The sequence below is a fragment of the Camellia sinensis genome, chromosome 12 (genome assembly GCF_055761805.1).
Source record: "Camellia sinensis isolate YWXY chromosome 12, ASM5576180v1, whole genome shotgun sequence".
NCBI classification, from domain to species: Eukaryota; Viridiplantae; Streptophyta; class Magnoliopsida; order Ericales; family Theaceae; genus Camellia; species Camellia sinensis.
Genome location: NC_138972.1, coordinates 32,330,170 through 32,402,258, shown reverse-complemented (window position 1 = coordinate 32,402,258; position 72,089 = coordinate 32,330,170). Strand labels below are relative to the sequence as shown.

At 36.6% G+C, this 72,089-nt stretch overlaps 1 protein-coding gene across 1 annotated transcript; it reads left to right on the top strand.

Moving 5' to 3' along the window:
* The first annotated feature begins 18,048 nt into the window (after nucleotides 1-18,048).
* On the top strand, nucleotides 18,049-31,994 carry LOC114267997 (nuclear transcription factor Y subunit A-1). The gene is made up of 6 exons (XM_028209099.2): nucleotides 18,049-18,260; nucleotides 21,139-21,420; nucleotides 22,251-22,354; nucleotides 22,558-22,629; nucleotides 27,911-28,075; nucleotides 31,062-31,994. The coding sequence occupies exons 2-6, from the start codon at nucleotides 21,150-21,152 to the stop codon at nucleotides 31,509-31,511; spliced, it is 1,062 nt and encodes a 353-aa protein (XP_028064900.1). The 5' UTR covers nucleotides 18,049-18,260; nucleotides 21,139-21,149; the 3' UTR covers nucleotides 31,512-31,994.
* The last annotated feature ends 40,095 nt before the right edge of the window (nucleotides 31,995-72,089 follow it).

The window sequence follows — 72,089 nt, the reverse complement described above, 5'->3', positions numbered from 1 at the left end:
GCAGGCGCCTCCTCTCCGCATTCAACCATGGCTCTGGGAAGCCGCAGAATGGAAAATCCTCTCCCTCCCGGACGAAGCGTCCGTTTAGGGTACCCTGAATGGGTCGGTGCGTTAACTCAAAAGGCTTCCCTGCCTTCTTTGCTCTGGCTCTCCCAGCCATCTCCTTGCCCTTCCTTACCCAGTCCTCTTTGGTGGGCAGATAACCCAAGCCAAAGGTATGCGGGTTGTGCGGCACTTTGGCCGATATTGCGCTGCCCTTCCGGCCACTCTTTCCCAATCCCATCCCGGGGATGTGTTGAAGCTTGTTCATGAGATAAATTGACTGCGCGCTAACATACACCCCCTCATCAACAGCCAAGATGTTTTGCACGACTCGAGCCTCAGCCAGAGTAAACCCCGATAAGAACACATCCTCCGTGCCGTGCTCAATTTCCAAGACTGGAGTAGACACCTTCGGCGGCGGATGGATTGATGAATTTCCAAAAACTATAGCTACCCCCTTCCCGTGAGGGTATTTCAACATCTGGTGCAAGGTGGAAGAAACTGCCTTTACCTGGTGCAACCACGGTCGCCCCAAAAGTAGGTTAAAGGTTGCGGGAACGTCCAAGACATGGAAATCGATCTCGTGTTGTCCTGGACCAACCTGGGTCTGAATTTTGACAGTCCCCATCACCTCCCTGCTTGTGTTATCATACGCCCGAATCACCTGAGCAGTTGGTGTAGACACCCCATTTTTGACCGACCTTGAGACTCAGACGTCACCAGTTGAGCGCTTGGTGATATTGCATAATGTGCTCGTTCAGAAGTTTCAGAGTCTTGGCCGCGAGCCCTGCCTCCGGACTTCCGAACCCTCTTCTGTGCTTTGCCTCAGTTTGCGAACCAGGCTCGGTTTTCTCTGTTTCTTTTCCTAAGAGGAGGGAGAGGTCCCGTGGACCATCTCTCAGTGGCCATAGGCTACATTTTGTGGCCGTAGGCCATTTTGCCCATTTCGGAGCCGGTTCTCGATTTTCGGAGCCGTCAGGCCGTGTGCCTCGGTTCGGGACCGCCTAACCATCTCCATTTGTTCTGATTTTTGGCATACATCTTATTTGCTCCCTTTTGAGGGACACTGAGGTCGGAGAGACTCACTCCGTGGTCGAATACCACTTTCGGTGCTTAACAGGCAGTTTTCGGGGCTCCGAACTGCGTGTTTTGGCCCCCGAGCATTCGTTTTGCATCGATTTTCGTTCATTTTTGGCAGGTACCTCTGTTTTCTCACTTCCGAGCCAATGTTGAACACCTTGGGGCCACTTTTTTCAACCCCAAACCACATATTTGTGTTGTACACACATGGGAGGATTCTAATATCATATGGCCGGCCAGAAAATCAACTTGACCTTTTTGACCCCTAGCCGGCCGGCTAGGGGGGGTGGCCGGCCGGCCACCTGCAACTCCAAAAGGTGGCCGGCCATGATCCTCACAAAATTCACTTTACAGCTGTATAGCTGTTTCCCTCAGAAAATATCTGTATCCGGGGGATATTTTTTGGGGGAAAACTTGCCTCCTTTTCCCCCACCTTTTCCCCACCTTTACTCCCTCTCTTTGGTCCATATAACCAGCAGGCAACATTGGTCTTAGGGGTTGGAGAAAAATTGCTTCAAGCATATACATACATATCTCCATCCATCTCTCTCATTTTCCTTGAAAACTCCTAAGTTCTACCTCATTTCTTCATCCCCACCAAGCACCACCACCACCACTCCATTCCGGCAGAAAGGGGAGGAATTCCAGCAGCTTAGAGTCATCAAAGTTGGTCCAAGAAACAACAAAAGCATTGGTCTTCAAGGGTAAGTCCACTTTCCCTCTTTTCTAGCTCATTTTTGCACCATTTCTTAGCCATATATGCCTACTGTTTTGAGCTCCGGCCCTAACTGAAAGTGGCTTTATTTTGAGCTCTTTTTCACTTTTTCTTAAGGGCTCAACACTGTTTGAGGCCCCCATATTGCACTTGCTTCAATATCTCCTTGTATGTCAATATTCTTGCATGCTTCACTAGCCTATCATTTTTCTATTTTTGGGCCATGATCAGAACTGAAAGTGGCCTTATTTTGATCTTCTTAACATGTTTTATTAAGGGTCTTTGCTCGTTTGGTGAATGCTTTGTATACCTCATGTTATAGCCACTTTTGAGCCTCATTTTGCATTGCATTTCTATCATGTTTGTATACTGATTTTGGGGTTTCCATAAACTGTAAATGTGCATATTTTTGGTCCCTCTTAAATGTTGTAGAAGGGAATGTTTCATTTTGGGCTTTGCATATACCACTTGCTTCTTTGGCCACCTTTTGGCCTATTTTCTTGCATAAGATCTTAGCCATATCTATGTTTGTTTTTGGGGTTTTTACAGTTCTGTAAAGTGGCATATTTTTGGCCCCTCTTCAATGTTGTTGAAGGGACCTAACCTATTTGGAGTCAGCAGCTGTGAGTTGCTTCATAATCTCATATTTAGGGCCATTTTTGCATATTAGTTTTGCCCTATTTATGTTTGCTGTTTGGCCATGCTTTGAACTGAAAAAATGCTTATTTTAGGACTGCCTTGCTACTGTCTATTCATTGCATGTCCATATTGTGCATGTTTGGTATAGCTATAGGCCATTTCGGGTGCCAAAATTCATGTTTTGAGACTATTCCATGCATCGGGTGTACTTTCACCTCATTTCGGGGCTGTTTTCTCCACATTTCAGTGCTGAAATTCCATTAGCATGTTTGCATATCATTTTTCATGCTATTGCATTGCGTATGCCATTGCCTCGGTTTGCGTGCCCGTGTGCACGCATTTCGAGGCACTTCATTTTCATCCATCGGCCTCTTATGTGAGTGTGGCTGAGGCTCTCTCATGTTAGTATAAGTCCATGTTGCATTCTATATGCCATTTTAGCCATATTGCATTGCGTATGCCATTGTCTCGGTTTGCGTGCCCGTGTGCACGCATTTCGAGGCACTTCATTTTCATCCATCGGCCTCTTATGTGAGTGTGGCTGAGGCTCTCTCATGTTAGTATAAGTCCATGTTGCATTCTATATGCCATTTTAGCCATATTGCATTGCGTATGCCATTGCCTCGGTTTGCGTGCCCGTGTGCACGCATTTCGAGGCACTTCATTTTCATCCATCGGCCTCTTATGTGAGTGTGGCTGAGGCTCTCTCATGTTAGTGTAAGCCCATATCATATTTCCATGTCATTTGCATTACGTATGTCATTTTCTTGGTTTGCGTGCCCGTATGCACGCATTTCGAGGCATCTCTTTTTTACAGCATAGTGCATACTAGGTTGTATCTTAGATCGCATTCAGTCCTTTTCTCAGTTTGCGTGCCTGTGTGCGCGCATTTCGAGGCATCTCATTTTTACAGTATAGTGCATACTAGGCTGTATCTTAGTTGCATTCATGCATGTCATGCATATTGCGTTGCGTTCGGAATAGGAGTTAGCCCGGGCGCGGGAAACGAGGTGCGTTTCGTACTTCGAGTGACGGAACGCGTCTCAATTCCCCAGTCACCGACACTCCGGATCATCCATGATGGAGTTAGGTTTTGTTGTGTTTTCATGTACATTCATTCTACATTGAATTGTGCAACTCAGCTCCTCGGCCATCATGCATCGATATGCGTGATTGGTGGCACGAGGATTGAGGCATGCATATATTTGTGAAATACATTGCTATGCCCCTTTCTTGCTCTCTGTTGCAGCAAAAAAAATCAAGAATCAGCAACTTTCCGGAGTTTGGCGCGCATTTTAAGAAAAAGTGCAAACAGAAGCTAATTGGGGCATCCCAGTGGATTTCCGCACAAGGCAGCCCAGACATGCATCATTCATCAGAAGCAAGGCAGTCCCTGGCTTGCACGCCAGTTTTACAGTTTTTTTAGTTAAATTGATTAATTAATTAGGAATTTGTATATTATTTGGACTGTATTATTTGGGCTGTAATATTCTTTTACTCGGGACTGTATATTTATTCGGACCCTCTGTGCGAGGGCATAATTGTAATAAGTGTGCGTGTGTGTGTTGTATATCTTCCAACCCCACGTCTTTCTTCCCTTTTATTTACCTGCTTATGATGGTTAGATTAGGGCATATTTCAATTAGCATACAGTATGACAGCATGTTTGCATCATTCATCTGTTTTGCATGCACCGGGCTCGGCGCATCATGCTAACTGCATAGTATTTCAATTTCAAAGTTGAATACGTGTTAGCTGTAGCATTCCATATGCCATGTTTAGAATAGCCGAGCCTGCTATAGTTTGCATTATTGCATGTGTTGCATTAGGCATTTCTGTATACTTAGGATTCATGCATGATTTCTAATGTAGTTTCTGTTTTGGCTTGGAGTACTCGGTGAGTTTTATGCTTTAGCATCCTTGCATGCGTGTGAGTGACTGCCATGAATAGCATGCTTACTATGAGGCTAATTGCTTATGTGATATAACTGCCTGAATGCCTGTGGGTGAAGGTTGGGTTACTTAAATTGGAATAAATCATCAAATGTTTGTTTTAAGCCCACCAGATAGTGGCAAAACCATCTTTTCTAAAGCCCACCTACGAGTGGCAAAATCTGCATTTTAAGCCTACTTGCGAGTAGCAAACCATCTTTCAAATAAACAAGAATGAAATGTTTTGTTCCAATTCGGGCGACCCAGTCTATACTTATATGCTGTGTGCATCACATAGTAACCTAGGCTAATAACCGGAATAAGGACATACAAAGTTTTCAAAAATAGATATCATGGTTAGTAGAGGCCGATCTTTGATCGGGCGAGCGGGGGTGCTCACGAAGTGACCTTCCCCAATCGTACCCAAGTTCCCGAGCCGAGGTAACTTTGGTGATGACGGACACGTGGCCTTAGGCAACGAGTCAGGGTTTCCTAAATTTCCCAAAATAAAATATTTAGGTGGCGACTCTGTATCTGGCAAAGCAGTCCATGTTTGGCACTTCTTTCAAAATTTGTTTTCTCAAAACGATTTGCCGGATTTGGACTCTTTGGTTCAGATTTAGAACCGTGACAAATTTGAGAGTCCTGAGCTGTAGTGACCCCAAATGAACGGAACGGGAGCTCGTTCCTCCCGGGGCGTTCCGGGGACGTCTATAGTTGGCACGAAGTCCGCAGGCTTCAACCCGATTGCATATGCCGTCCTCGACGGGCACACATTAATGGCGGATCCCGTGTCGACAAGAACCACCGGTACCCACTTGCCTCTACATTCCACAGAGATGTAGAGAGGTTTGTTGTGATTTGCGCCCTCAGGCGGTAGTTCTTTGTCAGAAAAGGTTAACGTCTGAGAACCTCTTCCCGAAAAAACCAATCCAACTAGCTGCTTCGGCATGGTGTCTATCGAGAGTTTGGCCTTGTCCATAGCTGAAAGGACGGCCTGTTTATGTACTCGAGAAGCCATAAGCAGTCCCCAAATGGAGATGTCTGCTTGTATCTTTTTTAACTATTTCAACACAACCTCTTCTTCGAGTTGCTTCTCTTTCTGTTTCTCTGCCTCCTTGTCCTTCCCGGACGCTTCTGGTTGATCTAGATGTGGAGGCTTGAAATACCGCCTGCTCCTGGTCACATGATCGACTTTGCTGACGTACCAGGTATCACCAGGTTGATTGCTCCCCCAATCCTCATCCGTGTGGGCAAGACATAGATCATCGTCTTCCCACCACATTCCATCGGCAGCCGACAGACACCTGTCCGGCCCCGTTACAAAAATCTCTGTGCCCGTAGCACCTTGCGTTCCTGTACTCACAGTAGATTCTGTTCTTGTGCACACAGCACTCTCAACCCCCCACAGGAGCTTTAGCCTTTCTGGCTCTTTCGGAATCTTCGATCCCTTCTTGTTCTAACTGCTTCAACATAGCCTGCTCAACATTTCCTGCATTTACAATGCCCAAGTCCCGAGCGAAATTCTTAGCACCGGCGCTCTCCGGCGATGCATTCTGATCTCCGGCCCTTCTAGCCACAACTGATGTACTTGCCCCTGACGGGCCCTGTTCCGGTTGAGATTCTTCAACAACGTCTGGTTGGTCATCAAGCCACCCGGTAACTTCTGCTGATTCCTCAAAATCAAACCAGTTGATTACCATGTCTTCTGGATCTTGTTCGTTGAAAAACTGGAGGTTAGCAAAGTCCCCTTCCAGAGTTTCTAAGTTATCCTGCCTCTGATCAAATTCGTCCCCCCGTATTACACAAATCTCTACCCCTGCTGGTAATTCAAAGTTTGGCCTAGCCTAGCCCACTGATGCAATATAGCCATTCGGATTGTATACCTCCTCAACAAAGCTCACAACTTCCTCAGACTCTGACTCAACAATCCCATTCTCCTCGGAAGTCATCCATGTTCTGTCTTCGACAGTCACTGCCATTGGTTCAGGTTGGGTTGGGGAGATGTCCAATATGCACAAGTCAGTGCTGTCGGGAATGAACACCTCCGGCTTAGGTAGGTGAGAAGGAGTGATATAGATGCTAGGATCGTAAGACACGACCCCAGTCTGGATAAAGTTGATGCGTTTGGGAGGTGGAGCTTGGTTGTGTGGAGGGAGAGGGTTGGTTGTGACATTGGGTTTCTTTGGGGGATAATCACTTGTTTGTCAATGAGATCTTGAATCTGATGACGCAATCTAAAACACTGGTCAGTGTCGTGACCATGTTGTTGATGATATGCGCAGTATTTGGCTGGGTTATGGAAGAGAGGAAGTGGATTTGGCAATGGCCTCGGCTCCAGGGGCTTCAAGTGCCCTTTCCTGATTAATACCCCCAGAGCTTTGGACAGGGGCATATATAATGGAGTGAAGGTTCTTTGGCCTCAATGTTGGAATTTGGTTGTTTGTGTGTTACTTCCGGATGCACCGGAGAATGGTGTAGCTGTCAGGGTTCTTGGAGGGGTGGTGGTGACCATGTTTACTTTTGAAGCTCTAGCAGTTGCAGCACTGCTTGTGCCTACATTGTTGTTTCGGTTAAAAGTTCTCCTGGGTTGCTTTTTGTCATTGTCAATCAAGCCCTGCTTCAAGTCATCCTCGATTTGTACTCCCATCTCATGCAAATCTGAAAAGGTGGGGAAGGGGATAACGATCATTTTCTGCATAAGCTTGGGCTGGAGATTGCGCACAATCATCCGAATCTGATCTTTGTCAGTGGGCCTAGTGGTCATCATTGAGGCCTTGGCCCTCCACCGGGTTACGAAGTCAGAAAAACTCTCCTTAGGCTCCTGCCTAGTCGTCTCGAGATCATGAGTTGTGATCTCGATCTGTGTATTATAGGAGTATTGTGTAATGAAAGCCTCGGCCATCTCATCCCAGTTCCGCTTGACATCGTCTTCCAATTTTGCGTACCAGATGGCCGCCACACCCAACAGGGTCTGGCCAAACAATGAAAGCTTTTGTAGTCTGGTGAGGCCCATCGGCCTTAATATGTCCGAAAACAAACGTAGATGCACCATGGGATCCCCAGACCCGTCAAAGCGGTCGATTTGTGGCATTTTGAACCGATCTGGCAGCGTCACAGCCGCGTCAGTATACCCGTCCTCAATGTTTGGGATGGACTTTATCCCTTGGGATTTCTTGAACAACTTTTCAAGCTTGCTCAACTTCAACGCCGTAGGGTCCACCTTGAACTCAAAGGGGGAATCTAGTAGATTGATAGGCGTGGGTGCCTTGGATAGTTGAGGTAGAATTGGGGGCAGAGCCGGCCCTGCTGGTATGTCTGTATCCTCTTGGACATTTTGGACATTCACCGTCTCCCCAAGTATTGGGACTCCCGGTGGGGGAGGAGCTTGGTGTGAAGTAGATGCTCCGGCTTGCTGCTGCAGCCTGGTAATTACCTCAGCCTGTTAGGCCATGACCACAGCTTGTTGTTTGGAAAATTCCGCTTGACGAGCAGCATCCTCCTGCATGAGTTTCATACTCTCTTGGAGTTGGCGCATCATTTCTTCCATTCCCACCATACTGCTCTAATCTGACTGGACTAACAGTATATCTGTCTCTGCGATAAAAACTGAAGCCTCAGCCTGACTGTCCACTGACGGGGTAGACCACTGTTCTGGCAACCTCTGCTCGGATACACTGCGTCTTCTCAACCTCTGTCTGATAACTGGGGGTAAGGAATAAAACACTGGTTGTCCGTCAACCAGATCCTCAAATTGATTGAGTCGGCGACCTCTAATCCATAGTGCTTAGGGAATATCTGCTTGGACTGAAGCAATTGTGCTAAACTACCTAGCAAAAAGATAAAATAAAGCAATAAGAAGGAAATAAACAACCAGACAAACGGACAGCATAACAGCGTAAATAAACACACAACACACAGTTGGGCATCACAACACACAATTGATAAGCTAAATAAACTATTCTCAAACACTGATCATTGTTCCCAAATCACTGCCCCCAAAACTGAATCTGATACCTGCAAATAATTGATTCCCAAAATACTAAACTGGTGCCCGCAGGCCTGGTACCCAAACTTGCAAACTAATACATGCATTCCTGTAGAGACGCACTCTAAAAGCACATAACAGACAAGTGAGAGCCAAAACACCCCTATGTTGGGGTAAGGTTCCCCTGTCTTATTTTGTCAGGAGCTAGGGTTTCACTACGCACGCAGCGATTTCAAACAACCTATAATCGGGTGAGCAACCTGTCCTAGCTTGGAATGGTCACTATGGATTCCGAATATGCACTAGATCGAATGGTCAAAAAGGGTGCCCCGGTAAAAATCGGGGTTTGTGTTCCCATCGTGGCAGAGCCCGTAACCGGTCAGCCTTATGGCACGCTTCTCAAAGCGAGCCTCCGGCAAACCGTTCAGGAATAGCAGATGGCAAACACGGTGTCCTAGGCGCACCAATGCGAATGCAATGCAAAGAGACACATACGTGTAATTAGAACAAGATATCATGAGTTCGAGTCAAGTTCTCTAACTCCCCAGCAGAGTCGCCAGAAACTGTAGACGTCCCCGAACGTCCTGGGAGGGAATCTCGTTTTGTTCATTGGGCTCACTACAGTTCGGACTCAAATGTCACGGTTCTGAATCTAATTTCGCAAAGTGCAATGCAAGACTGATAAATCACCAAAGAGTCCAAATCCGGCAAATCATTTTGAAAAACTGATTTTTAGAAAGAAGTGCCAAACATGGACTGCTTTGCCAGACACAAAGTCGCCACCTAAATGTTTTATTTTTGGGAAATTTAAGAAACCTTGACTCGTGCCGAAGGCCACGTGTTCGTCATTACCAAAGTTGCCTCGGCTCGGGAACTTGGGTACGATTGGGAAAGGTCAGTTATGAGCACCCCCGCTCGCTCAATTAAAGATCGGCCACTACTAAACATGATATTTTGTTTTGAAAACATATGTGCTCTTATTCCGGTTATTAGCCTAAGATTACTATGTGATGCACACAACACACAAGTGTAGATTGAATCGCTTAAGTTGGAACAAAACATTTCATGTTCGTTTATTTGAAAATGGTTTGATGGTCCTACCCACAAGTAGGCTAAGACGTGGATTTACCACCCTGAAGTGGGCTTAGGAAAACATGATTTTGCCACTCTCAAGTGGGCTTAAAACTCGCATGCAATGAATTGTTCCAATTCAAGTAATCCAACCTTCACCCACAAGCATTCCGACAGTTACATCACATAAGCATATAGCCTCATGGTAAGCATGCTATCATGGCAGTCACTCATACGCATGCAAGGATGCTAAAGCATAAACACTTACCGAGTACTCCGAGCCAAAGAAAGAAGCTGATTAGAAAACATGCATGAATCCTAACTATGCTGAGATGCCTAATGCAACACATACAAAATGCAACTAGAAGTAGGCCCAGCTATCCTAAGATGACATATGAGATGCTACAGATAACATGTATTCAACTTGGAATTAAAATACTATGCAGTTAGTATGATGCGCCGAGCCTGGTGCATGCAATACAGATGAATGAATGTAAACATGTGAACATATAGATGCTAATTGAAACATGCCCTAAAACTAACCATCATAAGTTGGTAAATAAAAGGGAGAAAGACGTGGGGTTGGAAGACATACATCACACACACGCACACTTATTATAACATTGTCCTCCTCGGAGGGTCCGAATAAATAGTATAGAACCAACTAGCTAATCTAAGCTAATTATTATACAACACTAATTAATTAACGAATTAACTAAGTAAGTAAGGAAACTAGCATGCAAATTAAACCAAAATGGAATACCTCAGCTCTGTTCCAAATGATAGGGATGCATGTATGCTCAAGTCGCCTTGTCGGGAAATCTATCGCGATGCCCCGATTTGCCTCTGTTTGCAACTGGTCCCAGAACACTGTACAAAGCTCCAGAAGGCTGCTGACCAGTTTTTGCTGCTGGTTCTTGGTTTGCTGCAACAGAGACCAAAAAAGGGACACGGCAAAGTATTTTTAACATATGTGTGCATGACCACTCTCCCCATCATTGCACAAGCTCCAGGGAGTGTAGTCCTCGATCCTCGTGCCACCAATCACGCATCTCGATGCATGATGGCTGAGGAGTCAGTTTGCACGACTCAATGTAAAATGAATGCACATATAAACACAACAAGGCCTAAACTCTATCATGGGTAATCCAGAGTGTCGACAACCGAGGACCGAGGCACGTTTCTTCACTTGGAGTACGAAACGTCCCTCGTTTCCCGTGTTTGGACTAAACCCTATTCTAAACACAATACAACACACATAACGTGCATGAATGCAATTCTAACATGCAACCTAAACATAATGCCACTAAACGATGCAAACATTCAAATGATGATATGCAAACATGCTACTAGCATACACAATGCTATGAAATAATCAATGGCATACTCAATGCATATGAAAACTATATGGCGTATGCAATGCACACATGGGGACTAACAATGAAATGATCAAGGCATACACAATGCAATGATAAATCATGCAACAACATGGACTAAATGGCATATACAATGCAAGATGGACTTAAACCAAGATAGGTGAGCCTTAGCCACACCCAAATCAGTGGCCAAACATGATGAAATTAAGGCAACAACACTTATGCAAACATGCACAATGCGAGGGACCAAACCCAAGGCACAAAGTGCAACTCTACTAAGGCATGGCAAGGGATGAAACATGGCATACAATCACACATTTTCCAGCTCTGAAATGACATGCAAGATGGTCCCGAATCATGCAAACACGTAACACAAAGCATGCTAGATGGCCCAAATACCGAAACTGGTGAAATGGGTTACACTATAGGCATGCAAAACAATGCACAAATGACCGAACTAGCCCCAAACAGTCCCTATGCAGGCCCAAAGCAGTAGGAAAATGGGCTAAAATGATGGCTCGAAAGGCATGGAAATGAAGCTCATTCAATGGCTTATAAATGAGGTATTTAAGCACGACTCTCAAACACATTTAAAGGGTGGAAAACATGGGAATATGGTGCAAGTATAGGCTCTGAAATGACATGCTCAATGACCCTAAAACATGAAAACACCACCATTCAAGTATGCAAGAAGCTTCAAAACTCAAAGCTAGGCATGGGCATTACACTACAAGCATGCATAACAAGCATCATTCAACCATGGGACCTCAAAAAAGAGCTAAGGCAGTCCAAACTATGCACAAAATCAGTTTAAGGCATGGCCAAAAAGTTCTAGAATCAAAGGCCAAAATAGCATGCAATGTAAGCTAGTAAAGAGGATTTACACTACAAGCATATGAGGCGTTCAAGAGGTCACTAAACCAGAAAAATTCAGAGGTATGACATGCCAAATAAAGCCCAAAAACCCACTGAAACATGGTTAATGCATGCAAGAATGAGATGCTCCTTTGATATGCTATGAAGAGGGTTGTTCTACACATGCAAGATGGACATCCAATATGGAAAACCAAGCTCTGGAAAGAGCCTATGCAGGTCCTAAAACTCCTCAAAAAAAGCCTGAAACATGGCTTGGAAGCATGCAAATAAGGGCACCTTTATAAGGCCAAAAATGCTAGAAAACAAAACAAGGAGAGAGAGGGTTACCCCTCTCTGATTTTGGCACTCAAAATAGCATGTTAGCCACTGAAAATCCACTGGATTTCAGTGGCAAGAAGGCCAAACAAAGGTCAATGCAAAGGCCCTAATGCATGGCTCAAAATAAGGCAAAATGAAGCATGCAAGGGGGTAAATGACCCCCAACAGAAAAATGATCTTAAACAAACATGTTAAGGGCCTCAAAATAAGACTTTTTTTAGTTTACACCAAAGCTCGAAAATGCTTGCAAGTATGGCTAAAAGATGGAGCAAAATAAAGCCTAAAAGAGGGAATAGGGTGTTACCCTTGTAGCTCAGCAACTCCAGCAGCTTATGGACCAAAAATACAGCTCCTTAGGACCTCTCAAGACCCTCCAAGAAGCTTAGGTTGGTGTTGGAGGTGTTAGGCTAAGAGGTAGTGTGCAAAGGGGCAAGAACTTAGCACTCTTGAACACAAAATATAGAGATAAAGGAGGGATGTATGTGTGTGTGCTTCAGCCAAATCTTGAACCCTTTACAAGGAAGGGGAGGCCTTCCTTTATAGCTAAAACCAACCAAAGCTTCTCAAAGAAGCTTGAAACCAAGGCCAAAGATCCTCCATACACGTGTATGGAGGATCCAGTCTGTGCCATCCAGCTGGCACAGCTGGCAACAACTCACAGGGACAAGACTGAAGGAGGCAGGCCGAACAGTTCAGGTGGTCGGCCGACCACTTTCCCTGGTCGGCCGACCAGTTCAAAAGGGTCAACCTCATGAAAGGTGGTCGGCAGCCCTAATTGGTGGTCTCCCAACTAAGTGCAAGCCAGTGGTACTATGGGAGACCAGTAAATGTGGCTTAAAACACAAGGAGACCAGTTTCCTGAGCAGAAAATCGGCTGGCGGGAGCAAAGGTGGTCTCCCACCCTTGTACCACCTTCCAAACAATGAAAACAAGGTCCATGCCAAAAATGAACCGAGACGGATGCAAAACGAGGGTTCGGGGGCCAAAACACGCAGTTGGGTGCCCCGAAAATTGACTGTTAAGCATCGAAAGTGGCGTGCGACCACGAAGGTGGTCTCCCGGGCCACAGTGTCCCTCTAGAGAGAAGAAACAAGGTGTGTGCCAAAAACCGGAGCAAACGGAGAAAGTTAAGCGGTCCCGAACCAAGGTGCACGGCCGACGGCTCCGAAAATCGGAAACTGGTCTCCAAACGGGAACAGTGGTCTACGACCACGAAAAGTAGCCTACGGCCACTGAGAGATGGTCTATGAGACCTCTCCCTCCCTTCGGGAAGAGAAAACAGAACCTGGTTCGCAAACCGAGGTAAAGCACAAAAGAGTCCCGAAGTCTGGAGACAAGGCTCTCAGCTGAGACTTCGTAACCTCAGAACGAACACAAAATGCGCAATCACCGAGCGCTCAATTGATGACGTTTGAGTCTTAAGGTCGGTCAAAAATGGGGTGTCTACAGTATGCCAGTAGGGCATTTATTTTGTTGATCATTAAGTTGGTATCACATGATATAGATTGAAGGTAGAGCCTATGAATGGATATCACATGTGTTACCTTTTGTATATCAACCCTGATTAATGAAAGTATCTTGTTTCAACTTTATTTCCTCTTATGAGACGGGTTTATTCTAATTATTTTGGGGGTGTTACAAGCTTGGAATGCCTAGTAAATGTACACACACCCCGAGCATTTTTTTCAATCCAATACACAATCACAATAATAACAAACAAGTAATGAAGCATGACATTCAAGTAAACAAGCAAAGGGTACAAAGTTAGATGTTAGTAATCTAGAAATCCCCCAAAGAGATTTTATCCTCTCAACCACAAGAATTGGACTTGGATTATTTTGTATGCCCCACTTTTGCTGCTTACAAACCTTACTCCGTGATGCCTACAACAGTTACATACTACGTAGCGCCAATTGATGACCCCAAAAGAGATGGAAAAAATAAGGACTAAGCCCATAACCTCCTCCAGCCTTATCCATCATAAACACCTATGATTCAAATACAACCGGTTCATTCAAGGGTTCTGAAACAATTATTGGCACAAGACTTAACCTTTAATTAGGGAACACGTCCCATCAATCCATACTTGAAGTTAACAAATTATCATCTCATCATTATTCAAGTGATTGAAAATCCAATACCACCCCATTTAGTTTCCTTTTGAGTTAGATGTTTAAAGTTAAGGTTAGAACAAATTATTGAGACAATAATTTCTATACACTTACGAGTATCATCAAAGCACCATGGTAAAGATATATAGACATAACAATGTAAAAATCATGCTAAGACCCAAACAAGTGATAAAAGCACATTCATGAAATTCAAAGTATGAAATCATCAATAAACATAAATTTTCAAATTAGATACACTTTAAGGATCACAATCTAAGAGACATTTTTAGATTTTTCCGGAACTTCGCCTTTCTATGGTTTGTAGAGAATTTTATCTAGTTTCTAGATCATCTTTCAGAAATAGGATAGCTTTCTTAGATTTTTAGTTATTAAAGAAATACTCCAGTACTATCCAGATTCATCGACTGTTACCAAAATTGGATTTTCTCTTAAACCACTCACTCTTTTTCAATAAAACTATTTTCACTTGAAGGCTAATACTTTAAGGAAAATTTTGATATAAAAATTAGGTCAAGAGGATTTTTCTGCATTTTTCTAAATTTTTTGAAAGTGGGCTGAAAATACCGGTCTTAAATGCTATTCAGTGTATTTGGTTTCAATTTTTTAAAAATTGAGTTTTTAATTTTTCGTATCTTTTATTTTTAGTGAATATTTTTAAAATTTTAAGTAATTTTTTTTTACTTTTTTAGATGCACCTTACTTAGATGTATCTAAAAAGTAAAATACTTGTAAAAAAATATTTTAAAAAATCAATAAATACATAAGAATACAAAAAATGTATTGAATTCTCGTTTTTTTTTTGTTTTGTATTTTTGGTATTTAGTGACTTTTCTAAAGATTTTTTTCACAAATATTATACTTTTTAAGTCTATTTATGTTAAGTATATTTAAAAATTAAAAAAATTGCTTGGAATATTAATTTTTTTTTAGTAAAACTAAAGAAATATGGAAAATAAAAAATTTTAATTTTTTGAAAAGTAAATCTTGAAAACCCAAATCAAACATTAATATTGAAAAATGATTTGCAAACAAAAATTTTATAAAAAAAGTACATACACAAGAATGTGCTGATAATTTTAAAACGATAAAGATACTGATGAATGTTTTAATTAAAAATAATGGAACTAGAAGAATTTATATCACTATATGTTAAAAAAAAATTATATAAAATTTTTAATTGTATATATTACTCCCTTGTTATAATTTTTCTAAAAGGTGGGGCTCAGGAGATCTTGCAACAGGCAGTAGTATAAGGGGGTAAAAATGGCTTGCGGTCCGTGGGTGGTCCGAAGCCCGCTTGTGACTCGAGACGGGCTTGACTCGTTTATGGTGCGTTTGGGTCTAGGCCCGAGCCCAACCCGAGCCCCTAGGCTAGGGTCTGGGCCATCATTTTGAAACCTGTCCCCGGCTCGGCCTGTGGGCCCGGCCCATCAGCCCGCTTAAAAGCCACTTAGGGCCAGGCCTGAAGCCCGACCCGCCCGAGGCCTAGTGTATTTTTTAATAGAAAATAATAAAATTTTGGTAGAAAAAATTTAAAAAAACAAAAAAAAATAGTCAGACCCGCCCAAGCCTGGCCCAAGCCCGAGCCTAGGCCCGAACCCATTGGCTTGGCCCAAGGCCCGGCTCGTTGGCCCGCTCCAAAGCTCGAATACCCTTGGGTTTGGGCCTGGGCTTGGCCCTAATTTTTTTTAGCCTGTGGGTTGGCCTGGCCCGACCTGAATTTTGGCGGGAGCTCGTAAGGCTTGACATGGGCCCGGCCCGGACCGAGCCTGGGCGGGTCGGGCCGGGCCAGATTTACACCCCTACTACTATAGTGCCCTTGTAGGTTGTTTTTTTTTTTTTGAGTTTGTTTTTTGATAATCCGAATCGTTCATATTGTAAAATTTTTCGAGTATATTATCAATGCAAAAAATTAAGTTAAGTGTTTTGTAAAAGTAAAATCTTGTGTGAATAAAATTTAAATAGGTAAAATTAGTAAGGCTCAATGTATTTTTTTTTCAAATCTCAAGAAATGTTAATATAATTTATTCTAAAATTAATATTGCTTTTTTTTAATTATAAAAATAGAAAAATTGATATATGTTTTTGGTTAAACTGTTTCAAAACAAACTATTTAAGGAAAAGTTTTCTTAAACATCATATCTTAAGAAAATACTTATAAATCATTTCTAAATTTCTAAGCAATGTTTTCATACAAACATAAAAATAATATGAAAATGAAGAGTACGGTTATTTATTTATTTTCTATAGTAAAATTGACTCATTATGGAATTAATTTGGACATGCTTTAGTGATTTAAATAATTCATCTCATATAATAGAAAACTATTCATGTAACAAATTAAATTGATCAAATATTACTTGTCATATCATAAATCATTTTTGTTTCTATACAACATACATTTTTTAAGGATATGTTATATATGTGATTTGATCATATGTTTATTTATCTTTGATCAATCTAATTTTGTACATATATATTATTTTTAATTTGTCATATGAGATGAATGGCTCAAACCATTAAGATTGGTATAAATTAGTTTCACAATGCCCCAACTCTACTTTGAAAGTTGAGGTTTTAATTTTAACAAGTTTGAACTTGAAAATAATTTATTTGTTTCAAAATATAAAAAATAAATCAAAAACAAAAAGGAGAGTTTTGAGGACAATACCAAATAGGTACTTCATTCTCAGCTCTTTTTGGAAGGGGTGCAAAAAATGAAAAAAACATAATTATGAGGATAGTTTCCTCAACAATGAGGGGACATTAATGTAATTACCTACAGTGGAAAAGAAGACATTTTTCAAGCGGGAGAGAGAGCGACGTTCGCGTACCTATATATACCACGTTATTTTGGGAAGTATATTAAAAATTAATTTTTTTTGGTTTAAATTTTTTTTTGATAAAACATGTAAAAAAGTAAAGAAACGATATGACCTAAAAAAGATTAAAAACTAAAAAGTTACTTTAAACCTCTTTGCGAAGAGAGGCCATGTTTGAATATGGATAAGTTATATTGATACTCTTTGAAATTTTTGTTTAATATAGATTCTTTCATGTTTGAAAAATTACATTTCCTTGTTTATAATTTCATTATAAATTGATTGCTGATGTTATATCCTAAATTTTTTTAAATAACCATTTTGCTCTTTTTTTTACCATTTATTTTTTTTATCATCGTGATTATATTTTACAATTTTCCATCATTACATTCTACCTGAATTTATTCTTATAGAGTGATGATATACAAACATAAATTTTATATAAAATTTTCAAACACAATGATATACCTTAATGGTGACATTTCATTTTAAAACGAAACATTCATAAACATGATTTATGTTTACAACAACATCATTATCATAATATTTTTATGATATTTTTTGTATAAATTTTTATATATGAATAAAATTTTTCATTTTTATTTCCACTATTATTTTTTTTTCTTGTCTATTTATGCACATTTATTACAATATTACAAAACACTGTCATTCACATTTATTACAGTATTACTGAATTTTGTATTTTTTTTGTATTCGGTGAATTTAAAAAAAATATAAAATATTATATTTCTTAAATATATCTAAAAAATAAAAAAATTACTTAAAATATTAAAAAAATTCAATAAAAATAATTTTTTTTTGATTTTTTGTATGAATTGAACCAAAAACGGTGATTGTTATTTCTTTTAAAATGATATGAAAAAATTATCAATATTTTATATGTATAAAGATTAAAGATATTAATTTGATAAAGAAGTAAGTGTAATTTTTTTTTGTAAGAATATGTATTAATAAAAAATGTTGTTTAATTTGATAAGGAAGTAAAAGTGTAATTTTTCGTAATAATAAGTATTAAACAAAAATACCGGGTGTTAGTGTAATTTACCCTTTGAATATTCCTCAGTCTATCTGAACCCCATAAAAAAAAGAATATTCCTAAATTTCTCTCTCTCTCTCTGGTCTTCTTCTAGTACTACTAACTACTCATATATGATATACACACCCATAAATTCTGTCTCATATTCAGAGTGGAGAGGAATTGCAGAGAATTCTAGGGTTTCTTTCAATCCCATGAATCTGAACTGTAAAGTAAGCCCTCTTCACCAATCAATTTTCGTTTTAATTTCTGATCTCTCTGTTTTTTTCAATGAGATTTAGATATAAACCTATCATGCTAATCATTTGTAGATTTACTTTGTTTCCATTCCATGCACCAAACAAAAAGTCTCAAATTGAGTTTGAGTTGTTCGCTGTTTGGTACTTATTAAGGATTTGATATTCTCGTTTCTTTCCTTATAGTTTTCCTAGCAACCAAACGTTGGTTTTGTTAATTAATTTTTTTATCTAGTTATTTTTAGATGATGAGGCTTAATTATGTGTTTAGGGCATGTAGTCTATTTGAACATTTACATGTACATAATTCTGCATGAAGAGATCTGCAGCTTAGTAATCCAGGGCATGTTCTTGAGACATGCTTATCACTTTTGCCAAAAAATCAAATTATCATTGTTGCCATTATTATCTTTAGAGTACACATGGCACTCTCCTAGGAGAGTGTGGAGTAACATGGAGCGTAAAGTGGAGCATATGGAAGACATGGAGGAACACATGGCAAGACAAGACAAGAATGAAGATGAAAAGAGTGGGTAGATTTATTAGGTGGCTATGTGGGTTGTTTTTGTATTTTCTTACAACTTTTTGCCCATAAATGGCCTCATATGGCTATATTGTAAAGTCACCAACACAAATCAAAGACAAATTGATTTCTCTTTCGTGTCATCTTTTTTCTATCATAGGATTAGATATAACTTAGATTTATTTTTTGCATTTCCTTTACGACATATTCATTTCGAAGCAATAGGAATAGAGGTAATTTAATGGTTACTTTGATTGTTCACTCAATCTTCTTCTCCATCTCCTTATCTTCTTTTTCTATTTATTTTTTTTTCTACATTTGGCAATTGTTGAAGTCCTTTTTGTTGAGGCAAAAGAACCGTCAACACATTTGCTTGATTATTGGCTTGAAATTTAATTTGTAAGGATTTTCATGGCATGTCATGTCATGTCGGACACATAAACGACACGACACTCATCACACTTTTCTATATGTGCGTCGCTTAAACATACATGAAACACATTACAAGTTTAAATAAAAGAACTTGAAATTTAATGATAAAAGAAAAATAATATAAATTTATACTTACTATACTCTGTTAAACTTTAGAAATTAGTGTTATATAATATTGTATTTTGTTAGTATCTTCGAATTAAATGTTCTTTTTCGCAAATTTATTTATGACATTTAATAAATATATAAAACTATATATGACATGTAATGTTTCCCATATGTCGTGTCCAATATTTTTTGGAAATTATTGTGTTAGTGTCATGTTTGTGTGTGTCACGTGTCCATGCAGTGCTTCTTAATGTACCTAATTACAAGTATTCATAATGTTTTTAAATTAAAATTTTATTTAAAAATGTTTGTAATCCAATATTTAATATGAAAAATTCAACTCATTAACTTAATTCAAACTTATGTCAAATAAATTTAATAAAATTAAATGGTTAGTATTTTATAATGGAATGTCTTCAAATTATATTTTGGGTTAAATTATTTTAATACAACGGTTAATTTTTTATTTATAAAAAGAATTAATTTTAAAAAAAAAATTATGTATGAAAAATACATGATATGACACTTTTTAAAAATTTGGCACGATGACGACGAATATGACATTGCTGAAGTGTTTTTTGTGTCTATTGTGCCAAATCTTAGCAATAGCACGATTAAATAATAACTGCTGGATTTGATCTTGACTAAGCCATAGGCATTCAAGAGCTTATTGCAAGAGATGACAAAATTAGTAACCTTATGCATACAATTTTTTTTGTTTATGTTTACAAAATTTTAAAACCTGTGAACAAAAACTCGTTTGATTATAATTTTTATTTTCAAAAAATTGTAAATAGTTTACAAAATTCACTAAATTCTTCAAGCCAAATAAATTTTCATTCCTTTGTCTCTTTCCCCATCTCCGGCCAATACCACTTTCAGCCACTACCTCTGCTCATTGGCAACCACTTTTGGCCACCACCTCCTGCTAGCAACCACCTCCGGCCAACCCCCCCTCTTACTCATGTGTGTATCAAATATGTTTTTTTGTTTTTGCTTTTTGTTTTTATCAAAAATAAATATAATTTTTTTTAATGTTTTTTGTAAATAAAAAATAATAAATTGTAAACGTTAACAAATGGCACATTAGCATCAGTTGTGAGATGATTGCCTATCCATGTTTCAAGTCATGTAACTGTTTTAAAGTCTTCTTTAGAATCTAGATGAGTAAATCCAAATCTGTTTATGAGAGTTGGTGAGATGAATGCATTTTTCTTGAATAGTTCCTACTTCCAACAAGGGGAACTTAATGTTTCATAGCATGTAATCATTTAAAATCTTCTTGAGATGACAAAAGTCGAACTCTTTTAGCATCATTTAAGAGATGGCTGTCAATTTTTTTTTTTTTAATGATTCCATTCAAGATGATAGATCATACATTGAAATGCAATGTAGAATGTTGATGGGGTCATTGATATTCATGGGACATCCAAATGGTCTTTCTGTACAAGGAATAGGGGTGTCTTTTTGGCCTTCACTTTTAGCTTTCCCCAGTTCACTTAAATAATTTTAGTAGTAGGAATGCCTTTTGTTTCCTTCGCTAAATCACAAAATCAAACCTGGACAAATGATTTTAGAAATTCCTTACAGTTCCATAATTCCGTTATGATGTTTAGAGAATTATATACATGAATTCCGTTTGTTCTTGCTAATGCATGCCTGTCTACACATCTATCTAATAAAGCGTCTTCTGTATTGCAGTTGCTATTTCTGTATTTAATATAAATATGTATAAATGAATGGTTTCCATCTAATTACCTAAGCTGACTTAAATTATCTTTTTTTGTACAGCTACACAAAATATGCACCAAAGATCAGAAAGCTCAAATCAACTAAAATCCGATGCAGAAAACAGTAGACTATATACAATCAGTTCCCAAGCCTGGTGCGCTGGCACTGGCAACAATGCTATCTCACAGGATAGTTTAGAGGAAAGTACATTGAATTTATCTTCACTACAGAAGCCAAGTGATTCTCTAGGGACCAAAGCTATTGAAACACAAGCTAATGGTGGACATGATATAGGAGATAGCACAAACAAAGAAATGCACACTACCATGTTGCAACAATCAGGTACATAAAATTATCTTTTAAAATTTTCCTGTGGAAATGCTTCCTGGTAAGGGCTGTGCCATGAGACTTAGAAACAAAAGATGTCTGCTATGCTGCTGTAGTTTGTATTTCCCATTTGCTTTTAAGCCTTTATCTTTTGTCCAAAATAAATTATAGGGTGAAAGGTAGATTATTATGGATCCCTGGGCTTTAATGGAAATCATATTTTTACCTTGCACCTTCTTGTAAATTGGTTTAGTGTTCAGAAAAATTTTGTGCAAGTAGGTTTCTACTTGGGTTGACAACTCTCAACATTGAGCACTGTTATACCCATGTATTTATGGTGAAAACAACTCACTGCAAGGTTCATTGACAATGTTTATTGTATTTGTTGAAAAACTGCCTCATCTGTTCTGTCTCTACTATATATTGCATTGTAGGAAGCAGAACCACAAAGGCAGCTATATTGTTGTTGTTATATGTTTTTTAGTCACATGTCTATGGTGTGCTTCTGGTTCTGTTTCTACTGATGATCTATTTTTTTAGTTTGTTTTGAACCTATCATGCTTTCTGTTCTCAGTTATTCTTGCTGGATCTCTGTTTGTTATTCGTTAGTAATGCTTCCAAAGGACATTTTAATTTTTCTTTTCTATTTTTATCATTTACACATTGTGTACCCTGTATTATATTAAACACATGTTGTATCTGAAATTGCCAAAACATTGTACATGCTTTGAAGGTATGATAATTGCCTTTTCGACCTGCAAAGTTATAAATATATTTATAAGAAGAGGATATATGTATGTTTGTCACATTAGATGGTCCTGATGATATATTATCTTTATGGTCAGTTGAAAATTGTAAAGACGAACAGCTGCACATCACATCTGTAAAGCCTCCAACAATGGGTGAATACCTCACCCCACCTCAACTGGAACTCGTTGGCCACTCAATTGTACTCTCTCTCTTTCTCTCTCTCTCTCATAAACACAAAAACAGTTGAATACAGTTGTTTCAATGTTGTATATGTAAAGATATGGTCATGTTAACTTCATGAACTTAGTTTATTGTTTGAGATTATAAATACGGTTTTTATAGCCCTGTTCAGAGGACAATGTTGTCTAAATTTTATTTTAATTTTTTCCCCTTTTTATGCAGGCATGCACATCGTATCCATGTTCAGATCCATATTATGCGGGAATAATGCCTGCTTATGGCCCTCAAGCTTTGGTAAGCTGTCTCTAGCCCCTTCTATGGATGTTGAGTTTTAATGCTAGGCTTGATCTGCATTTGGGTGATTCGCTGTTTGGAAATTTATGGGATATAAAATTGATGAATAAGATGAGCCCTTCAATTGACAAATGTTCTTGTTTTTATTTTCTGATGAGAAACTACCCTGTTTGTTGTAAACTACCCCATTTATGAAGTTCTCACTTACTTTTTTTTTTTTTTTTGATCAACAACAAAAGATTTTATTAATAAATCAAAAAGGGGGCATGCATGAGGCATCCTCATATAGAAGGAAAATGAAAATATAGAGTGCAGAATCCTAACAATATTATCACAAGCAAAAATCTACTAATCACACACCGACAACCAATCTCTAGCTAACAAAAAGACTAGAACCCCCTTAAAGAGCGAACTCTACGAAGCTTAAAAGGAATTTAAGTAGCAAACTTTATCCCGCAATCAGTCCACTTCCTGAATTTATCTTCAAACAACCTTGTATTTCTTTCCAACCATAGAACTCAGAAAGTTGCAAAGACCATAACATTTTGGCTCTCTTCGAGTCTCCAAATGTGTGAAAATCAACAAGGAGCATATGCACAGTCCCTTTTGGTGCTACCCACATAACATTTCCGATAAGGAACAATCTGTGCCATAAATTCAAAGCAAAAGGGCGATGGAGAAATAAGTGATCAACTTTTTTCCCATTTTTACGACACATAATGCACCATTGAGGATTTAGAAAACGATTAAGTCTTCATCTCTGCAATGTATCATCTGTCAAGATGCCTCCATGAACCAAGGCCCACATGAACACCTTCACCTTTAGTGGAGCACAAGCCTTCCAAATTCTTTTGCAAAAAGGAAATTGAGGAAGTTCAGTATTATCAATGATGTTATCAAAAAAAGACTTACAGGAAAATATCCCAGAAGAATGAAGAGCCCACACCTTATCCTCCAAAAGAGGAACCAAAGAAAAATGATCAATCTTGGATAACAAAGTGGTCAACTGTGTAGCCTCCCTATCATTAAGGTTCCTTGAAAAATCAAAATTCCAAGAAATTGGAGCCAAAAGTGAACAAGCCATGGAAGCAATCGAGGAATTATGAGACCTAGCCACTCTATAAAGATGTGAAAAATCAAAAGCAAAAGAAGATTGACCCAGCCAAACATCCTCCTAGAACCAAACAAGTTCCCTATTGCCCACTCTCATAGAAAAGATAACGATACTAACATGTGTACTGAGAAATAGATTTCCAAGGAGCACGACTGTTACCCCTCAAAACCACCTGTGAATCCCTACCATTGTCTTGATTCCCATTTTGCTTCTAATAACCGCATGCCAAAGTGAATCACTCTCTAGTGAAAATCTCCGTAACTATTTGCCAAGAAGTGCCATGTTTCTAATCACCATATTACCAATAGCCAAACCCCCTTTCTCCTTAGGTAACGAGACTAAATTCCACTTCACTAAGTGATCCTTCTCCCCTCATCCTTACCCTTCCAAAAGAAAATCCCTCATCAACTTTTTTTATTAACCTTGCCACCTTAATCGGAATCTTGAACAAAGATAAGAAATAAATGGGAATACCACTCAAAACAATCAAACCAAAGTGTATCTACTCGCCCATGACAATAAAGTCTTACTTCACCCTTCCAATCTCTTACCTATCATTTTGATAACTGGATTCCGAAAAGTTTCACGTCTAGGATTACCCCTAATGGAAGCCCCAAATACTTGGACGGAAGTGACTTGATTCCACAAAAAGTGTTGCCCTGCTCTGAAGCTGGTCGTGCTACATATTAATGCTCACCATGCTACATTTCTCCAAATTAATCGTAAGCCCTGAGATTCCTTCCAAAAGTCTCAAAATCGCGTACAGATTAACTACTTGACCCTCATCCCCTGAAGCGAAAAATATGGTATCATCCGCATATTGTAAGTGTGTCGGACTAACTCTATCCCTTCCCACGTCCAGCCCTGTATAAAGACCTAGATCCCTAGCTCTATAAACTGTCCTTCCCAAAATGTCGGCCACCAAAATAAAAAGCAAAGGGGATCACGAATTCCCCTGCCGTAACGCCTGCAAAGCCCTGAAGCATTCCCCTATTTACCACTAACTAACACTGACATGTTGCAAGTCAGCAAACATCCCCTTATCCAAGATCTCCACCGCTCACCATAACCCTTTTTATCCATTACAAAATCCAAAAATTGCCAATCCACACGGTCAAATGCTTTTTCGAAATCTACCTTAAAAATAAGTCCCTCCTTCCCTAGATTCCTATACTTCTATACTACTTTATTTGCCACTAAGGCTACATCTAAGATTTGTTTACCTTTTACAGAAGCCCCTTGCACCTTAGACACAGTCAGAACTCCTTAGTCGCTTTGATAAAACCTTCCCTAAAATCTTGTAAAGTGATGTGACCAAACTTATAGGCCTAAAATCTCCAATTTTGACGGCACTCACTTTCTTAGGGATTAAAGAAATAAATGTGGCTTTTGTGCCCAAGTTAACAACTCCCAACTCATGAAATTCCGAAAAAACTCTCCCTAAATCCCCTTTCACCACTTCTCAGCAATCTTAAAAAAAAGCCATGGAAAAGCCATCTGGGACTGGAGTTTTGTCTCTTTCACAATCAAAGACTGCCTTCCTAATTTCCATCTCATCAAATGGCCTTTCAAGCCACATTGCAATTGCCTAATCAATGGTTTCCCACTCGAGTCCTACAAACCCTGGTCTATTCATCTCCTCCTCGAATAAAGCTTAGAATAAAAATAATAAATTCCATTGATAATCTGATCCTCCCTCTCCTCAACTACCCTTGGGCTCACTTCTAATCTTTTGATAAACTTCTTTTTTCTTTTCTCGTCTGCAACCCTGTGAAAATTTTTTAAGTTGACATCCCCTTCCTTCAACCAATTGACCTTTGCCTTTTGAGCGCAAGAAATTTGCTCATTTAAAACCAGATCTTCCAATTTCAACCTCAATTCTGGTCTTTCTCTTCTTAATGCTTCATCTAAACTCCCCTACGACTCTAAGGCATCTATTTCTTTGATTCTACGCATCACCTCCTTTAAAATCTCTAGATTCTTGAAAACCTCTCTATTCTTGCACTTCACATTCTCTGTAACCATCTTCAATTTTCTCATAAATTTAATACTTTTCCATACATGACAACTAGCATTGGCCCACAATTCCTCAAAATTTTGTTTAACAGATGGATGCTCTAGCCATATGTTCTCGAATCTAAATGGCATTGGTCTCCATTTTAATGGGCAACCCTCAATCACTATGGGACAATGATCTGAAATTAATCTAGGTAGCGACTTCTATCTTAAATTGGGAAGAACCCCTTCCCACCCCAAGGAATATAAAAATCTATCCAGTCTACTACACACCAAATTCTCTTGAAGATTAGACCATGTAAATCTCGCATTACACAAAGGAGGATCCACTAACTCACATTCTCTTATTAACATATCAAAATCCCTCATACTCCTGTTAATTCTATTCCCATTGAGCTTCTTTGAGATTTTCTTGACCACATAAAAGTCTCCCCCTAAACACCACATTAGGGAACACAACCCAAATAACTCGTATAACTCCTCCCAAAATTCCTTTATCCTAGAAGGCCTATTAGGTCTATTAACCCCAGTCAACCACCACTCCGAATTGTCGAGATTCCTACACCTAATAGAAAGTGAAAATTCTCCCACTATAGTTTCACACTCAGAGACAACCCTCTCATCCTACATAAGCAAAACGCCTCTTGATCTACCAACTAAAGGCATGCAAGCCCAACCCCTATGTCTAACCCCCCAAATACTTTTCGTGAACCACCTATCTCACACTTCTACTTTAGTTTCTTGAAAAACCACAATGTCCGGATGATGACATCTTAGAAAATCCTTGATAACACCCCTCTTTTTCTGAGAACCCAACCCCCTCACATTCCAACCAATGATCTTCATTGGAAATCATTCTCACCCCTAACCTCCTCTCTTCTTCTTTTATAATTAACCAAACATGTTAAGTTCCTTATCTCCCTAGCCCCCTTCTTACTGCTTTCTCTTTCCTTTCCAACAGCTTTACCCGTCGTGGTCTTATTATTCCTACTAAATGACCCAAAAATCCCCTTAATTCTCACTAGTGACAACCACATATCCTGAAGAAGCTGCATAAAATGAGGCACCTCCTTCTTCTCAATTGGGCAAGTCTCATACTTGCTGAACTCCTTCAACCATCTTCCCGTTTCCTCCTCCCTTACACCAAAAACATGTCCCCTCTTGTCAATATGATTATCCGAGACCCCATCCTGATTGTCATTCACCTGATTTTGAGAAATATTAGCTTGTAAGGACTCAGACACAATGGCACTCATTCACAATGGCCCACGGAGTTCCAAAGGCAGCCCCTTGGTCAGTAATACCTAATGATGATACCTCAAGAGCAGAACACAAAGATCTGGAAAAAGTTTTCGCGTACTTCAATTTTTCATTTTGTTTATTTTGCATATTATTCATTATGGCTGCTCGTTGATTTCACACTTGTCAAACAATTTTGTTTCTTGTTAAAAATATTAGGAAAAAGGTCCTTCAAAGGTGGCTTCCTAGCTTGGTAGCTTTTTGAAAATGTATTCATGATTTTGAGGCTTCCTAAGTGGAAGAGATTGAAAAAGATAGACAACTACACAAGTCAACTTGTGTTGAAGTAAATGAGTATGTTCAGCACCATCATATTCTATATTCCTGTTTTCCCCAAGATGGCTACAAGGGAGTTGGGAAGGTTATTTGTTGTTGTCGTTTTGAAGATCCTGCCTTCAATGGCTATGAAAATTCATGTAGTTGAGTGATAAAGTTTAAATTAGCAAACAAAAGACATGAATTGGTTAAGCTTAAAAACACCTCAGTAAAAGATAAGGGAGAAACTGATAAATTGGGTTAAACTGGGCTGCAAAATATTTTATTGAAGTAGTGTAAAATATTACACACACTAATAAGACTATTTGATTTTGTTGTGTTTTATTTGGGTTGTTTTATCAATCACTGGATATGTAATTTCTATATTTTTTTTAGAAAAAAGGTAAATATTTTTGTTCTGGAATTGTGTAAAGTGAACTGTTCCCTGTATGACCGTAAACTATCGAGATGCCTTTGCAGTGGCTTTAAATATATTTCATGCATCATTCAATCTTTCAGTCTATAATAGCTATATTTCATATTAGAATGTACTTTGGAACAATATGTGCTGTTTAACACTATTGGAAATTGTTTTAGGTACATTCTAATGCACTTGGAGTGCATCATGCTAGAATGGCTTTGCCCCTTGAAGTGACAGAGGAACCTGTGTATGTGAATGCTAAACAGTACAATGGAATTCTGAGGCGAAGACAATCGCGTGCAAAGGCTGAGTTGGAAAAGAAACGAATAAAATCTAGAAAGGTGAGTTGTATGTATGCACAGGTGCTTGCACAATGAACATGTTTGTGCACTATGCTTGTCAGTATTTGCTCATTTGCTTGAATCTCATGCACATGCTTTATCATTTCATTATGTTTGGTTTTGTGGTTCCTAAGTACTTGTTGCATTTTTTTGGGTTTTGTGGCAAGCATGAGAACACTAGATTGCTGCTTAAAATGGTTGGTATAACTCATTTTCTCCCTTAAAAACAGAAATAATTGATTTGCATATGTTAGAAAGTTGGCTATTAAAATATTTTAGAATGTGTCCGTTTGAATGTTTGCGCCTGTTTTTGTGCTTGGCCATAATGAGTCGATCTTTTTGTTAGTGCTTTAATGAACCTAGTCTCTGGAGGATAAGAATGGTTGTTAAGGGGCTTGACAGAATTTGCAGTAACTGTTTCTGTGAGTGTTTTTGACTTGAATAGATCAAAATTTTAGCCACCCACATTGTGTGAATAATGCTTGTAGAAATGAATCGATAGTTGCATGATTAATTGAATATTAAGGAGAAAAGAAATGTGGTGTTCTATTGGGAAAAAATGACCTTTTTTTAGGACCTGAAATTACTACTTGAGGAACATGTAAATATGCTTGTAATGTTTTAATTTAGTTACTGGTACAATACGGGGTACATCAATACGGTAAAATCCAAAAAAAGTGAGGTACGGATACGGCTTGGTATGTTTGTAAAAAAATATTTATTTTTAATTTAGAGTAATGCAAAAAGTGATTAAATGGTTTAATTTGTTAAGATCCAACCTACAATTAGGGTGTGTTTGATTGGACGGATTGGATAAGCGGGGATTAGAATCTATCGGATTTGAATCTGGGACTGTGAATCCCTCGAACTATTTGGTTGGATTGGATATGTATCCTGTGTTTGTTTTTTTCATGGGATTAGATGTCTAGAAAGGACTATTTTTAGTGAATTCAATGTTGGTTGGACGGACTGGATAGGATAAATAAACAAAAGATTATTTTACCTTTTTTCAATTGTTTACTAAGTAATAGTAATATTACACATATCTTTGATATTTTAATTATTTTTAGCTAGATTAAATAAAAATTTATTTCATTTTATTTTTTACACAATAAATTTATTTTTTAAAAATAAAATAAATAAAATATCAATAAAAATGTTATTTTCTATGAAGCACGGACACGGACAAGCGATACGACACAGACACGCGGACACGCAAATTTTCAAAAAATAAGGGACACAACACGCTGGGGACACGTTTAATATATATAATTAATTTTATTTATTATATGACATAAAATTATAAAAAAATTATTCAAAGATAATAAAAAATACAAAATAATACTATTAAAATTATAACAGAGGCATTTTTTTTTTACTTATCACAAAAAAAAATTATAACAGAGGCACATAGAGAGAAGAAAATATAAAATGAAATTAGAAAAAAAAAAAATAGAAGAGAGAGAGACTCCCACTCACTGACCATATGAAAGAAAAAGAAAAAGAAAAAGAAAAAAAAGAAGAAGATCAGAGACAATGAGAGAGAGAGAGAGAGAGAGACAACATCAAAGAAGAAGAAGATCGAAGAACGAAGAAGAAGAAGAAGAACGAAGAAGAAGAAGCGAATGTGTACCTCAGCTAATAGCCGACGAGCAATGACGACGAACGATCAGGTCTGCTATCTCTCTCTTCTGTTCTTCTGTTCTCTTCTCTCTCTTTTTGCTCTGTTCTACCTCCATTTAGGGCACATATTGTTTTGTTTCTATTTTTTTACAAATTGACCCACAGAAGTTCCATAAACTGTGAAATTGACCCTGAACGTGTCCCCGAAGGTGTCCAAACATGTCTGGAACGTGTCCGGCTGCAAAAAAAATTAAAAAAATTTGGGACACTCTTAGCTACATATCGGACACGTGTCCACCGCGTGCGACACGTGTCCGTGTCCGACATGTGTCCGACACTGGTATGGAGCCCTTGGAGAGGTGTCTGTGCTTCTTAGGTTTTTTTTTAATTAAAATTTTAAATAAATTTGTTTTTAAAAATAATAATAATTAAACAATGAAATTAAAATAAAACATCTATTAAATTTAAATAATGAAGTTAAATAAAATATAAACAAAATTTTAAAATAAAATATCAATAAAATATCTATAAAAAATTATTTTTAAAAAATTAAATAAATAAAACATCAATAAAAGGTTAAATAAAATTATTTTATTTTTAAATTGAGACATTTAAATTTTATTGAATTTCATTGAATATAATACATAATTAAATAGTAGAGAGTCAAAATGGTCATTTTACCACCTAATCCCAACAGTGGATAGTCCTCCAAAAATTGTCCCACACCCCCCTAGGATACAATAGTCCCCCATATGGGGGATAAGGAGTCCGGCCGAACTCCATGTCCGGCGGACTAAAAAAAAAAAAAACGGTGGATTGGATGCTTCCCCCGGATTACAATCTGCACAGTAAATAGTCCCCCCCTTGTCCCCCAATCAAACATACCCTTAATATTAAATGCCAAAATTAAAGGTATAAATCAAAATTAAATGTCCATATATTAAATAACTTACAAATTATAGCTTAATTTTAAAATCATGCTAAGCATAAAACTAAAAATAAAAAAGAAGTCTAGTGAAAAGAATTTTTATCGCTGTGGTAGAAGAAAATATTGTTTCAACTTAGGTACGGTGCAGTTTGGATATGTACTAGGTACGTCTGGGTACGCCAAAAATTAAGAAGAAAAAATTTGGATACGTGTTTTATATATCCGGTTCGTATGCAGAAGTACCATACGTCGATAAGTACCCGGTACGGGTACAATATGTTTTTCGAAGTACCCTTGCTTCATAGGCGAACACATAGGGTAATCTTGAATGCCATTGGCACTTTTTTTATTTATAAAACTAATAAAGTATATTTGAGTGTTTTTCCAAGATAGTGTTTTAAAGATAATGTTTGGTTACTACTGCATGTTTAACAGCCTTATCTTCACGAATCACGTCATATGCATGCCATGAGACGGCCTAGAGGTTCTGGTGGCCGTTTTCTCAACACGAAGAAGCTCGATAGCGCTTCTCTTAATGTCACTTCTGACAAGGGCACTGATTCTGGCTCAGTTACCTCTGCAAAGTGCAGCAGTTCATTGGGTTCTAAATCAACACCCTCTAATCCTTCTGGAAATGATGGTTCCTCCACTAGTCACAAAGAAGTGAAGGAATCCTCAGTGCAGGACATGAATAGTGCACAGACATTCTCCAATTGCAACACGAATGTCAACAGTTGCTATCCATATCAGCAGGGCTTCCAAATGTCAGCATTTTACTCGTTTCAACATGAAAGGATTGATGGAGAAGACTGCTCTGGGCAGCAGCACCAGTATGCTAGGATTGTTGGGAGCCAGACCCCACACCGGGACGTAACCATCAAATGAATTATCTGTGCAGAAGGGTGAACCATCTTTCGGTCATTTGCTTTAATAGTTTATGAATGGTTCTAGCATTCATGTGACCTTGAGGTTATGCAGGTGGATTATTCTGAAACTATAGCCTGTTTCTGAAACTTTCAAGTGTCAAATTAGGTCATGTTTTGTGTATATTCCGAAGCTAGGTCTTCTTGTTAGTACTGCTCCAGGCCACAGGTTGGGTGAAGCTGGAGGTACTGTTCCAACCTGTTGCTGTGGTGTGTTGGCAATTCATTCTTGGCTGTTATGTTGGTTCAGTTTTTATATGGGAGGTGAGGAGGTGAATTGGGGACCCCTTTGGCATTTTCGTTGTGCCTTTGACTCTTAAACCTTTTCCATATACAGGGTGAGTAGGCAATATGTAAAGTGATGATGACTATAGAAGACATGTACATTAATCTTTCCGTTCCTTCTCAAACACTTGCAATGAGTTTTGGAGATCTTGACATCTAATATTGTCCAGGTATGTGAAAATAATGTTTGTTCTTGATAGAATATTTGACTTTTGATTGTCATTTTTGGGGGTCTTAACACTAGTGCACTTCATCAGTCTTTCTATTTTTTTTTTCCATGTTTTTTTAGGACATTAATCTTTTCTAGTTGTTTAATTACCTAAAGTACAGCTGTTGTCTTGGTCCTTGATGCTACCCCAAATCCTCCAGGTTAAATGATCAATCTTGAAATTACACCTTTACAATGGGTCTGATCTGAGTTGAATAGAGGAGATCTATCTCAAGTGATGCTTACTGGTGAGCTTGTTATGTAAAAGTTGCATGATGGGAGCAAGGCTCACATGAGAATATTTCGAGTGGTTTTTATGGAATTCTAACTGGAGCAATAATAATGTATACATTGGGTGGTCAGCTTTTTTGTTCATCTCCAATTGTGCTTTAGATTGTTATAGGACAAATAGTGATGAAAGTGGGGTCTAATTGATCTATTTATTTTTGGCAAAAAGGGAAATTCATTGATAGAAATAAAGACAACAAGAGTTTAAGCATTCATACAAGGGAAAGATTAGGGCATATACCTTATGCATCATATAATTAAAAAAGAAAATGTCATAATTTTATACTTTCTAAGTCATAATTTAAAAAAAAAAATGTCATAACCAAATACCACATGAAGGATAACTAAAAATCGTATGAGTCATAACTTGATATAACTAAAGAAGAAAATTGATTATAATTAAAAAAGAAAATGACATAATTAGGAATGTATATGGTACATCCTTTCAAAGGATGTGGATAGTAGAATTTCCCTTCATTCAAAACCAAACACCCAATAGAAAATTATATATGCAGTAATACAAACAAAAGATGAATATAATCGCTAAGCTTCCATAGCTAAATGCCTTTTCATTCAGTCAAAAGGGAAAGAAGTATTGATTTCCGCATGAATTCTTGAAAAAGCAACAAAACTGGCCAAATGGAGAGCTTGTGAGATCAACTGGTTACTAGCTAGCGAGATTCTACAGATATTAAAAGAGTGAACTAAAATGGAGAAATCAAAAAACATAGGGATTGCCTATGTTACATGGTCTTTGAAATTTTGAGGTACGCATGTTGACATGACATGACATGACATGGGTACTGGTGCGGGATGCGGCCAGGATATGACTCTTTATAAATGGACACGGCTCTAGTTTGCCCTAAATGCAAAAGAAACAAAAGAGAGCAAGGAGAGAACTTGTTACTGGCTTCGATCCTCTATTCGACGACTTCAACAAGCGTGGCCCCTTCGATCTTTTGTCTCTGGCTTCGACTTCTCCTTCGACGTCGAAATCGAAGTTGAAGTGCGATCTCGTCTTCCTTACCTGTATTCCTGTTGATCTCTTGTTCTTCTCTCTCTCGATCTCTCTATCTCTCGTGTCTCAATCTCCTCTTCTCTCTCTCTTTCTCTCTCCCTCTCTCGTTCTTCACTAATTTTATTTAAATATAATGACTCTCTCTCTCTCTCTCTCCATTACTTTTAAAATAATAACTTTATAAAGATAATAATTTTATTTAAAAATATTTTTATATGGTATTTAATTAATTAAATATTATTTAAAATTAACTAGGGCAAATTACACTAACAGTCCTTATAGTTTGGGACTGGTGTCACTTTGGTCCTTAACTTTTCAATTGTGACACATTTGACCCTGAATTTTGAATCTTGTTCCAAATAAGGACAATTGAAGATATCATTGTTTAATTTCAAGGGCAAAATCGTCAATTTAATAAAATAAAAACTAATTTGACAAAAATAAATGTCAAAAAAATATTTTTAATTTTAAAAAAATTATTTTTATCCACCAATGATAAAATTATGTAAAATTGATAAAAATTACATAATTAATTTTTAAAAATTAATTTTACATGATCATTATTTAAACACATAATAAAAATTAATTTAGTAAAAAAATAAATAAATGTCTAAAAGATTTATCAATTTTACATAATTTTATTTTTAGTGGGTAGAAATAATTTTTAAAAATTCAAAATATTTGTTTGTCATTTATTTTTGTCAAATTAGTTTATATTTTATCAAATTGACGATTTTACCTTTGAAAAATCTAATGATATCTTCAATTGTCCTTATTTGGAATAAGATTCAAAATTCAGGGTTAAATATGTCACAATTGAAAAGTCAGGGACCAAAGTGACACAAGCCCCAAACTATAGGGACTACTAGTGTAATTCACCCAATTAACTATTTACCGCATTCTCGTACCCGTATCCAAATTTGGATCCATATCTCCGTATCTTCCATTTTCAGTTTTAAGATGTCCGGCCCCTAGAATATGCACTCGCGCCCGAGTTCGTGTAATGGAGGGGACTGCTATGGTTTGTGATTCTTTACTATTCTCCAGTTGTTGAAAGAAAGATCAAGAGTTAGAAATGATATTAAGATGTGCAAAAGAGTGTTCTTGGGCCCATTTGACAGTAGCAATGGCTGCTGCTATGTGAGTGCAAGGCCTTTGAATAATAATTTTCTTGAATAAAAAGTCTACAAGACAGTAACTAAGTTTGAACACAACGCCAATCCCCACTGCTAGGTCATTATTGTTGAAGACAACTCCACAGTGAATGTGAACGACAGCCAAATTGGACTCTTTACAAGTTGCCTTGGTTTCAAAGATGTTAAAGGTTTTTGGTGGTGGTGCAAGAGAGAGTTGAATGCAAGCTTCAACTAAACGTTGGTGAGCAGAGGGAACATGAGCGGAGACAGTGAGTGAGTGCATGTGAAAGGGAAGAGTATAGGCTTTGGGCTTGAAGCAAGGTTCAACTAATTTTATCCACAAAAGAAAAAAAGAAAAAAAAAAAAAGGCAAAAACAGAAAAACTAATTTATGGTTTGTTAGTTCGATGAGTGTGGAATTGCAATATAGGGATGGCAAGGGATTGTAGTTTGTAGTATACTGTTCCTGCCCCGTATTTTGAACCTTTAGAAATGAGGATGCTAACAAAAATTTGAGATAACTTAGAATATCACGGTAATTATTTATAATTAATGAGAGTTAAAAGATATCAGATGAGAAGTAAGAGAGTGAAAATGAATGTTAAGTGTAATACTTTAGTGAGAAAATTTTATGATACCTTTAAAAAAGGGGTACAGTTTGTATCCAGTTGGAGATCAAGACTGAACCGTCTAGTTTGGTCCATGGATCCACTTTTGGGTTTCGTTTTGATGATTCGAACCGTTCACATTTTATGATTCGTCGAATACATTATATTTGTAAAAAATCAAGTCGATTGGATAACGACAATTACGTATTCGAATCAGTTTTTTATGCATCGTTTATTTTTTTCATTGTCCATTTTTTTTATATATAAAATTGATTTGAATACATAGTTGCCGTTATCTGATCTACTTGATTTTTACAAGGATAATATACTCGACGAATCTTAAAATGTGAACGGTTCGGATCATTGAAGTGGGGTCCAAAAGTGGGCTCACGGACGAGACTGGACGGTCCAGTCTTGATTTCCAACTGGAGACAAGTTGGACCCTTAAAAGTGTGTTCCATATGCCCCAAGTATGATCTTTGTGGTCTTTGATTATGACCTATTGTGGCATAATGTTAGTTTTTGACTAATTTTAATATTCATGTGATTGTTATTTTGGTTATGACCAAATAGGTCCTTGGTTATGCTTAAAGTAGTATTTAGTTATGATCATTAATTATAACTTGATTATGATTCAGTTATAACGCATTGTGGTTGTAATTTCGTTATGACAAAAATGTCTTTGGCTATGCCTCCAAGGTTGGTTATGATTGATTAAGTTATGACTGGAGGTGATTGATTTGATTTTGTGGTATCAATATCACCAATTAAGTGTCATAACTTGCATATGATATATCTTTTTGAAAAGTGTATTGTAGGATTATTCTATTTTAGTGTTTTAGTCTTATTATGTTAAAAAAATTATTTCATATATACAAACATATTTTTAATAAATATATTCTAGGTGGGGCTAGAGGAGCTAAATTTGTATCCATCTCACTTTTGCATCGGTGTGTTAAAAAAAAATATCGTATTTTATAAGAATAAAATTATGGGAAATTTTAATGTAAACTTTTTAAAAGGGTGTATTATATATATCTTTAATTATGTCATTTTTTTTTATAGTTATATCTAATTTTTTTTCTTTAATTATGATATTATTTTAATTATAACTCGTGAGTTAGTTATACCTCATATTGTATTTAGTTATGCTATTTTTTTTTTCTTTTTTTAGTTATTTATGACTCAAAAAATAAAAATTATATTATTTTTTCAATTATAAGATACATATGGTGCTGGTACATATGGTGCTCATCATTCGAAGGGTTTCGTCATAGTGTTACCTAAAACGTAACCAAAAAAAGAAAAAGAAAATTTCAGCCCCATTTCTCTCGTGTGTCAGTAAGTACATCTCTTTCTTTTCTCTTTCATTTTTGTTGGATGTGTATTTACAGTTAATATACAAATAAATCATCTAACCAAAAAAAAAAAATGTCTTTTAACATTTTACACTTAATTTGGAACTTAACAGCTCCATTGTGGCATGAAAAATGGGAGACAACTTGTTTGCTGATAACAATTGACACTAATTTGTTCCAAGAATCCACCGAACTGTTATGGACTATTGTGAGTTAATTTGGTTAGGCTGTTTGATACAATTTATGGTGCTACTCAAACAAGTCCTTTTTTTTGTTATAAGGATAGTTAAAAGTTTTTCTACTTTCTAAACTCCTCCAAATCATATTTCTCTTTCATAAAGCACATAAATTTTATTTTCATTTTTTTTGTGGACAATTTGTCTTTCAATATATATTTTCACCACCAGTGTTCTCCCTGGCTCACGATCTCTCCCTTTCTTCGTGTTAATAGAGATCACTGCCAATGTTCTCACTGGCTCTACTATTCTCTCACGATCTCTTCTCTTCCCCTCTCTTTATTCTCTCTTGAAATGGAGATTGTCGACACCATTTATCTTGATCGACTCTATTACCACTTACATTCGTCAGATTTACCACCATTTTGCCGCCAAGCGTCTCACCATTTTTATCACCTTAAATATGTTATTGGTGACTTCAAAGTTGTCATCGACAATCTCATATCTATCCCAATCTGTTACAATGAACGTAATCATTGACCACCGATTTACCTTCAACATCGATCTATTAAAATATTAAGGTTGTAGGTTTAGATCTATAAAAATCTCACTTTTTGAAAATTCATTTAAATTCAAAGATTTTTTTGTTTTAGTTTTAGTTTTTGTTTTTCTTATGATATGTTTGAATACTGAGGTTGGGATCTTAAACAAATATGCTATTGTAGTATGTTTTGTAGTGAAAGTAGTAAAATTTTACTACCTACCAGAGCATATGGAAGTAAAATTTTACTATTAACGTTACTGATTCAAGGGGGGATTTCAACACAGTGGAGAGACAGAAAAAAAAAAAGATATGTGGGGTGCAAGTGATTTTGTAATATGAGGTGCAATTGTGACTTGCACCCCTCCATGTTTTTGTAAATTTTTTTTATCCCACTGAAATTGTAATTTCCCCTTAATTCAATTTTCCAATTAATTGATTGTTTAATATTAAACTAATAATGGTAACGATCATAGTAAGTATGGTAGTTCGTGATGACATGGTGAACATTTACTGTTTATATGCTTAAATCAGACAGTAAAATTTTAATCCGAAAACAACAAACAATGATAATTTGACCATTTTGTAGCCGCAAAATTACAATTAAGTACTTTGTGTAGTTATTTTCCTTTAATTCTGCATATTTAAGCGCTTAATTTTTTATTTTCAAAGACAATGCATCAATAATAGCCAATGAAATAATAAGCCATTTTCTAGCTCTCAAAATTGCAAGTATGCGCTCTTTTTATTATTTTTCTTCAATTTTGTATTTTTTTAGCCTTTCAATTTGAAATATTCATGTAAAAAGAAAACAAAATTTTACGAAAAATTTATTAGAAAATTTTCTTTTAAGTATGTATATCCTAATTAGTCTATAATATATTCTTGTATTATAATAAATCCTATTATTTTGGACATTTGATATACTAAATCCTAATTCTCATTTTAAAATATTTTATGAACAATTTTATCCTTACAAATATTTTTTTACCCTTAGCAATTTGATAATGGGAACATTCATATTAAATAAATTTGGCAATATGAATGTTCATATCATGGAATATTCACACTGGTTCACCCTATTATTATTAGGGGTGTTTTGGTAACTATATCATTCATAGAATTTATTAGAATATAAGAAAATAATTTAGATTAAGTGTAGACACTTTATTTTGACCGACCTTAAGATTTGTGTGCTCTTTTCCGAATACCCAATGATGAATGTTGAGATATGCTAATCTTATGAATTCTTCAGTAAGAAGTTTGAACTCAAGCTTTAATTCCAATTTTACACCCGTTTTGACCAAAACATTTTAAACCAAATTAAAACCCTTTTTTCAAAATACGTTTGGTTGTGCTGTTTCAAACATTTCTACAATGTCCCGAGGCTCGTCTTTTCAAACTCAAAACGTTGTCTTTTTCAGTGGATCGAGCGAAGGATACAACGTAAATGAATGAAAGGGTGAAATCTTCTAAAATACTTATTTCTCCTTTCAAATCAGGCTAGCTTTACCCTATTGATCTAACGTTTTATTTTTCATCTGGCCATACAACAACTCATGGCTGGATGAAAAATGTAGTCAGTCGGAGAATAATGGTACGGCTGGCTGAAATGTCTGGGTATAGAGCATTTTTGGAAATTTTGACTTTTTCTGCGAATTTCTCACAAATATCTTAGATATTTTGACCCCTAAAGTCTAGAAATACATGACCAAACTTCTTTCTCTATGGTTACAAGATTTTAAAAGGCCAAGAGACTTGTTTTGGAGAGCTTATCACCCTACATCTCCTCAAACTTCTGTTTCTTACATAGCCACCCAAACTCCATTAAAGCTTAATTCCAAGCTTCTTGGTGAGGACTCTAAGCCATATCTAAAGGACCTTGACGGTGCCAAGAAGGAGTTTGACAACCAAGAAGCTCACCCTCTTTTTGGAGGTGAAACTTTTAAACTTTACTCACATTCTCTCTCTCTTTCTTCATCTTTAAGCTCTGAATTTCATTATTAGTTTGTTGTAATCAAGTGATGAGTCTTAATGGATGTGGAGGGAAGTAGAAAGTAGCCACCCATTCATTAAGTTGATTGTTTCTTTCCTTTTCTACATTTTTGTATTCTTTTTTCTTGCTTCCTGGATGTGTAATTCATTGTTGTTGTATATATATATGTGTGTGTGTGTGTGTGTGTGTGTGTGTGCGCGTGTGTGTGTTGATTGGAACCTCGTGGATGTGGTTGGGAGTTAAAAGTAGCCACCCATCTACAAGTTGATTATGTAGTGTAATTTCTTTGCTTGTCATTCAATTTCTCATCATCTTTCTTATCATCCAAACATGTGGGTTCATATGCCTCAATCCATGCTCAATTCCCATGAGTAGTTGTGGTTGTGGCATGGAGCTAGTTGGATGATTCTTAATTTGGGTGAATTAATTCATTGTTGTAAATAACTTCCAACACGACATCTTTATTCATTCAATTGTTGTAATAACTTCTAACCCCATGTCTTTCTATCCCTTTCATTTATACACTTTATGTATATATAGTATCATGTTTTATTTATCATATTCATGACTTGCATCCATGTTTTATGCATCTGGGTTTGGCTCATTTGCATTTGTGGGATTTATCATTTCTAAAGTGATTATATGTGCTATATCATGCCTTGAGATAATACACATGCCATGTGTTAGTAGCCATACCCCTTTGGCACATTTTGTGTATGTATTGCTTTAGTTATTTGTATATAGAATCATGCATATACTTTTGACACATTTTTTTGGCTTACCACGGAGGAGTACTAGGTGAACATTTTTTTTTAGTTTTAGCATCCTGCATGTGCATGTTACTTACTATATCCGGTATTATACCATGTAACTATATGCTTAAATGGAATATCTGTATGAATGTTAGTGGATCGAGATTGTGTTGCTTTTATTGGAATGTGGTTGATTCTTATGCTTTTGAACTCCTTGTTATTTGTGAGTTGTGCAAAAGGGGTTTCCAAAATGTATGCAATCTATACTTATCTGCCTCAGATAGTAATGTTAGCATTACTAAAATCGGAACATGAACATATGGAGACTATAAAACTCACATCATGACTCAGTAGAGGTCGATCTTTTAATCGGGTGAACATGGGTTCTCAATTCATGACCTTCCCCTTTTATACCTAAGTTCCTGAACCAAGACACTTTGGTTATCATGGATAGTGGCCTTTGGCTTGAGTCAAGGGTTTTCTATTTTTGCTAAAAAGATTAGGTGCGACTCTAAAATCTGGTGATGTAATCCATTTCTGGCAAGAATTTTTCAATAAAGTAAATTTTTTGTTCAAATTGCCGGATCTGGACTGTCATTTATGTTTCACATTGTACTTGTGAGGCTAGATCAGGAGATTGGGAGTTTGAACTATTGGGCGTGCTCGGTAACCCCGAAAGGCATCCTATGCTAATGGAAAATAAGTAGGTGATGTAGGCCGAAAGGTAACCATATTGAGGCCGCTTAAGTTACATTTATAGTCCTTGAAGTATGGTTATTTGGCAGAGATGATGTGTTTTGTGTACTTGTGCAGGTTTGGTGAACAACATGCAATTTCAGGCAAAAAGTGGCACACCAGCAAGTCCTCCGCTCAAGCAATGGAAATTTTCCGCATGCTAGCCTACCGTACGTGCAGCCATATATCACTATACGTGCGGCCTACCACTGCTTGAGTGGCCCACCTTAGGTTGGACTGGGGTTTTGACTTTCTAGTGCGTTTTTCTAAGAATAAAAGAAAGAAAAATAGATTGGACTGGGGTTTTGACTTGTTAGAGCTGAAATAGAGAGGCAACTAGGGCTAAGGAAAGAAGCTTTATCATCCATGGAGGCTACTACAATCTTTACCACTTCCATCTCATCTCTTTCCTTCTCCATGAGCGGCTGAGCATCTTCCTTAGGGTTTTAATGAAACCCTAGTCAAGTAACTGGTTTATTGTAATCTTTGATAGTGCACTTGTAATGTTCTGGTTGAAATTCTTGTATAACTTTTGAGTTCAATTTAATATTCTTCTATCTTTGCTCTTCATTCGTTTTTTGTGATTAGTGAATGAATGCTACTTCATTTTCATTGTTGTTATATTCGGAACCTGAGATGGGCTATGTTATGACTAGACGGATTGTGCCACGAACCCTAGTTTAGAGTGGACAATCCGTGCCGGATAAGATAGAGTGTGCTCACACTTGAAACGCAACTTCATCTCCCTTCCCAATTCCCGACTTGTAGTTGAGGAATTGATTGTTCCAATCAAGCATTCGTGTGCTTTATAGAGTGCAATTCAGGTATAAAGCTAGTGGTGGATTCGGACCCCTAAGTTCCCAATCCAATTTATTTAATATCATTTTTATTGCTTTATTAATTAGGCTTTCATAAATTATTTTCACCAACAAACAACCAACCACTCATTAAATTATGTTGATTTAATAATTGAAATAGTTTTAAAATACACATTAGTTCCTATGGATACGATACCCATACTTGCTATCTATACTAATTTAATAGAGTTTGGAAAGATTGGTTCTCAACATACCAATTTTTGGCACCGTTGTTAGGGACTTTTGGTGTATTTAGCTATTTTAGTGTTAATTTTTAATTTAGTTTATAATTTAGGACTTTGATTTAATTTCTATTTTCTTGTGCAGAATTTGCAGGTCTAGTGTGAAGTGACACCAAGCATTGCAGTGAGCTAAAAATTACAGTGCAAAAGTTGATAAAAAAAAAAAAAAGACTCGCAAAAACTTAAATTAAAGGCAAAACAACCGCAAGCTTGAGATTGAGCACGGAGTTGAGGCAACCACAAGTGTTGTCGTTCCTCGTTGTGAGTATTTCTTGTCTTTGAGTTGTGAAGTCCTTTTGGCACACTAGAGACAACATGAGTAGGGTGATTGTAGTTTATGCACGGACGACGTTTGCGTCTACTGGACTTAGTTGAATCGGACCCTAAGATCGAGAAGACTATCAAGTCTTTTCGTGCATTATCCATTGCATCTAGAGTTGTAGGAGCACCCTCACCTCAAACAATGGCCAATGCACTCGAGGGCCTGACCTGGGAACGTAAGACATATTTCACACCAACTGCATACACATCACCTAATTACATTGTGTTACCAGGCACTAATGCTGCCCACTATGAGATCAAGCCTGGCACCATACAAATGCTTCCATCTTTCCATGGGCATAATAATGATGATCCTTATAGGTATTTGCATGAATTTCTAGAGATTTGCTCTACAGTGAAATTCCAAAATTTCATGGAAGAGGCATTGAAACTGAGACTGTTTCCCTTTCTCACTCAAAGATAAGGCCAAACACTAGTTAAATACTTTCCAAATTCCATCACTACTTAGGATCAACTACAGTAGAAATTCCTAGAGAAATATTTCCTGGTCAGTAAGACCAACCAAGTGAGGTGAGCTATTATGAATTTCTGATAGATTGATACTGAGCAATTTCATGAGGCTTGGGAAAGGTTTAATGATTTGCTTAACCAATGTCCCCACCATCAGGTTCCAAAATGGCAACTTGTTCACACATTTTATTGTGGTTTGACCGACAATCACCACCAAATGGTGGATTCTTCATGTGGTGGGACATTCATGAGTAAGTGTGAGAATGAGGTATGGAAGCTGTTTAAGAACCAAAGTGAGAGTTCACTCCTTCATGCTTCTGCATCTAGACAGGCAAGATTTGTCACTAGAGTCCCAAATAGAGGGGATGTTGTGACACCCCAAAGCGTCTTATAACTATATCATTGTTCACATTTGAATACCTTACATTAAAATATGAAGTGAAGTGATAAGGTGGAGACCCTAAATTTCTATAGATATCAAAAAGTACTTTTAATTATAAACATGCTTGTTCAAGAAAATGAATGAAACCTAAGACAAATTGGAAATAGAAATATGTTCTAATATAATAATCCGAGATTAGAATTATATATATATATATATATATTACTAAAGAGTTAAGGGAAGACCAAGGCTTAATTTGAGAACCATAGCATAAGCCTTAGTACTAATTGAAGAGCTTAAGCATTCTAGTCTAATGTGCTTGACAAATTTATGTTATAAAAATTTTACTAATCGAGATTAGTGTTAATTAAGCATGATTAGTGAACCTTAATTGGGATTAATTAAGTTAAGTAGGATTAAGTATAAACCTTAATTAATTAGTCATAACCTAGATTAATTCAACTAAGTAATTAGGATTAGTGAATTAATAAAGCTAGTAACTTGATGTCACTTTTGCCTTGCCACACCTAATAAAACCTCTTGTTCTAATCAAATAAATAGACGAAGAACCTGGAGAAGTTGAAAATCAACATGAAGAAGAGAGAAAGGAAGAGAAAAGGGAGAAGAAAAAAGAGAAAGAAGAGGAAAAGGAAAAGCTTAAGGAAATCAACTAAAAACTTAACTAAGAAGTGTTCCAAGGTAAGATTTCTACCCAAAAACTTGTAGTAATCAATCCTAACATCTAAAATCAAGAATAAACTAGGATCAAAATGGTTTAAGAATGAAAAAGTTGGGAAATAATTGGTTTGGTTGAAGGATTTGATAGAAATCTTAGGAAACCATCCTTTTGCACTTGTTTAAGACATGTTTGATGCATATAGACCCTTATGTATATATATATATATATATATCTTTGATGTTCATAAGTTTTATAGATTTAATCTATGCTAAAGATGAAAGAAAGAGGAGGGTTTCATGAAAAGTTTTTTTTTTGGGGGGGGGGTGAATATTCATGAAAAGATGATTTTGCTCAATTCTTGAAAAACTAGCAAGTTTAGTTCTTGAACTTTGGAAATAAACCAAGTTTTAATGGTGTAATTTGATAAATGACCATGCTTGTATGTTTCGTAGCCCTCGTACATCATGTTTGAAGATTGAAATGCCAGAAACCAAGCTTTAAAGACCCTAGAATAGCCAAGAACAGGGCAGGTTCACGAGTTGTAGAATTCTGCTCTACAGATCATCGCTTCGAGCAGTGGAAAGACCACTTGAGTGGACTGCCCTAAAACTTGGCTAAGTCAGTGAACCGCTCAAGCAGTTGAAGGGTGGCTCAAGCGCACTTTGAGGGTTCCCAGAATCCAATTTTATAGGATCGAACTTTTGGAAGGCACTCGATCACTTCTCGAGCGGTGTAAAAACTGCTCAAGCGGACTGGCCAAAATTAGGAAACTTGGAATGTAGTTCCACCCTTTTACCTCCCTTTCTTACAACATTTTTAGGTATGTTTGGGAACCCAGATGCAAGGTTAACATAATTACAAACCCGCTTGAATTATGTTTAAATGGAAAATAGAACTAAAGTCTAATCACATGACAAATTAATATAAGAAGCTTATAAGTTACTTAGTATTTTAATGCTTGTTCTTGTTTTGTGTAGGTTAAGCCTTGAAGGAGTCTACATCCTCGTTCATGAAGCCATCTGTGAGTAGTAATTTAGTAACGCTATGTTTAGCAAATTATGTTTTCTATGCCAAATTTGATTATGTTTACAAGCTTATTATATTTTACTATGAATGAACATTCTATACTTTTGTATCATCTACCTAGACGACATTCTTGGACCTGGACCCACAATTGGGGGTATATCCAATCATGTATTATAGCCGAGCTCATCTTGTTACGTTTAGCTGGTATCAGGCTGGTTAGGCACCTTGTTTTCCTTGAATGCTCATCACTATGTATTGTGTTTGCAAGCCAAGCTATGCTTTGTTTTGTACAACAATTATGCTATTTTGAAAGAATGTTTAAAGCTTTCAATGTTCATTCATTTATTGCCTTACTCTATTACTACTCATTGGGCCTTAGCTCACCCCCTTCTCTTATATATATGTAGGCGAGCATTTGGGAGATCAAGCTAGAGTTTTGCTTTCAACAACTTTTGTGAAGCCTCTGGAAATGCCACCAGAGCCGAGGCCTCTATTGCCTCCTTTGGAAAGTAGTTTTGTGAAGTCATTTCATTTAGAATTTTGTAATATGAATGCTTGCTTTTGATGTAATATATATTTAATGTGTGTATGTAACTTTTGTCATATCATGTATGCACTGCTCAATGGATAATGATATTTCTGTTTTACTTCCGCTTCAAGTCCCAATATTAAATAAATATTCTTAGATTTGGTCAAAGAGGCCCTAGGTAATCTATGATAACTGGCCGATCACCTCTCTAACCTTTAGGGGTGGATTGGGGTCTTGACAGAGTGGTATCATAGCACAAGTTACTTTACCCACACACGTCCATTTGAGCATTAGGATTTCTTAGAATGAACCTTTTGGAATGCATTCGTATTTTACATATATTTGTATTTAGGTGTATGTTATATCTATATAATGAAAGGGTTTAATAAGAGTTTGATATAGGAATATGAGAGCTAGAGTTAAGAAGCATAGTGAAATTTTGATATTGTAAGAAATTAGAATATTTGATTGGAATATTGTTGATTACAAGCAAATAGGTTAAGGGAAATGATTGGAGAAAGTTGAAGTGTTATGAACTTTGTTCAATAATCAAATGAAGTTGTATGAAACTATGATGATTGTAAGATATGATGATTGTTTGGTTTAGGAATGTTTATTGTTTTTGGTGGGTAATCTATAGTGTGGGATGTTGAACCTTAAAGTTCCATACCCTTGTTGAACAACCTTGAAAGTCCGATTGGAATAACGTTTGGCTAGCGTCGCTTCAAATTGGAAATTCTAGGTAGGTTTCATGGGAATGAATAGGTTATACTACCAATGCCCTTGTATGATTGTATGTGTTATATGTTTTGTTGTTTTCAAGTTAGATAGTTTGGTTTGGCATCATAGATATTATCCCAAGTGTCATGAATCCTTTTTGTGTGTCTTTAGAAGATTAGATGAGGAAGGGGAAATATTTGAGAATGTCATGAAAAGCCGCAAGATCAAAAGACGGAGTTAAGTGTTAAGATAAAGAGAAGATTATAGGAAATGTCTAAGAAGTGGAATATTAATTATTAAGAAAAATTTGGAAAGTCATGCACTTTTAAGCAAGGTATAAGTTCATTCCAAGCGTTTAATATGTCACGAGTGTTATAAGGGATGGTATCATCGAATTTCGGAAGCGTGTTTTAGACATGGAGAAATGGGACATCCAGTGAAGGATTGTACATGGGGAAATGGGACATCCAATGAAGGATTGTCCGAAAGTCTAAGGAAATTATAAGTGAGTTAGTTAATTTAAAGGTCCTAACCCAATTGTTAAGTGATAGGATCATTAGAAGTACTTTAAGCATGAGTATAAGGTTTTGAGTTTGTTATGTCATACTAGACTTTTATTTGAATATTTCCCAATTATTATATCATACATGTCCTTAGTGTATACAAACGAGATTGATAGGATTATTAGTACGTTACCAAGACCAAAATCAATTCGAAGATTAACCAATTAAGCGCAATGGAAATTAGCCTATTTGATATTTGTTTAAGGATGAACTAATTTACTATGAACATATTGTCCTTAGTATTCCTCGATGAACATTGGAAAAGAAAATTTTATAACTAACGTGAACGAATTGACCTCATAGGAAAAGAAGATATAGTAAATCCCTTACTTGTTATTGATTACAAAACATGAATAATTGATAGATGGGAATGAAATTTTGATCTCGTGAGAAATTGAATACATAAATTCAAAACCTAAATCTTGACCCATGTAGTATGTTCATAATAAGAAAATCTCTTAATGTCACTATAATAAGCTCGTACTTGAGAAAAAGTAATACAATGAACCTCTCCAAAGTATAAATGCCCTTATATCAAAGGATTTCTTTAGAACTCAAGACTTCTAGTCAACTAAGTTGTAATGGATTAAAAAGATCAAAAGTTTAGCCTTAAAGATTAAATAAATAATATTTTCTTTGTCATTTGATAATTAGTTAAAATTGAGAAAATGTATCTATACATAGATAGAAAAGAATTAATGGGGGAGTAGATAAGAGAATTAATGAAACCACACTAAAACACGCACTGAAAATTTGGAGGCACTATTTGTATGGAGCAACCTGTGAAGTCTTCACAAATCATAACCGTTTGAAGTACTTTTTCACTCAGAAAGAATTAAACATGCAGCAAAGAAGATGGTTGGAGCTCATTAAAGACTATGATTTGCAGATCTAGTACTATCCAGGTAAAGCTAACATAGTGGCACTTAGCAGGAAATCTATGGGGAGTTTGACATGCCTGCTCATAGGGCAGAAAGAAATACTTGAAGATTTGGAAAGAATGGGAATGAAGATCGTGTTACATGAACAAGGAGGGGTGTTAGCTGCTATTTCAGCCCAGCCAGCAATAGCTAAGGAGATCAAACACAGGCAAATGGAAAATAAATTTCTTAAGAGGGTTTGCGACGAAATGGAATCAAGGCCAAGACCAGGGTTTATTATGGGAGGTCAAATGTTGGAATTCGTAAATAGATTATGTGTTTCAGATGTACCAGAAGTGAAAAAGAAGATTATGGAGGAAGCTCATAATTCCACATTCGCTATGCACCTAGAAAACACAAAGATGTATCAAGACCCTAAACAAATTTAATGGTGGCCAAATATGAAGAAAGACGTTGTAGAATTTATCTCTCGTTGCGTATCATGCTAGAAAATCAAAGCAGAGCATCAAAAGCCAGCAGGTTTACTTTAACCTTTTCGTATTCTAGAATGGAAGTGGGAGCATATTACTATGAATTTTGTGACTGGCTTACCTTGTACGCCTAGAGGCATGGATTCCATTTGGGTAATTGTAGATAAGTTAACCAATTCTGCCCATTTTCTTCTTGTTAAATCTTTTTACAATGCGGATATACTTGTTACTATATATATATATATATGAAATTGTCAAATTGCGTGGTGTGCCTGTTTCTATTGTCTCAGATAGAGATTCAAAATTTGTATCTAGATTATGGCAAAGTTTGCAAACGACCATAGGAATAGAATTAAGATTCAATACTGCCTTCCATCCTCAAACAGATGGACAATCCAGAAGAACTATTCAGACATTGGAGGATATGCTTCGTTTATGTGCCTTAGATTTTCAAGGGAGCTGGGAAACTCATTTGTTATTAGCAAAATTTACCTGCAACAACAGTTTTCAAGCTAGCATCAACATGGCACTGTATGAGGTATTATATGGAAGGCAGCGTAGATCACCTATTTGCTGGACTGAAGTAGGGGACAAAGCATAATTGGGGCAAAAAATTGTACAAGTCACAATCGACAATATCAAGGTCATCCAACAATGGCGTAAGACTGCCCAAAGGCGCCAAAAAAGTCATGCAGATTTGTGGAGAAGAGATCTAGAGTTTGATGTTGGGGATCATGTGTTCTTGAAGGTAACATCGATGAAAGGCAGTCTTGCTTCGGAAAGAGAGGTAAATTGACACCCCACTACATTCGACCATTTCAAATTTTAGAGAAAATTGGACCAATGGCTTACCGTTTAGCCCTACCACTAGGAATGGAACAAATTCACAATGTGTTCCATATTTCTATGTTGAGAGGTTATGTTTGGGATCCTTTCCATGTCATTGACTATCACCGATTAACTATTGATGAGAACTTGGAATATGAAGTTCAACTAATCCAAATTGTTAACCGCCAAGTCAAGCAATTGAGAAATAAGCTCATAGTGAAGGTTGAATGGAAAGATCATTATGGGCAAGGGGCCACATGGGAAAGAGAGGATGAGATGAAGAAAAGGTATCCAGATTTGTTTCCTTGGTAAGGTAAGTCAAGTTTGGAAGACCAAACTTTTTAAGGTGGGAAAATTGTGATAGCCAAGCATGCATAACACATCCATGCACCCATTTATGCTAGGAAGTTCTTGTATTATATATGCATAATGAAAATGATATGTTTGTTATGTTAGGATTTGGGCTTTGTTGAGTTTGAGTAGGAAACCCTAGTAGATTTGGAGATCTTGAACATGAAAACTAAGGATGACAAACTAAGCAACAATGAGAAGTTAGGGACATTGTTTAAATTGAATTATTGAATGTCTAGGTAACTTAGAATACCTTAAGTGAGTAGCTTGATGAACTTAGTCTAATGGGTAGAGCCTAATGAGTACTTAATCAAAAATTAAGTACGATTAGCAAAAGTTTAACAAGATTAGCTTAAGCCTAAGTAAGGTTAATTAGGCTAACCAATATTAGAACTTAAACAAGGTTAATTAGAACTAAGCCTAATTAACTAACCTAATGAGGTAGTTAGTGAACTAATCTAATTCTATCCTACAAAAGTTGGAAACTTAGAGAAAGATAGAGAAGCTTGGAGAGAGTTGAGAGTTCTTGAGCCAAAGGAAGAACAAGGAGAGAAAGGAAGAGAAAAGAAAAGAAAATCAAAAGAAATTCAAGGATTCAACCTAGAATCAAAGGAAAATCACTACTAGGTAGGGAATTCAATCATCTTCCATGTTTTGTTCATAACCAAGCTACAAACTCATTTGATCTAAGTTTTGGAAAGATTCAAATAAAAGAAAATAGGGAAAGTTAGAACCTAAAAAAAGGTTCAGAGATTTGTTGTAAAACCGTGTTTTAAGTTGTTCTTGCTTTAGAATTGAGTTATACAAGTGTTCTACTTGAACCTAATGTTTATATTTATGAAACTTAGAACTTGATTTTTGAGGAATGAAAGTGTAGGAATAAAAAAGAGTTTGGAACATGAATTAAATCTATCTTTTACTTGTTTTGATCTTCAAATCAATGCATATACATAAGTTTTTATTGGTTTTACATCATATATATGTATATTAGGATGTTACGGAACATGTTTTGGGCCTTAGAAATGAGAAAAATGCATTAAGAACCTCAAGAACAACCAAGAATAGCCATGTTTGAACCTGCTTAGAATCTTCCACATGTGCGGCATGAAGAACCGCACTCGCAACAAGTCCTCCGCATGTGCGGAATTGGCCCCAGTACGTGTGGCATCCCCCCACCCAAAACCAAGTTGTAGATTGCATTAATTGTGGATGCGGCCCTCTTTCATTCTCATCTATGCTTGGACACTTTTATATGCATTTTGAACCTATTTGGAAGTTGAGTACACCTAGAAACCAATCTAAATCAAGCTAAGTTAAGAAAGAAAAACTAAAATTATGTTCGTTCAATTGTTATAATTTTATTTCATCGACATTCATATTTTGTTGTGTAGGTCAAGACTAATAAGGAATTTGTCAAGTACGAGCCATCTATGAGTAATATCTCTATAAAATTATGTTTGAAATTGTGTTTTGTAAAATGAAAAGTGCTTATTTTATAAAATGCTTATTTTTTAGAAATGAATGAATGTTCCATATTTCTATGAATCTAGTAATGGCATCAATTAGTGAGGCCCTTGCCATTGGGGGATATAATACCATGGCCCTTTGATTATATGATGTGCAGAGATCTCCTTTTGACAACCATGTATGGTTGGATAGTTACTCTATTGGATGTACCATGTTCTCATATTTTGTTTGTAAGCTTTTCGTATGAACTATTTGAATGTCTTAAAGTCATGAATTGGAATGGATCTTTTACAAATGTCTGGAACTCATTCATCTACCACTTTACCTTGGTATTATTAACTAGGTTTGGCTCATTCTTTTATGTATACATATATGTAGGTGAACAGGATGAGGAGGAACGCCGTTAGAGGTCTTGGACCTGATCAAGAACTTTTGTTTTATTTTCTTCTTTTACTTCTTTTGATCTTTTGATGTTCGAGTTTTGAGAGATGATTTTTGTATATAAACAAGTTTTTGGTACTTATGGATGATATGTTGAACTTTCCTTTTGTCTTTATGAATGATGAAATTATTCATAAACTAAGGAATAAAGTTGTGTTCATTCCATATTGCTTATGCACTGCTCTTTGGACTTTATGATTAAATAATGAATAATCCGCTATTTAGCCCTATATATGTGTGTGTGTGTGTGTTAGTTCTTTTGAGCTTTGTTAAGGCAGGTCTTTGGTAATCAGGAATTACTAGCTAGTCATCATCCTAACCTCTAGGGGCGGGTTAGGGTCATGACAGTATGTGTGTGTTTTTTCCATACCTGCCTAGATGGATGTGCACTTATGCTTTATGGGAATGCTTTCTCTTTCTCCCTCAACAATTATTTCCATTGAGGACAGTGTCTTATTAAAGTTGGGGGGGGGGAGGTGAGGGTAGTTTCTTTTGTTTGCATCTACTTGGCTCATAATTCATGTTTGCAATTGCTTCACTTGATTGCACCCACTTTAGTTGATTTTGGCTTTTTTCTTGTAAGGTTGTGATATAAGCATGTGTTAATTGGGAAACATAATGGGTATGTATGAAAAGGGTTTATTGGGTGAATACTTACATGTGACGTTTGCACTAGGATAGTTATTTGTGTTTCTGGTGTTAGTAGACTTGTCATGAGCATGCCTTGATTCATAAGAGCATACTATCATAGTGGTGACTTCTCTATTGTAATCCCTAGTGTACATTATTGATAACTGTCCAGCGTTGCAGAAACCGAATAAACGAGTAGCCTTGATTCTTTTTTTTTTCTTTTTTTTCTAAAAAAAGAAAAAAAAAGAGCAACTTGACTTGTTTGGGTTCATAGCTTTTTTAACTCGAGTTATAAAGCCTGTAGGGGTGTCTTTACACTTAGTGCCCTAAAACCACCTGGTTTGGAAGTCATTGGCCCAATGCTTATTACATGGGTTAATTAGAAAGTTTAAGGGACCTAGACATTGCACAGTTAAGGAAAAAAAATTAAGAAAATGACTTGTTCGGATCCGTAGCCTTTTCTACTCTAGTTATTATGCCCGTAAGGGTGTCTTAACACTTAGTTCCCTAAAACCATCTGATTTGGGAATCATTGGCTCAACATTCGTTACATGGGTTGATTAGAAAGTTTAATGGATTAGGGCATTGCATAGTCATTTAAAAATTAAAAATTAAAAAAGAAAAGAGAATCTTGGTTGCAAAATGTTTAGGGTTTTTCTGCATGTGTTGGGTGTCATTTTGAGTTACACTGGGCTATTACAGTGGAAAGTTAACTAGTTATGGGAATTGCACTTTACACCGAGGGCACTAATGATGTGTTTTACTAGCATTCATGAATACAAGGGACTTAACTTTTGTAATATGGAATTGTGGTTTCACTCAATAGACTCTCTTATGCTTGTTCACTTTGACTTCAATGACGCATCATGTCTTAATATCGCACTGTAGTTAGCACATAAGTTGATTCTTGGGTGGAGTAATGTGATTAATTGTTGTTGGACAAATGTGAATGTGTTGATGTTTGTGGGTATTATCTCTGGAAACTCTCACGAGACTACACTCGTCCTCTTGGGTAACCTTGGGGCTGGTTGCATATGCTAAATAAAATCACGTTCTCTACGAAAGTGGCTCACAGTTGTTTTGTTTTTCTTATTTCTCTTGTTTTGCTCGAAGACTAGCAAAACGTAAGTTGAGGGGTGTGATGTGGGCCGAAAGGTACTATATTGAGGCCACTTAAGTTACATTTATAGTTCTTAAAATACTATTATTTGGCAGAGATGATGTGTTTCGTGTACTTATGCTGGTTTGGTGAACAACATGTGATTTTAGGCAAAAAGTGGCACACTAGCAAGTGCTCCGCTCAAGCAATGGAAATTTGCCTCCTGCTAGCCTACCGCACGTGCAGCCTACCATCACTCGAGCAGTCAAATTGGTGCTCGAGTGACCCACTTTAGGAAGCATGCGCAAAATTTCTAGTGTGTTTTCCTGAGAATCAAAGGAAGAAAAATAGATTGGACTGGGGTTCTAAATTTTTAGGGCTAAGGAAAAAAGCTTGATCATCCATGGAGGCTACCACTATCTTCACTACTTCCATCTCATCTCTTCCCTCCTCCATGAGCGATTGAGCATCTTCCTTATGGTTTCGATGAAACCCTAGTCAAGTAAAAGCTTTATTGTAATCTTTGATAGTGCACTTGTAATATTTTGGTTGGAATTCTTGTAAAGCTTTTGAGCTGAATTTAATATTCTTCTATCTTTACTCTTCATTCGTATTTCGTGATTATTGAATGAACGCTTTACTTCATTTTTCATTGTTGTTGTATTCGGAACCCGAGACGGGCTATGCTATGACTAGACGGATTGTGCTACGAACCCTAGTTTAGAGTGGACAATTTATGCCAATTAAGATAAGACGTGCTCGTGCTTCAAACACAACTTTATCTCTCTTCCTAATTCCTGACTTGTAGTTGAGGAATTGGTTCGTTCCAATCAAGCATTTGTGTGCTTCATAGAGCACAATTTTGGATATAAAGCTAGCGGTAGATTCGGGTCCCTAAGTTCCCAATCCAATTAATTTAATATAATTTTTATTGCTTTATTAATTAGGGTTTCATAAATTATTTTCAACAACAACAACCAACCACTCATGAAATTAAGTTGAGAATTAATAATTGAAATAGTTTAAAAATACACATTAGTTCCTATATGGGTATGATACCCATTCTTGCTATCTATACTAATTTCATATAGTTTGGGAAGATTGGTTCTCGACATACCAGTAGGTGAAGAGAGATTTATAAATAAATATTCCCAATTTTGCTGTATATTTTTTTAAAGAACATCATATCCAATATGGATTTTGTTTAATAAGCCTTGGTGAGAAAATTATAAAAATATAAATTATATAAAAAAAATGAATTTCTAAGTCAAAAGTTATCATATTTTAAAGTTTTAAACTTATTTCAACAATGAAATTTGATAAATATGTGTCAGCTTTGAAAAGTAAAGAACACGTTGGTAAGTAAGGGTATTTTGGTAAGAAGTTATTCTCTGCATAATTGAAGGACATTAGCTAACAAAGAGCATCTGCATCAGACTCAACAAATTTTAAGTCAAATTATAATCAAAAAGCTACTTTTGTATTTCAACTAGTATTTTTTTGTACGTACACACTCCTTGAGACTTTCTATTCTAAAATTTAATTTTATAAAATATTTATTTTATAACTGTAGCCCAGGAATTCAGTCTAGTCGTCCTGTCAGATGTCTGGCCGATTGTCCATAAACAGATTTATAGATTATCCAAGTCCAAATCCAAATCCAAATCACCCATAAACAAATTAATTAAATCCAAATCCAAATGACCCGGTAAACTACACCCATAAACAGATTTACAGAATAATTAAATCCAAATCCAAATAACCCACTCTCATCTTTGATTATGTATCACTTCAAAAAAATTTATCACAAATCTAATATCCAAATACAATATTACACTTTCCAATAATTTTCTTAGTTGTTTCTTTCCTCTTTCTAGTATTCTTTATCACTAAGAATCTATTTACATTTGGAAACATCAAAAGTGGACTCCAAGATTTGCAACTTGAATATTTTAAAGGTTCTAAAGCAAATCTCCGAATTTCCAACCTCATTTATCAATAAAGTATGAGTGAGGCATTTTGTCAAACAGTCACGATGCAAAAACATATGTGCAATACAAAACCTAGTCTAATACATAGAGTTGTAAATTAACCGAACTGTTCATGAACAAGCTTGACTCGGCTTGACTTGGCTTGTTAAGGGCTCGGTTCGGCTTGACTCGTTAAGGGCTCGTTTAGTAAATGAGCCGAGCTCGAGCTCGCAAGCTCGGCTCGTTTGTATTTATTTTAATTATATAATTAATATATTATTTATATATAATATATAAATATATATAAATAATAATATAAATACATTTTTTATATATTAAATAATATAAATAATATTTTTTATTTAAATATTTATATTTAAATTATATAAATAATATTAAAAAAATTATCGAGCCGAGCCGAGCTCAAGTTTTATTAATATTAATGAGCCGAGCTGAGCTCAAGCCCAATTCCTTATCGAGCCGAGCTCGAGCGCAATTAACGAGCTTGATAAGTAAACGAGCTGAGCTCGAGCTCAACAAAGCTCTGCTCGGCTCGGCTCAGTTCGTTTGCAGCCCTACTAATACATGAAGAATTTTAGAAAGAGATGCAGAGAATTAAGGACATCAAAACCCAACAAAAAATTTATTTCAAAACGAAATTAATAAATAAAGTGAGAGAGAGTTTGAAAATTAGAGAGAGAGAACCTAAGCGTCCAAGATGATAGAATGAAGATGGTGAGATGAGCACCAGAAGGTGTTAACAGTGATGAATTAACTTTGGCGGGAGAAAGAAGTGCCAAATGGAAGAGATATTACCCACCCAAAAATGGAAGAGATATTTTCTCTACAATAAATAATAAAATATTATGTAATATGTGAATAGTATATTGTTATATTAAGCGATGTATTGTAATAATGTCAAATTTTGTTTTGAAGTAACTAGGCTGATGCAAGAGTAATTTTGGACCTTACCCGGTTAATAAAGTCCCAAAACTAATATAGTAAGGTTGATGCTGACGTTCTTATCACAGTAAATTCTTATATGAAGTGGGCTTTGGCCAAATCTCAAAGAAAAAAAATAAATTGTGTTAAGTGTTTCATACAACTTTTGCTTACTACATAAGGCACAAATTGCTTAAATATATATATGTATATACATTTTTTTTTTTAAATGGTTATTAAGAAACATGGGATAAAATATTTTTAACTTTTGCTTTCTAATTATCATATTTCAGCTTGTTAGAAGTTGCATCAAACAATCCCTATATAGATGATTTACATGATGGAATCTTAATGGATTGATTAGAAGTAGAACTGTGAAAAATACTGTCCAATTTGTTAAAATCACTCAATCTGCACTGATCCACATTGATCCATCTGCTAACCGCAGATTAAACTTTGAAATATATAATCTTCCTTTAAAATTGCTCTGCTTCATTATGGTTAATGCATATATTTTTTTAATCTCTAATAAAATATCAAAATAAAAATAAATGTGAGAGAGATTTATGAAGTGATATTTATTAGAAATTAGTAGTTATATATATGAAAAATATTACTATGTAAAATTAGTTTGTATTATTATTATATATAAAATATTATGCAAATTAGTATTATAAATTATACAAATACTTGATAATTGTTTAATAATATTCTTTAATTAACCAGCAATTTGAAACTGTCCCGATTTAGTTATTTGTCAATCCGTAATTCTTAATTTGATTTATAATTTCACTCTCAAATTACCTGAATTACACCATGCACACTTGTAATTAGGAGGTTTACCTAATGGGTCTGTCTGTTTGGACTTAATGGGCTGTAGTTCTAGAAGTGTAGAAGAGCAGAGGGGGCGGGTGATTATATTTGTACCTAAATAGTAATTTAGTATGCCTAATTAAAATTTTGAAATTTTAGTTCCTTATATTCTAATATAAATTTACTAATAATGGCAATATATTTTAAATCTTAAAATAAAATATTATTATTTTTCTCGTGATATACCATAATCACTTATACGTATTCTTTATATTCAAGTCTTTTTACCTTTTCTCCAAGTTTTAATTATTTTCCCATTATCTTCTTCCTCACTCCAAAACTCTAATCCACCCCACCAAAACTCACCATTATCATCAATATCATTGTTTGTTATTGTGTTGTTACTTGCAAATAGGAAAAAAAAAAAAAACTTTGAACAAAATCAAACAATGAATGAAAATAATAATCAAAAGTGTTTTTTGAAACAATCCATCAAATAAGATGTAAGTATTCACATAACTATCATAGTATGATTCTTGATTTCTGTTTTTTTTAAATTTTTTTTTTAACGTAAAAACACATATTCTGCTTATTTTACGTCAACATTGTTCAACCTTTCAAAGCCAAACAAAGGCAATATGTTCAGCATACCAAGGTCGATCGGCTTCAATGAAGATCAGAAATTGAAATCAACTATTGCGGTTTTGAAAAGCTGACAACCACTATCCCAAACAATGAAAAATGTAATCAACGAAAAAAACATGAGAAATTTACTTACTTGTGGGGATGATTCTTTAATATTTGCCAATGGCGAGAGTAATAGAGTACTATAGCTAATAAGAGAGGGAGATATGGATGTAGTCTTTTTTGAATCGATTTGTTTATTATTTGAAAATACCACAAATTATGATTTTATCTTTAAGGGTAATTTCTGAAAAAAATATAGGGTGTGTTGAGTGTAAATTATAACCCTAAACAATTTAGAAAAAATTGGCGATAAGTCCAATCTGAGGGGTGAAATTGTTCAAAAATTTTAAAATATGATAATTTAGAGAAATTTTTTTTAAACCCATATGTTCAAATTGTTCAAAATATCTATATGTTCAAATTATGTGTTCAAAAACCTAACTGTTGAAATTCATTAAGCTTAATTCTTTCTATTTATTGAAATTTATCAGAGATATTTCCTTATCTGTTCTGATTTCTCCAATTTTTTTTTTCTATCTAGATTTTCTATCTGTCTATTCAAATCTCTCTCTTCCTGTCTATCCCATCACATTTCTCTTTTTCTCTCTCATTGACCAAAGTATCTTCTCATTTACTTCTCTCTCTCCTCTCGCATTCTCTCTTAGGGTTAGGATTTACAAAGGGAAACTTTTTTCTACGAGCATATCTCTTGCTTGATATATCCATTCCTAGATGAATGAATCACTCTGGCGATCTCAATCTCCAGTGAATCTTCAACAACACAACTTGAATGTCAATTCTTGGGAAATCATGAAATCAACACGAAAGATTTGCGATCTTCATTGTCTGATCAGTATTTATAGACACAAATGTGAACTATATATGTATGTATATGTGTTTAGCCCTAGGGGTATATAGGGTTGGAGAGGTTTGAGCGAGGAACAAGATGGAGGGAGATTTGCCTCTTAAAGGCAAAGGGATCTTCTTGATAATAATGGTGTCGCACTACTAGACTCCAATGCTAGAGTGAATTACCTCACCGTCGACGATGATCACAAGATCCTTCATTGTAGATGGAGGTCAAAGATGGAGAGCAAAAAATGAGAAAAAGCATCACCAGAAGGCTCTCTCTTATTTGGCTTTGTCGACAACGGATGTCATGTCTCGGGTGTTAAGCCAATTAATTCCTTATTTGTTTCCATCTAAACTCCTGATTTTCAAACTTTCATTTCAATATCTGGCCTCGTAGTTCGTATGACATCACCAACCTTCGTAACCTTCTTGTATCAGTTTTCTAAATTATTTTTGGGTTTAAAACTTTTGAATTTCAAATGCAAGGGCGGAACTAGGGAGTGGGAAATACCTTAGAATTCATTTTTGAACTACCTAGACTTGTCTGCACGTGCATCCAAAAGAGCCCATACGTGCGATTGTTGGATTTCGTGGATTTGGCTTTGCACATGTGGCGACTGAAGCTGCACGTGCAAAAGGAGGACTTCATGTACTGGGGTGAGTGTGTGGAAGGGTATCAAAATTTGGAGATTCATTATGCTTTAATTGCACGTGCGGTGGGGTTTTCTGTGTATGCGGGAATTGGAGTGCTGCACATGCAGCCAGGGACCCACATGTACGGGGAGGGGCACCGCACGTGTGGCCATAAGGTCTGCACGTGCGGAAATGTCGTATTCACTTCGAATTTTTGAACAACATTTATAAAATTTGATCTTCTCTCTCTCTCTTATCAATTTTTCTTTTCTCTCTCTCTCTATGTATATATATATATATCCTTCTCATTCTCTCTACCTAACCTCACCAAATCTTTCTTCTTTGATTTAGAAGAATCCATAGATTTTTAGATTAGTGTTCTTGAGGCAATTTTGAAGAAAACATCGAGGTCTTCATTTTGTACGGTAGAGATCGTATTTTGGCGTTGTTGATTTTTGGGGCTTTTCTCTCATCTTCTTCTTAGAGCTCGAAGTAGGGATTTCTTAGACTTGTGTATATGTTGTACCAATCTTATGTGCTATTTTTGTAGATGAAATACACGCGTAAGCTATGGTTTTTGTCTATGTATTGTTATTATACATATTGGATTTTTCTCCCAAACGTTTTTCTTAAAATCTTGAAACCTTGAGGTTTCAATTATGTTTTGAGAGTATCATGAGGAAATGAACTTTTTTTTATTTTTATTATTATCTTTGAAATGTAAGAAATCCTAATATTTTGACTAAACTCTAAATTTGACATTTGGGAAAAATGGATAGTGTACATGAAAATCTCATAAATATAGAATTTGTTGTTGAGTATGATAAGATTAATAAAATGTTTTGGTATTGTTGAGAAATGTGAAATTGAATGATGAACTATCATAGTTAATTTAATTGATTATGTGAGGGAAGAAAATGGATATGAGCATGTTGTTGTTGTCTCTTGGAATATATATATTTTGTATATATGTATGGATGTCAGGACCTACACCTACCTCTATAGGTTTAACATCGTAACTGGCCAGTAATCTTAAGATTACCAAAGGCTTCTGAAACAGATTAGCAAAATAAGGGGCTAGCGGAATCAAAGATCAAAATACAAGGTCCAAAGAGCTGTACAGACTTATATGGGATATAAAATTTAAACTTATATTTACATATATAACCACCTCATTCTTACGTCATCTAAATACAGATAAAACCAAAAGGGACTTAGCCCTAATACAAATAAACAAAAACTTGTCCAAAAGACATAAGAAAATAAATAAATATATATATATATATATATATAAAACTTAAGACTAAATCAAAGCTTGGTCACAAACATTGCCCACAAAACTTGACCACAAAAAGACTTTCAGAAACTCATTGGGAGGTGCCCAAGTTGGCTGACCGAAATAGAAACAGAAACAGATCCAGACTGGGATTCTCAAGCCTGGTCATGCGCTTGATCACCTACATACACAAATAATGCAGTGAGCTGGAACCTAGTGAATAACAACAGAGCAAAGGGTTTATGAAAGATGTCCATAACAGTTTCAGAAATCAGAATTCAGATCAGAAACAGATTCATATACATATTCAGATTTGTAATCAGTCATACGTGGTACATCCATTAGCACTAATAGATCAGATTGGTCATAAGGACCCATATACAAAGCAGATGGTCATTAAGACCCATAATTCATATTAGATAAATGATTGTGCACAATCGTAACAGATAACCATATAGGTTTCATAGATAGTTTTATGAATGAAACCCACTGAGATTCCTGGTACTAGGTAATAGATAACAGATAATAGATTCACATAATGCTAACGATGCCACGATACATTTCAGAAAGTGGACAATTATTCATCTATATAGAAAATATCATTTTAGAAAATAGAGCTTATCATATCCAACAAAAAATACGTATAATTGAACATATCTTTACAAGGTTGTTACTCATAGATAGCTCCAAAAGCAAAGCAGACAAAGCAGATTGATCAGGCGAACAATAACACGTGGCCTACACAAACATGTGATAGATACACATTGAAACACACGCTCTATTGACGTTTAAACTTATTATTTTCCTTTCTTGGTGTGAATCTAATTCATTTCCTCGTTATTGTAGCCTAAATCATGGCCTAAGAATACCTTAGATGCAATAAGGATGCAAAAGGCACTTGGAAAACACTTTGTAAAATTTCAAAAACAGGGCAGTTCACTCGAGCGGTCTTTTGGTTGCTCGAGTGGACCCCTTGGTCTGCAAAAGTACTAGATGCTCTCATTTTATGCTCAAGCCAAGATTGAAAATAAAGAGCGGTCGCTTAAGCGGTCTTTTGGTCGCTCGAGCCAACCATCAAACTCTGCAAAAATATTGAGAGCTCACAAAGTCCTAACATATGGATTGAGTCAAGTTCATGTCCGAACCCCGACAAGGCCTAAATTTTTTTAATCGACACAGAATTCTAAACATATAATCCTACGATAGACAGATAGAACACAAATAACACTTAAGATGCACAATTAACACATAATCCCACTTAACCACTTGATTAACAATCTTATGTATGGATTAATGGTTAATTACAGATTGGGGTTGCTATAGTCTTCCCCCTTATAGAGTTTGGTCCTCCAAACATAAGTTACCTTCATTTCAAAAGAGCATGGGATCCAATGGAAACAAGTCTGGATATCTTCTCATCATATCTTCTTCGGTTTCCTAATCAACTTTCACTAACAGAATCTCTTTGTTCTGCAATCTTTTGATTTGACTGTTAACAATTTGGATTGGCAGTTCTTCATAGGTAAAATCATCCTTCAATAGCACATGAGTTGGTTCAATGACATGTAACGGATCTCTTAAATAATCTCAAAGCATTGACACATGGAAAACGTTATGCATATGCTCCATGACTGGAGGTAAGGCCATTTGATAAGTCACCAGATTGATTTTCTCGATGATTTCATATGGTCCAACATACTGTGGTGCTAACTTGTCTTTTGCTCCAAATCGGGTTTGCCCTTTTATTGGAGTCACTTTGACAAACACATGGTTGTCCACATCATATTCTCGGTCTTTTCTTCTAGAATCCGCATAATTTTTCTGACGACTTCGTGCGGTTTTCAACCATTGTGAAATCAACTTCACTTTTTCAATTGTCTCTTGCACTAGTTTAGGTCCCAATAAAGGTTTATCGCCTACTTTAGCCTAACAAATTGGTGATCGGCATTTTCTTCCATAAAGAGCTTCATAAGGAGCCATACCGATACTCGAATGATAGTTGTTGTTGTCTACACACTCAGCTAAGAAAGATAAGTTTCCCAATTCCCTTTGAAATCCAGAATGCACATTCTCAACATGTCTTCTAACATTTGTATGGTTCGTTCTGATTGGCCATCTGTCTGCAGATGATAAGCACTGTTGAGTCTTAATTCTATTCCTAAGGCTTGTTGCAAACTTTACCAGAATCTCAAGGTAAACTTCGAATCTCTATCAAACACTATAGACATTGGCACTCCATGCAGTCTCACAATCTCATTAATGTAAATATTAGCTAACTTGTTCGCATTATAAAAAGTTTTAACAGGCAAAAAGTGAGCAGAATTAGTTAAACGATCAACAATAACCTTGATTGAATCCATACCTCTTGAAGAGTGAGGTAGACTAACAATAAAGTCCACTGTGATATGCTCTCATTTTCATTTCGGTATTGGGAGCGGCTGAAGTAATCTAGCGGGTCGTTGACGTTCACCTTTCACTTGTTGCTAATGCAAACATTTAGCTACAAAGTCGGGAATACACTTCTTTATTCCAGGCCACCAGAAATTCTATTTTAAATCTTTGTACATTTTCCTATTTCCTAGATGCATTGCAAATTTGGAACTATGGGCTTCTGTCATAATACGCTTTCTTAGGTCAGAATGGTCTGATACACATAGCCTTCCTTGAAACTTCAATACATTGTTGTCAAACATAAACCTCGGTCTCAATTTTGACTCAAGTTCATCCATAATCTTTTTTGAAAATTCATCTTCTAGCTGTTTTTCTTTAATTTCCTCAGTAATTGCTGCTTAGGCAGAAATGATAGCTAAGACTCCCCCCTGTTTACAAAAAACAATTTCAATTTCATTTTTTTCCAAATCACACAATAGCTCTTTCTAATCGGTAAGCAAACATGCCAAATTCCCAATGGATTTTCTACTCAAAGAATCTACAACTGTGTTAGCTTTCCCTGGATGGTACAGAATTTGTAAGTCAAAGTCTTTAATCAGTTCCAACCATCTCCTTTGTCATATGTTCAGTTCTTTTTGAGTGAAGAAATATTTTAAGCTTTGTGGTTGGTGTATACTTCACAAGTTGTTCCATATAAATAGTGACGCCAGCTTTTTAAGCAAACACTACAGCTGCAAGTTCAAGGTCATGTGTTGGATAATTTTTCTCATGTGGTTAGAGTTGTCAAGAACCATAAGCAATTGCCCTTCCATTTTGCATTAACACACACCCCAAGCCTTGGTAGGAAGCATCACTATAAATTTGGAATCTGTCAGTACTAGAAGACAGTGTCAAAAGTGGTGCAGTCACTAATCTAGTCTTTAACTCTTGAAAACCGATTCCCTCTGATCATTCCAGTCAAATGGCATACGTTTTTGTGCCAACTGAGTGAGTGGCAAAGCAAGTTTGAAGAAATCTTTCACAAATCTCCTATAATAACCAGCAAGTCCTAGAAAGCTTCGGACTTCTGTCATTGTGGTTGGTCTTCGCCAATTCACAATAGTCACAATTTTTTGCAAGTCACCAGATATGCCATCCTAGTTGATTACATGCCCCAGAAAAGTCACACTATCAAGCCAAAATTTACATTTGGACAATTTTGCATATAGTTTCTTCTCTTTCAATGTTTGTAAAACAATTCTCAAATGATTTTCATGTTCTTCTCTGCTTTTGGAGTAAATCAGAATATCATCAATAAACTCGACAATAAATTCTTCAAGAAAGTGTTTAAAAACCCTATTCATTAGGTCCATAAATGTGGCATGTGTATTAGTTACTCCAAATGGCTTTACTAGAAACTCATAATGCCCATATCTAGTTCGGAAAGCAGTTTTCTCTATGTCCTCTATTTTACCTTTCAACTGATAGTACACAGATCTAAGGTCAATCATGGAAAACACTTGAGCCCCTTGAAGTTGGTCAAATAAATCATTTGTCTGGGGTAATGGGTTCTTATTCTTGATGGTCACTTTATTCAATTCACGGTAATCTATGCAGAGTCTTAAAGTCCCATCTTTCTTTTTGACAAACAAAATGGGAGCACAGCAAGGTGAAGCGCTTGGTCGAATAAACTTCTTGTCTAATAGTTTTTGAAGTTGAATTTGCAATTCTTTCAATTTAGAGGTTGACATTCTGTAAGGGGTTTTAGAAATTGGCTGGGTTCTAGGTACTACTTTAATAGTGAATTCAATCTCTTTATCAATTAAGTCCCTAGGTAATTCATTTGGGAAGATATCAGGGAATTCATTAACTATCGAGATATTTTCCACATTAGTAATATCTGGAGTCACAGTCAACACACAACACAAGTAAGCTCTACACCATTTTCTCAATAGTTTATTGGCTTTCATAGAAGAAATAAAGTATGGTGGTGGCACAACACCATTTCCACAAAACACGAACTTAGGTAACCACCGGTGGCTGAAACATAACAGATTTATTCACACAGTCAATAGTTGCATGATACTTAGTTAACCAATCCATGTCCAATATGCAATCAAAATTATCAATAGCCATAGGCAATCAAGTCAACATATAACAACACATCACCAATCATAATGTCACCTGCAGGATATACATATGCACACAACATAGAACCCCTAGATGGTGTAGATACAGACAACAAATAATTCATAGGCTCTAGAGGTCTAGTCAATTTCTGGGAGAAAGCATGCGACATAAATGAGTGAGTAGATCTAGAATCTATTAAGACATACGCATTCTGAGCACAAATAGGAATTATTCCTGATACCACAAATTCGGTGTTCTGGACGTCCCAAGGCACGAGTGCAAAAACTCTACCCTGTCTCAAGGTTTCCTATCCAGCATTAGTTCTTACATTTGTTCTTGGTACAGAAATAGATCCGGCTAAACTTGCCATAGGGTAGTTGGGATTTTGGGACATCGGACAATCTTTTATCATGTGGCCAGTCTTGCCATATCGAAAGCAGGCACCCATTGATCGGTAACAGACACCTTTATGTTTTCTTCCACATTCCTAGCAAGTAGGTGCAGTACCACTACTTTGACTTGAACTACTAGAAGATCCTTTATTTTTGCTTATTACTCATTGAGAATGACCGACCTTTCTTGAAATTAAGTCCAAATCTTTTACCTCTCCAATCATTTGTCAGAACTTTGGCTTGTTTCATAGCTACTAAATTGGCCTCAGTCATAAGGGCTCTATCTAATATATCCACATACTTGGCTAGTCTTAACACACTAACCTAATCAAATACATCAAAATTAAGGCCTCCTTCAAATTTCTTGGCCTTTTTGTAGTCCGTGTCTACCATATGAGGTACAAATTGGGCTAACTCGGTAAATTTGGCTTCATACTAGGCCACTGACATTTTGCCTTGTTCCAACTATTCAAATTCCGAAACTTTACGATCTCTAAAGCATTGAGGGAAATATTTTTCGTAAAAGATCTCTTTGAATTGATTCCAGGTCATACCCCTATTGTTATCTCATATTAACATCCACCAATGTGTTGCTTCTTTTTTCAAAGTATAGGTGGCCAACAAAACTTTGTAAGTCTCGGAACATGGGAACACTTCAAATAATTTTTCTGTTTCAGGCATCCAAGTTTCCGCCTTCAGTTATTCAATACCACCCAAAAAAGTTGGTGGCTTCATCTTGTTGAATTTCTAAGTTAAACTGATAATATCCCTGTTCATCGGCTTAACTTGTACCGGAGAATGTGTAAGAGGTAATGATTGTTGCCTTTGTTGTTGTCTCATGGACTCGATTAGAGCTTCTAGGATTCTTTCCATTTGGTCCATTCGGGCATCAGAGGATTCTGTTACATAATCACTTCGTGTTCTTTTCATTTGTTATAGGTAAATAGAGAAATAATAAATATAGGAAAATAATCCTTTTACAACTTTCACATTATTCAATTTCAGTTCATTTCATCTCATATTGTTTCAGATACGTCATATAATTTCATACACACTCACACATGTTGATGTAATGTCCCTAATTCTTTTCTAGGGCTTCCTATAGCTCATATAGACTCGTGCATGCGGCATAACTTGTGCTCTGATACCACTCTATAATCCTAAGATTATTGAAGGACTCTGAAACATATTAGCAAAATAAGGGGATAGAGGAAGCAAATATCAAAATTTAAGGTCCATAGAGCTGTGTAGACTTATATAGGACATAAAATTTAAACTTATATTTACATATATAACCACCTCATTCTTACGCCATAAAAATACAAATAAAACCAAAAGGGACTTAGCCCTAACACAGATAAACAAAAGCTTGTTCAAAAGATGTGAGAAAATAAAAAAACAAAAAAAAACTTAAGACAAGTTCAAAGCTTGGTCACAAAAATTGCCCATATAACTTGACCACAAAAAGACTTCCGAAACCTCCTTGGGAGGCACACAAGTTGGCTGACAAAATAGAAACATAAACAGATCCAGACTAGAAGTCTCAAGCTTAGTTATGGGGTTGATCACCTACATACATAAATAATATAGTGAGTTGGAGCCTAGTGAATAATAAAATAGTAAAGGGTTTATGAATGATGTCCATAATAGATTTAGAAATCAGAATTCGAATAAGAAACTGATTTAAATACATATTCAGATTTGTAATCAATCATGCATGGTACATCCACTAGCACCAATAGATCAAATTGGTCATAAAAACCCATATACAAAGCATATGGTCATTAAGGCCTATATTCATATCAGACAGATGATTGTACACAATCGTAATAGATAACCATATAGGTTTCACAGATAGTTGCATGAATAGAACCCACAGAGATCCCTAGCACTAGGTAATCGATAACAGATAACAAATTTACATGATCCTAAGAATGCCACGGTACATTTCAGAAAGCGGACAATCATTCATCTATACATAAAATATCATCTCAGAAAACAGAGCTTATCATATCCGTCAAAAAATACTTATAATTGAACATATCTGTACAAGGTTGTTACTCACAGATAGCTCCAGAAGCAAAGTAGACAAAGAAGATTGATCAGACAAACGATAACACGTGGCCTACATAAACACGTGACAGTTACACATTGAAACACATGCTCTGCTGATGTTTTAAACTTATTACTTTCCTTTCTTGGTGTCTTTCTAATTCATTTCCTCGTTATTGTAGCCTAAATCATGGCTTAAGAATGCCTTAGATGCAATGAAGATGCAAAAATGCACTTGGAAAACACTTTGTAAAATTTCATAAATAGGGCAGTTCACTTGAGCGGTCTTTTTGGTTGCTCGAAAGAACCCACTGGTCTGCAAAAGTACTAGATGCTCTCATTTTACGCTCAAGCCAACTTTTGGTCGTTCGAGCCAAGACTGAGAATAAAGAATGGTCGCTCGAGCCAACCATAAAACTCTGCAAAAGTATTGAGAGCTCGCAAAGTACACTCGAGAGAAGGAACTATCACTTGAGTGAACCCTGCAAATTTTGGAATTTCCAGATTTGCATTCAAGGTTCAAAACACAAGTTTAACACCTCAAAACCCATTCTTTTGGGCTAAAACTGTAGAAAACACTTGGAAATTTGTAGAAAAACATGAAATGAAGTTCGATTCACAAAATCAAAGCCCAAAAGCAAGTGAATTCTTCAAAACCAAACCTTTAACTTAATGAATAATCATATGCATGTAATGATATGAATTCAAAACTTCCAAAACATGGATTCATGGAGTGAAAAGTGTAAAAATATGTTGACTTCTCAAACTTAAGAATAAACAACACCATGCATGTGAGTATTTGTTGAAATGCAAACTCAAAACTTAGTAAATTATGCATGCATGCATGATTTGACTCACACTCCATCACTCTTAGTTCAATTCAAGTGTATATCTCTAAATTCTCATGAATTCTCATGTAACTTAGCTTCCTATCTCAAAATGAGAGTTGAATTCTCTTCTTCTTCTTCTTCTTTCTTCATCTTCAGTAAAACGAGAAAGAAAAGCAAAAAAAAAAAAACCAAAATGATGTTGTTTTGGGCTCGGGCCATTCGAGCCACCCGTTTTTCGAGCTACCAACCGGAGTTGTTCAAATATATATATATATATATATTGCACACACAAAAAAGAATGAGGATGTTCTTAAACATTTTTTGAAACACGAAAAACAATGATAATAATAAAATATTAAAAAACAAAAAATTTCCTAATTCTTGGATGGTTGAAAATAGTAAGTATAGCGACCCTGGTTTCCCTTTCTTTAATTGTTGCATCCGGACTTAGGTTCCGTGGAGTTGGCTGTTGTGTATATCTTGTTTACATCCTTTACTCTTTGTATTTGAGTCTTGGGTTGTGTTGGGCAGGTTTGAAACAGGTTGGTTAAACTTAGAAACCAAAACTAGTTGTCCAGATTTTGGCCTGTCCGCTCGACCGGAGCTCTTGACGCTCGAGCGGGGCCTTTGTTGTTGCTTGTCCGCTCGAGCGGAGATTTTGGCGCACGAGCGGGAAAATCACCCATCCAGTATCTCCTCTGTAGTGTTGTACGCGCGAGCGGCGGTTTTGACGCTCGAGCGGGGGTTTGTGTGTGACGCTTGAGCGGGGAGTTGGACGCTCGAGCGGGGAACCTGGTTCTGCAAATGTACTGGGAGTGTGTATCCGGCGCTCGAGCGGCAGTTTGGACGCTCGAGCATGAGTCTGTGAATAACGCTTGAGCAGGGGTTTCTACGCTCGAGCGGGCGACTTATATATTACACCGGGTTTCACTTTCTTAGATCACTTTTTGATTTCCTTTCTCCCTCTTACTTTTCCGAAAAAGCCATTGGAGAGCACCTCACTCTAAAACCTAACTTCTCTCCTAGGTTTGATCTAGTATGATTGATTTCCTCACCTTGGGTCTTTACAAAAGTTGTGTTGATCGTCGAGGGCTACGTTTTGATACGAGAATATTGAGTTTTGGAGCACTTTGAGTTTCGTTATCTTCTTCCTTTAGGCTCTGAATTTGAGGTAGAGATTCCTACTCATTCTTATAGTCTTTGACATAGATTTTTGGTTGTTTTGATAAAGTGTGGAAGTTGGGAAATTTTGGGACTTAGGGTTTCAAAATGTTAAAAGAGGATTTTGTTATTTTGATTCTAAAATGTGTAATTTGGGTTCCAAAATAATGATATGGTTGTTGGTAGTGGATATATAGACCATTGGGTTGATATTGGGAATTAGGGTAGAAAACCCTAAATTGTTGTAGAAATTAATTAGTATAATTAATTTGGGAAAATTGTGGTCATATGGAATTGAGTTGGAAATAATGAAATAGATTCATTATATTGTGAAATGGTGGAGTTTGATTTATTAATCGCTCACTTTTGAAAACATTGATATTTTATCTGTTGGAGCTTTTATTATCTGTTTAGAAATAATTGTTTGGGTTACCCGTGGAGGGTAGTTTTTATTGTTGTAGATAATGCATGATGATTAGACAAACTAAAACTAATCAATTGGATATGTCATAGAGTATGACGGTTTATAGAATACATTAACGTTATGTATTGATTGATTGTGTATATGACCTATGTGTATATACGTTGTGTGTGGGAGAGGAGATAGGGGATGTATTCCACGGTTTAGGGGAAGATAGGGGATGGACCTCTAAACCGGACGTTGTCTGGGAGGAAATAGGGGATGGACTCCGCTGATACAGCTTATATGCTTGTCAGTTAATGCGTTGATATAGCTTACATGCTTATCTTTGGAAGTGTTAATATAGCTGATATGCTTATCTGTTGAAATGTGGATACAGCTTGTATGCTTATCCGTTGAGATGTTGATACAACTAGTATGTTTATCTATTGTAAAATGGGAAATGTTTAATATGAGTTACTGTCTCATATAAGTGGTTGGCTAGGTTCTGAGCCGTTGATGTAAATTGTGAAATTGACAAGAAATGGATAATGAAATGAAACATGAACATAGTGGTCATGAAATGGAAATGGGCTATGAATTGATTTATGGAAATTGAACATTTATCAATTACTAATGTCTTAATTATTGCTCATACTGTGTTTAGCATATCTTTACTGGGCGTTTGCTCACCCTATATGGGACATTATTTTCAGGTACAGGTAGCATGCCACCTCCAAGGACTTAGCTTGGATGACTTTGGGAGTCGAAGACTCTTTTGATTATTTTTGTTTGTATTACATGTATATCAAGCCAATGGCTTATTTTGTATAGAGTTAGCACTCTTATTTTGTGTAACCAAGTGTTGACTTGAAAGCTGTAAGCACGTAGGGTATTTACTTTTGTTGTTAACATATAATACTATTGTAAGAACAACTCTGATGAATGGAAAGGCTTTGATTTTCTTATATCACTACATGTCTAATTGATGGGTATTATGTATTATTTTGAGGGCATTATAACTTAGTATCAGAGCGTACCGGGTTCGAATACTTTGGGTGCGTGGGAAGTGATTAGGATCACAATGGGTTTGTCTCGCTTGGTTAGAGACTTAGATGTAGTGTTATGTGCTTATGTGATAATATGTTTATGTGACTATTTGGGTATGGGATTTAATTTCTAGGATGTTGATTGGATCCTTGGGTTTCTGTGAGTCTTGTTGGAAAAGCACTTGATCAATACTGTTTCTAACCAGAACTCTAGTAACGCCTCGGGACTGTCATTATCCAGAAATGAAATTCGTAAGTGCTTATGTGTTTATGTGCTTACGTGGAATGAATTACAGTTGTCCATGCATTAGGACGTGAGTGTTATAGCTTCGACACATCTGTGAGTGTGCTAATAGTCTTGGTTATCTTTATTAGGATGTCAGGACGAGGATGTGGTAGGCGTGGCAGGCAGGAGATGCTTTTATCGGATGATATTCCGGTAATGCAGGAGGGAGTTGGTCAGGCCAATGTAGCGGAGCCAGTGGGTCAGCAGGCTATGAGTGCCTTGGCCCGAGAGATAGCAGGAGCTTTAGGTATCCTCAGAGCTGAAAATCAGGGTGCTGAGACAGGGCCTTCCTTCTTGAAGAGGGAATTCTTCCTGTCTAACCTGGACACGTTTGTTGGGGATCCGAAGGAGCCACTTAAGGCTGACGAGTGGTTGGAACAGATGGAGAAGACGTTCGAGATGCTTGGCATCGAGGACAGGGCTTTAAAGGTGACCTTGGCATCCTTCCAACTGAAGGGAGATGCGGGTCAATGGTGGAAGTACGAGAAGGGCAGTGTTGGTGGTGCATGGGAGGCTTTTGTGACTACTTTCCAGGAGAAATTTTTATCTTTTGCTGTGAGGGAGAAGCTGAGGGAGTAGTTTTGCCAGCTTAAACAGCAGGGTTTGTCAGTGGCCGAGTTTAAGGCTACTTTTACCAGTCTGTCCAGGTTTGCACCTGAGCTTGTGGCGTCCGAGAAACGTTGTTGCTTTGAGTTTGAGCGAAAATTGAGGCGAGGACTCAAGTTGAGAGTTGGAGGGCCATTTATTCGAGAGTATAGACGTTTGGTGGATGCTACAGCTCATATGGAGATTATGATGCAGGAGGAGGATGATAGAAGCATAGAGGTTCTAAGAGGAGCCAAGATGGTCAGGGTGATGGAAGGAGACAGAGGGGTTTCAACCCTCAGCAGTCTTAGGGGGGTTTGACTAGATTGACCTTTCCAGTGCTGAGTGCAGGCTCCGGGAGAGGTAGTCAGGGAGGCTTGACTTGTTTTGCATGTGGCCAGCTGGGTCACAAGTCTTCGGTTTGCCCGCAGAAGGGAGGGGGCCAGCGAGTTGCTTCTTTTTCAGTTAGACCTCAGGGCCAGAGTCAAGGCAGGGGCCAGCCCTTGTCTTGCTATCAGTGTGGTCAGCCCGGGCACCTGAAGAGGTATTGCCCACAGTTGAGTGCCACTTCGGGAGCGTCTGGTTCTAGGCAGACGCAGAGTTATCAGCCAGCTCAATCTATGCAGGCCTCGAGGGCCAATCTGGGAGCTTCGTCATCCTAGTTTGTGCAACAGTCTTTTGCTCCTAGAGGTGAGCACGTAGATCAGGGGTCTGCAGGGCGCGTGTATGTTGTTACCGCGCAGGACCTAGTACCGGCTCCATTAGTTGTGAGAGGTACTTTTCTATTTTGCAACTCGGTTGCTAGAGTATTGATTGATACGGGTGCGTCCCATTCTTTTGTATCTGCTGCATTTGCATCTGTGTTGGAGTTGGAGTTGGCACTTTTAGCATCTCCTATTTGTGTAGTATCACCTGTTGGGGGTGAATTGATTTTGAAACACGGATGTAGAGGTTGCGATATAGAGGTCGCCGACCATAGGCTTCCTTTTCCCTTTGTTGTTATGCCCATGAAGGGTTTTGATGTTATTTTGGGTATGGACTGGCTATCGTCATAT

Coding starts and splice junctions, on each gene's coding strand:
- LOC114267997 (XM_028209099.2), top strand. CDS start 21,150: ATGCACCAAAGATCAGAAAGCTCAAATCAACTAAAATCCGATGCAGAA. Junction 22,630..27,910: donor CTTATGGCCCTCAAGCTTTG/GTAAGCTGTCTC, acceptor AAATTGTTTTAG/GTACATTCTAATGCACTTGG. Junction 28,076..31,061: donor AACGAATAAAATCTAGAAAG/GTGAGTTGTATG, acceptor CATGTTTAACAG/CCTTATCTTCACGAATCACG.